This window comes from Aedes albopictus, unplaced genomic scaffold, assembly GCF_035046485.1.
Source record: "Aedes albopictus strain Foshan unplaced genomic scaffold, AalbF5 HiC_scaffold_135, whole genome shotgun sequence".
NCBI lineage: Eukaryota > Metazoa > Arthropoda > Insecta > Diptera > Culicidae > Aedes > Aedes albopictus.
Window position 1 is genome coordinate 1 of NW_026916757.1, and position 60,376 is coordinate 60,376.

Consider the following 60,376-nt stretch of genomic DNA (forward strand, 5'->3'; position numbering starts at 1 on the left):
TCAACAGAAGCTTGTGGATTTAGTAACGTGGAAAACCTCATTAGATTGCAACGTAGTCTTACAGGCCCAGCACGACAGGCGGTGAGCAGTAAGCTTTTATTGCCAGAGTGCGTACCCCAAGTTATCGCTACATTGAATCTGTTGTACGGTAGACCAGAACTGCTAATTTCTTCATTAATTGCTAGAGTTCGGAAAATAGAACCTCCGAACGGAGAAGATTTAAACTCGCTTATGCTTTTCGGAATCGCTGTTCAAAACTTAACCGATCATCTTGTTGTTGCCGGACTACAAAACCATTTAACGAACCCATGTCTTTTGCAAGAGATGGTAGATAAGCTTCCAGCTCAATGGAAGCTAAAATGGGCTTTCCACAAACGAAAGTGTAACAATGTCACACTTTCAACGTTCTCTGACTTCATGGCTGATATTGTAATCGCAGCTAGTCAGGTGACAACGAAAGTTATTGAACTTGAAGATACAGGACGTGATGAAGATGATTCCTGTGAGGAGTCAAGTGAAATTGGTAGTAGTGAAGTAAAATACTACCCCAATAGTAGAAATAGTCGGCGAAAGAGAAGAAAGTGTCCTATTTGCGACGAGAGTGAACATCGAATTGAATACTGCCACACGTTCAGATCAGCAGAACCTGCACAGCGATGGAACTACGTGAGTGTGTATCGTGTATGTCCCTGCTGCTTAAATAGTCACTCGCCCTGGCCATGCAAAACCGTGAAGCAGTGTGGGGTTCAGGGCTGTGTACTCAAACATCATCCTTTACTACATTCGGAACTATACGAAAAAGTTAGTCAGAACTCCAATCGTCAAAATTCTCAAGATAAACGTAAGCGAGAACTAATTACACGATCAGATAGGAATCAGTCGCAGTGAAGCGTTAGCCAGGCTGGATTGTTTGTAAGTTGAGTAAATTTGAACTTTTTGTTTTCGCCTAAATTTTGTAACACATAATACTCGTGGAGTATGAGGTATTACGGGGGGGAGGATGTTGCGGCGAAAATCTGCAATTCTACCTTCATGCTACACTGTAGTATGAGGACAAAAGGAGAAAAGTAATAACGAAGCGACAGTATCATAGCTACCGATCAAGTCAAGTCAATCAGTCAAGTGCGGAATCGTTGAATTCTGGAACTCGATTTGAATAGGTCGTATGTGCTTTTGTCGATATAATATTCGATCAGTTGGATTCGCTTCTTATAGCGGAAACTGTTGAAATTCAACAAAATCAATACATATTTACAACCGATTGCTTACAAAACAGGCTTTCCGTTTTATCATTGAAAGCCACCGAAATATCATCCATATTTCTACTATTACTAAAATAAACTGATCGAATTTTATATCGATGAAAGCACCTAAGACCTATTCAAATCGAGCTAAATTAAATCGTATCAGATCCGGGTTAAACCGATGCCTATAAATATTGTTGCCAAGTCAGGATTCACTTTACTATTACTTTAGAGCTTTTAGTAGAACTTGTTACTTCAGACTCTAGTTTAATTTAAAAACACTTCACTAATACTTTACTTTTGCAAAAAAAAAAATAAAAAATGAATAACTCTTTTAAAGAAAAACTAGAAAGGACGAGCAAATTCCTTTTAATTCTACTACTGTGCTTATCTTCGGACAGATAGGCCTATTTCGTCTGTGACTTACAGACTTCTTCAGTGTCAAGTGCTCGACTGAGTCGAGCACTTGACACTGAAGAAGTCTGTAAGTCACAGACGAAATAGGCCTATCTGTCCGAAGATAAGCACAGTAGTAGAATTAAAAGGAATTTGCTCGTCCTTTCTAGTTTTTCTTTAAAAGAGTTATTCATTTTTTATTTTTTTTTGCAAAAGTAAAGTATTAGTGAAGTGTTTTTAAATTAAACTAGAGTCTGAAGTCAGGATTATTTTACTGAAGAATTGTAAGTATTACAGGATTCACCGTTAAAAGAATGGATTAAATAAACCAATATATTCTAGTTTTAGCTGATAAAAACAATCACCAGAGTTCTAATCTGCTCAAAGAACTACAGTATCACACTCCTTCGGCAACAGGAACTGCTGGAGGAATTCTTACTTAATAAACTCCCGGAAGAGTCATAAAGTCATAAATAGGGTACTGAAAGCACCTGATCTAACCTCACTTTGTTTGACAATTCAGCGAGCTGTTTACAAGAGTTTTCAAAATGTTAGAATTTTTGACGAACGGCAAAAATTAAATTCATGTTTTTCGTTCCCAAACCATTGTGATACGAAAATCTTGACGAAAATATCGATTATTTTCAACACTACTAGTAAAAAATCAATCGTTTAACTATAGTCTGTGGCTTACGTGTCATATAAAAAACCAGCCAGGACAGGACAGAGGGGAACGATAACCCACGATTTTTTTAACCCCGGAGTCCCCTAAATGCACGGAAACAAAACTTATTGATTGATGCACCAAGCGGTAAGAAGAAGAATTTTGACATCCAAGCGGTGTGCCGTTTACATCCATCGACCAATCAGCGACGAGGATCTAATCGACGGCACACCGCTTGGATGTCAAAACTTCTTCTTCTTTTCGCTTGGTGCATCAATCAATACTCAATCATCACTAAATTGAGAACTCGTTTTGTCAGCTAATACAATCATCAAAACAGAATGACTAATTTTTGATGACGACCAAAAAGCAAAACAATCATCAATATCACTTCAAAGTAGTTTTTTCGATCACAACCTGTGGTTTCGCGAGCTATTTTCTGTTATTTATGTAAAATATTCCAAATTGTACAGTATTCAGGATGTACACACTTCTCAGCGGATTCTATAAATATCTCACACAAAAGGACGAATACTGCATACTGATCCTGGGCCTGGACAATGCTGGCAAAACGGTAAGCAACCCAGACTGGAACGAAGTGATTTGCGTGGCATCGTACATATGAATCAATCTCCCCACTTGAATTGCAGACCTATCTGGAAGCGGCCAAGACCAAATTCACCAAAAACTACCGCGGGATGAATCCCAGTAAAATCACCACCACCGTGGGGTTAAACATTGGCCAGATCGACATTCAGGGCATCCGGATGAGCTTCTGGGATCTGGGCGGCCAGCAGGAACTCCAGTCCTTGTGGGATAAGTACTATTCGGAGTCGCATGCCGTTATCTACGTGGTGGATTCGAACGATCGGGACCGGATGCACGAATCGAAGGAGGTGTTCGACAGGATGATTGCCAACGAGTACCTGTCGGGGGTCCCGCTGCTTGTGCTGGCAAACAAACAGGACCTGCCGGATTGCATGGGGGTACGGGAGATCAAACCGGTGTTCCAGGAAGCGGGACATTTGATTGGACGGAGGGATTGTCTGGTGATGCCGGTGTCGGCGCTGACGGGGTGAGTTGTATAGGGGAGATCGGGGTGATACGCGCCCTTCGAAGGAATAACTCTATTTTATCCATGAAAAGCTTGAAGTTCAATATGCTTTCCTCCATTTACTAAAAACTGTAATTCAAAGAACGATTGGCAAAATATGTATTGTTTTTCATTGTTTGGGGCGGGATTTGTGGGCAAATCGCGCCATTCGAACCGCTCTTGAAAATTAGGATTGTGGTGTGTGGCTTCGTCAGTGGTTTGAGTGCTGCATGCCGCATCACGGCGTTTTTTCTACGTTATAGCTGACGTTCAAAAGAATTACACATTTAAAAGGTTCTGATTTCTTGCTCTGTGCCACAGCAGTCATAGGGTTTCGCGCCACTTGGGCGGTGGCTTCTATATTCGTCTGTTTTCCACTATAACTCAGTCAATTTTGAACCAATTGACTTGAAATGTTGTACACGGGTAGATACTATAGGTACCTATCTCACCACATTCCAAAAGTTGTGTCATTTGCAGGGTGGCCACACAAAATCAAAATTGAAATTCCCGCATTTTTCCCGCATTAGTTTTGATTTTTCCCGACTTTTCTTAATATACCTGTTGAGATTATAATACATCCAAGAGCCAAGCTTTTAAGTGGATCTGTAATCTTAGTGCTATATTTACAGTGCCATTGTCATACTAGGACAGTTCACATTTTTTGGAGACATTAACAAATATATCACAACAATTTTACATGAAACATGTGCTGGAAATTAGTTTATTTTTCTGGTGGGTTTGAAACGTAGATGAAATCAATACTTGAAGTTATTTCAGTCGGAATTCCCAAAGTTTTTTTTTAACTCCTTGAGAAATGTTTGATCAAGTTCCTATGAAGTATTTCTCTAAAAAAAACTGAGGGAATTAGCAGTAAACTCCTTAGAATTACTCTCAAATATTAAAAAAAATGGTTTCTATAAAATACTTTTAGGTGGGATGAAACGAAAAAAAATATAGCTGAATTTGTATTCTCTATCCCTGAAAATAGCACTTACATTTGTAGCGTGATTTGATTCTTCAGAAATTTTAGAAAAAAACAAATATTTTAAGGACCTATGAAATCACGTTTTTGAATAGCTTACTTGGTTACTTGTTGATTTTTTTTGGTGGAATCTAAAGAGTAGTAAACACAACTTCTCAAACAAATTATGATCATTTTTTTTTTGTTAAATTCCTCTAGGAGTTCAAAACGAATTAATAAGCATTCAAAGCATTGGATTAATTCTCCATCTAAAAGAAAATAAAAAAAAATGGCTCAGTTAGGCCTTTGAACAAGAAATGAGCTAATATTCTTCCAGTACTTGAGACATTCTTGTCTTTCAAGATTTCATTAACAATTTCCACCGAAAATACCGCAGAGCTGTTTCTAGCCCCAAAACTGTCATAAGGCAATTCTCCATATTCGCATTAGGAAATAGGTCAAAACACGTTTACAAAGTTCACATTTCAAACAAGTTTTGCATTAGTTACACTAGAAGGTTTTCTAGATTATTTTTAGCTCTACTGAAAACACTCCAAGAGTCTCTTCAAGTGTTTCGTCATAAATTCTAAGAGCTGCTAAATGTTTCAATAAATATTGTAATAAAAAATCCGCCAGACGTTCTTTCGAAACGATTAAATTTATAATTCCTTTAGTAATTTTTCAAAAACATCGGAAATTCTTACTATTATGGCTTTGATATTACAGGGAGCATCAGAAATTCGCTAAAAATACCGTTAAAGGTTCCTACAAAGCAATTATTAGAGGTGAACCAGCGTCTGGCTGAAAGCCTCTTTAATAAAGAAAAAAAAAAAAAAAAAGCAATTATTCCAGGAAGGTTTTCACTAACAAATTTTGAAATTATTTTAAAATCTTTTGTTGAAAATATTAATTGACACTTGGCTCAAAACTCATCCAAGAAACAAAAATTGTACCACCACGAACTTCTACAGAAACCATTAAAATATAAACTCTAACATTATGACACAAATTTTCTCCAGTCAGAAAATTCTCTTCAAAGTTCGCCAAACATTTCACCAAAACACAAAATCGGCAATGAAAGAATAGAAAGTGACTACATTGAACATTTTCTAAGAAAAATGTTAGAATTATTGTTTGGCAGTTCTACTGAAAACTATTACAATTTTCTACCGAAATTCTTGATTTTTTGGGATATTTTTCACGTTTGAAGGCCTTTTCCAAACCAATTCAAAAATCAGTTTTTTTTTTTGAAATATCGATAATATGTTAGTGCCTAAATTTGAGATCTAATGTTGATAATAAGAAGCTAGTCAACTGGACATTCTCTATCAAACAAGAAATCATTTGCAATTTGAAAACCAATATTCATCATCAAATGTTTGGATTTAGGAATTTGTACGTTTTACAAGAAGCCTGTCTCAAATCTACTTATCTGTTAGAAAATCCATGAACTAAAAGGTTAACCTAATCTAAAAGCTTTGTAGGAGGAATTGAAGAATGCTGGAAAACTTGCAATTTGAAAGCACAGAATGTTACTAGGCTCAGTGTACCAGTTATGGCTATAGTACCTCAAATTCGCCATAGTTGATTTTCAACCTTTAACGATGCAAATCAACAAGAAAAAATATGTGAACGAAAGATCATAGCATAGCATAGCATAGCATAGCATGAATACTTGCACAAATCTTGGATGGAGTTGCAAAGCTGAATGTATCCACTGACATTGCTGATGTCGCTACTATTTACAATGTCATAGACCCACTCAGCTTCACACACCTGGCCAAGTCCTTGCAAGCATTTATATTTCCAATCATCAACTTAGAAAGAGCCCAGAACTGAAGCAGCTTCCAATAGATGAACGGATATTGAAAATAGCGAATTTTCAATTGATATGTATTTGATATATATAGAGTGGTATAAAGAGTGTAATCAGAAAGATCATATATGTATGATCATTTAACATTATAATGTACAAAAAATAAATCAGAAGGATCTCACCAAGTTCCATTTCTTTGGACGATCGTATTCACGCCTCTATTTTTTCATGATGCGTTCTTCCGGTATGCAATCTTCACAGTCTTGACGCGCACACCAATGTCACCGCAAAGTTTTGTTGGTTCAAATTCGCAAAACGTCACCTACAATTTCTGTACAGCATACCCACTTTATCTTATTTCAATTTTCATTTTATTCACCAATTTCAATCGTTTCGCCTTCTGGAGAAGTTTCATCGCAACTACACGCCGGTCAAACTGTCTCAAACAGTTTTTCAGGAAAATTCCTCGGCGATTAACCCTTCACGGCACAAATCAGACTCACACTTTCTTCGTTCCGCCTTGAAAGGTGCAGGCCGCATTAAATTCACCGAGATGAGACGACGAGAAAAAACGCGACAGAAGGTCATCGCTAGACACCACGAATCATGCTCACATTATGTAAAACTTCCCGACTAGTTTTTTGACGCGAAGCTAATGCACCGTGCACTGCACTATCTGGGTGCGACACGAATGCACAATTGTGTAAAGTGTCGTTAATAAATAAACAAACAAACAAACTATCTGGGTGGCGTAGTGCCGGGAGCCACGCCACCACCAGAATCGCGAAAAACAAAACAATTTTACAATTTTCTTTTCAGTGGATCACATTCATGCTTTAGTAGCGCACTTTTTTATTTTCCCTATGTAAATCTTCTTCAATATTCACTTTTCACTATAAGAGTCACAATTTTCAAAACCTAACATGCCTAATTAGCAGACATGTTTCAAAATTCCATACCGCCTTGGAAAACGCATGCCCGTCATTCGTCAATATGCAGGCCGCATTAAATTCACCGAGAAAAGATGACGAGAAAAAACGCGACAGGAGGTTATCACCAGACCACGAATCATGCTCACAATATGTGAAAATTCCCGACTAGTTTCTGGGGTGAAGCTACTGCCAATATGTGAACGAAAGATCATGTTCATAAAAGATGACAGCGGTCATTTAAACTTCCCATTTTGCTCAAATTATGATAGAAATAAATCATTTTCCTTAAAATTTCGGCTTCTATGCACCCTATTGCGCCATAGTGTACCAGTTATGGCAAATCCCATAAGGAATGCATGTAAATAGTGCGAAGTGGAACCGAAATTCCTATCATTGGCACACGCCGTAATAATCTAATCTAATCTAATCTCACACTAACGCAGCCATTACTTGAATGCATCCTGGAAAATGAAGACTTTTCAAGTCTATCATTTTTCTTGTCTAACGGCCAGGCCAACTGCGCAGCATGTACCGCAGAGAAGATTTCAAGGGATAGAAAGATTTCAACATAGTAAATATTTGAAAACATTCTACACCTTGAAATCGAGGGGAAAGATGGAAGCGTGGACCTCCCGTACCAAACGCTTCCAGATAACGATATAGATATTTAAACATGTTCGCATGTATTATTATGGTGATGTATACGGTGATTTGCTAAAAAATATTGATTAGTGCGCCAGGAATGGTGGTAAGATTCTTCACTGAAAAGAGAATAAAAGATTAAGTAATATATACAGAATAAGGCATAAGTGATACACTCGTTACAGTTACTATTTTTTTAAAAAAATGGTATTATTATACAATAAAATTACCTGAATCCTCCTGAAACAAAAGGTTTATTAGAAGTTAAAAACAAAAAATAAATTAAAACATAACCATTACAAAAATTCATCAAATTTTAATCTGGTATGCTACCACTTTAGGTAGTAAAATAGCAAGATTAAAATTTGATGCAATGTGGTAGATCTTACACCGTAACGCACCGTTCTAAGGTGATCTACCCACGTTACGGGAACTATCATTGGCACACGCCGTAATAAATAGTAAAAGTGGGTTTGGCTCAGATTTTATATTTTTCCTGTTAAGAATGAAAACAAATCTATCGTTTGACATATCGACGACATTCGTCTGTCTTCTTCTTATTTTTGTAGAAGTAGTTTTCCTTAGATAGTGCGATAACTGGTACAAGCACCCTAATTGTTAAATTGAGAGATAAATTAGTAAAAAAAAAATCACGTTCTGGTGTGTTTCAAACCCATGACTCCGTTTTCGATAGACCGGCGCATTAACCAGCTAAGCCATAGACATTTAAAAATTGTAAAGTCTTGTAAGAATCTTGATTTGAAGTTAGCAAAGTACTGAAATAAGGTTTGGGTTTACATTACACAGATAAAATTAATGAGATTTACACGTCACGTAAACTTCAGTTTAGTCATGTAAACTTAGTGTTATGATAGTTTACATGATATATCATGTAAATTTGTGTTATATGTCATCAAGGGGCTAGTCGCTTGGAACATTGTGCCAAGAGGTGCCAAGCACACCGTCTTATATGCTGTGTGGCACATCTAGGCACTCTGAGGCACAATTTTGACACTTGAGTTTGGGTGAAAAAACTAGGCAACCATGTGTATTTGACCTGCAAAATGAAAACAAACAGTTGGTTGTCTTGGTAGTTGCCAAGCAAAGTCTGAATCATCAAGCAGTGGCACTTCGGGGCACACTGAGGCACAATTCAATACCCAGTGGCACACTGAAAATAATTGGCGCAAGTAAAGATGTGCTCAGCGACTCCCCCTTGTATGTCATGTAATTACACAGAGTCATGGTGAATTACATGACATATAATCTAAGTTTACATTATATTTTATGACTTTTACATGATATGTCATGTAAACTTCTGTGATATCCCACGCTCCAATCATGTGCATCATATGTCACAGAATTTTGCACTCTTTTTTTGATCTGTGTACAAAATTCCCGATGATAAACAAAATTCCCGACTTATTCCCGCATATTTCCCGACGAATTTAAATTCCCGACTTTTTCCCGCATTGCCCGAAATTCCCGAGTATGGCCACCCTGCATTTGGTTCAAATATGACTGAGTTATAGTGGAAAACAGACGAATATAGAAGCCACCGCCCAAGTGGCGCGATTCCCTAATTCAAACGCCAACGATGATTTGGAGTTACAGCGAGAATATGCGCATTTTGCCCGGAGTGTACTCTTGAGGAAATTAAAAATATTATTGATTAGTGTAAAACTTACAAGTGGTGCGCCTACAATTAAGGCTTGTGCAATTTAGAATCGAAGCTTAAGCGCTTCATGTTATAAATATAATTGTTTAATGTGTTACGTTTAATATTCGTGCGTTCTTTGTGTTACATGTTTTATTTTAATTTATAAATATCCCCAAGAATATTCCCCTAATTTTAATGAACATTTATAGGGTTCCGGCAGAATAGAGGCCCGTGAAATGCAATCCTATTTTGATTACCAACTTTCAGGCTATTTCGTGCAGCGGTTATGTATCTACTAGCGATACAAACCTTTCCCTGACACGGACATCAAGATATAGAATTTCTAAAACGTGTTTTTGAATGTGACATTTTAGGAAATTGATGAACCATAATATGCTGAAAGCCGAAAAAAATACCTGTTGTAGATTTCTAGTAATAAAACCCGAATCGGGATGCCCGATGCCTCGTCATACTGTGATCGGAAGGTGTTATCCATCTGGATAACAAACACAATCATGGTTTGTGTTGTGCTGTACTAATTGATCATGTCTCCTATTTGTGCATTTGTAAGGTTCCTGTGTCGTGATATGTTAATCCTTTGTCATAATTAATTTTCTTTTTTTTTGAAACATGGCGCCCAACGTGGACCCTAGCAGTTGTAGGGTTCCATGTTGATTGTTTGTAACGTGGCGCCTGGCTTGCTCAGTCGGTAGAGCATACTAATCCTGTAACCGTGTTTCGTCTGACAGGTTGCCTTTTTGTTCGCAGCGTTACTTACTTTCTACTTACTATTTATGTTTTGTCTAGGAATTTCTAATCTTACGGAGGCCTTCTGATTCAGGTTTTAATAAGAGATGTTTACATTTTAACATTGGCGTAGTTAGCTCTTTCTTTTTTTTCACTCAAAGAGGAGAAAAAGAAGGATGAAAGAGGGGGCACATGCCCCCTCTTGCATCCCTCTCTTTCTCGTGTTTGTTTAGGAGAGTGAGTAAGAAAAAAGAAAAAGCTAGCTCCGCCAATGCATTGTGATGTCCCTGATAGGGAACGATTCACTTATCTGATAATTGATTTTGCCCGAAATGACCTGAAAGTAGGCAATCAAAAATGAGATTGCTGGGATCTCAAGGTGCTCTTTTACTCCAGAGCACTATAAATGTGCATTAAACTTTAAAATGTTTACAATTTAACACAAAATAAAACTTGTAATACAGTGCGGACAGATTTAACTTTGAGAAAAAACATTAGATCAATTGAAACTTATTATGACGTAATTATCGATTTATGATCGAACCTGTTGTAAGGACATTTCTCATTTTTTCTACTAAACCAACATTTTTCCCTTTCATCTTTTTCAGGGAGGGAGTTGATGAAGGCATCAAATGGCTGGTGGAATCCATCAAACGCAATTCCTTCGCCCGTCCTCCGAAAACGGAGGACACATGATAAGTGGATCGACTGAGGCAAGTTTCCCGTGTGCAATTTCGTTTACTGATCGTGTTAAACTCACGAAATTTATTCCAATTCATGTGTATAATGCCACTCAAGACAGAAAGAAATGGTATTTAATGCAAATAAACTTGTAATTAATTACCTGAACTAAAAGAAAACTCCTTCGTCGTCCTCTGCGTGGTCCTTGATTCCGGCGAATGCCGAATCGTCGGTGCTGCCCCACTTGGCTGCCTCGCCGCCACGAACCTTTACGTTGTAGCAAACGTTTTCGCTCTTCAGGAGACTTTGGCGCAAGGTGAACAACTTCTGCGAGAACTCCCGATTCTTGGCATTGCTCACCGACATGAACCCTTTGTACAGTTCCTGCAGGAACCGACAGTGATCGAAGCAACTGTCCACGTCACCGGAACCGAGCGAGTTGATGCACTTCCGCATGACTTCGCCAGTCAGATCGCCCACGCCCAGAACGAACTCCATCGGCGGCATCAGGCACATCATGTCGATTGGCTCCGGCTTACTGTCCGGTTCCTCGTCAGAAGACGCCTCTCCTTCGGCTTTTTCGTTCGGTTTCTTGGGCTGCTCCGGCTGAACCTTGTTCTTCAGCATGTCCTGGATCGTGTTCCAGTGGGAAATGTTCGACGAGCCGACGTACTCGCAGAAAGTGAACGCCTCGATGAATTCCTGCAAGCCGGCCGTGTAGGCACGGAGAAATTGGTACGGGTCCTGGCCGTGCAGTTCCTTGGCAATCGTAGCAAAGTTGGTAAGGCATAGCTGCTGCAGGCGGTGCTTTGCCTCTTCGCACACTTTCGATTGATTGTTTTTCCTGGGGAAATAAGATGTTATGAAGAAATAGGTTAAACGCATAATCAAAAATCTGCTTTTTTATCGGAGAAAAAGACAAAACGGGCTTGGTGGTCTAGTGCCTACCGCTTCTGATTCGTATGCAGAAAAATCCATTTCCCCCTTCCTTCAAAGTTTCACAGAAACGTGTCAATCTACCATATAACGCGTACAATTTATGCAACCAAGCGAACTGTGCCGATTCTTCTTCAGAATAATCAGCATACAATCTATTACCTAAATATATCCCCTATTCAAGGATCACATCACCGACCAAGGGTGACTCCAAGGTCTCATATCCTACCCTACTAACAAAATGCCCCATCCTTGCTGGTTGTGTGGACGCAGAGTGCTCTAGGTCTCTAGTGGCAACAACCATCATACACTAGCATTCCTGTCCCTTCGTAACTGACTGTAAGGACTTGGCCGGCACCCGTATTGATCCAAAATGTTTGAGCTGCTTAACCTTCCTTTTGCATCACGCTGACGTAGTATACGGTTTGGGCACAGACGTAGGCGTAGTATGTGGTTTGGGTCAAAAATAACCCTAATCCCAAAGGAGGGTTAAATTGCACTTTGAGGATAAGTGGCATGTCCTAGCTCTTTATTCAATTGGATCTCAGTGCAATTCATACCAATTCAGAATTCAGATCAATCACGGAGGAGCAATCATTGACATGTACAGTATAGTCAGTCTAAGCTAAGCTAAAGCTAAAAAAAAAGTAACAGTTGGCTTCTTTAGCGGTGTTGAGATAATTCCATATTCAGAATCTGCATGCAAAACTGAGCCGAAATCCAAATTTTCATGAATTTTGGTGCCCGGGAACCTATTTAAAAATCAGTTTGAAGTTTGTATGGGAGCGATTTGTCGAATCACCCCTCGTCGCATTTTGTACTGGGCGGAGCTGTCAAGTAGTTGGTCAGCTGTCAAAGGGTGATTTCGAAAAATCTCTTCGAAAGCGATTTTAGGTACCAAAACGAAGTTCTAAAAATCTGAAAAAAATCATGGTGGTTCAGAAAAATGTGCTCTTTCGTATAAAATCAAAAAAATCATTACATTTTTCTTAATTTAAAAACCCAATTCCGCGAAACTTGTGGGAAAAAAATCTCGAAAACATCATAAAACTGTAGCTTGAATTACTTCTGCAAACTCTTTCATTCATAACAATTGAAGGAACACCGTACCATCGATGGTTTGGCCAGAAGCCTATAATCTTGGACACGATAATTAATGTCACATCTCATGAGAAAATCGGATGAAATTGAATGAGAAAAGCAATCAAGTAAAAGTTCGTAGGATACAGTGCAGTATCGAAGACCTACCCGATTTCATTCATAGCAAACAAAGTGAAGTGCTTTTTCCCTTGATGAGCGATCATACAGACAAGTTTGATGATGATCTCTCTCTATCTAATGAAAATGTTATTTGGGAAGATGCATGAACTATTCTCAGCGTAATTGAAAGCAATCACGAAAATGATCCGAATGATGTCGTGAGTGAAAATATTTTACCTTCATTACAGCCCAGCTGAATTGGAAGGACGAGAACCGAAGAATCCCAAAGAGGCGTTGGATTCCACAAATAAAATCAAGTGGCAGATGATCATACCTATATACACCTGTATCCAGTATGATCAATGATCAGTGATCATGCTGGGGACGACGGGTTCGATTCCCAGTCGGTCTAGGACATGTTCATAAAGGAAATTTCCTTGACTTCCTGGGGCATAGAGACAAGCATAAAGAATCTTCGTAGATGCCACACGAAGAGAGCAAAAGATGCTCCCAGTTAAAAACTATGGAAGTGCTCATAGAACACTAGGCTGAGATCAAAGGCTGGGATGCATGCTTTGTCTCAGTGAGGACAAAGAAGAAGATCGAGTTCTTGTGGCGAAAAAGGATTCAACCAATGTGATGCTGACCCCTGCTTGTACAAGAAACTTTCGAATGGTGACATTTTTGGTGACATTGCTATGTGATGTGCTGAAAGATGACCTATAAAATGATGAGGCAATTATACTGCCGTTCTACGCATAGTTGTCCCATGTTATATGGAATTCCCATATAACATGGGACAATTATGCGTAGGACGGCAGTATAGCATGATACCTCAAAATTTCTGTTCGTGAACAAAATGCGTATTTGAATTATTACGATAATTAACAACCCATTCAGTCTATCGTAAAATAGTCCAATACCTGTTATCATCCATGTGATTTGAGATATCATTTGTTTACATTGTACGATGTTATGAACTATTAGAAAACGATAATCTGTATCAGCATTGTATAATATTATAATATCGTCATCCAGGTCAAGAGTCCAAATTTTGAAGCGTAAAACTAAAAAAATACAAATGAATACAAAAGCAAAATCAAACAGAAACAGAGGTTTCACATAAAAAGTGGTACAATAATTTTAAAATAAGGAGAACGTTTGCTAACTTTTCGCTAACTGGGCGCACTGATTCACGGATTTTGGTTTGTTTTCGTTTCTAAGGCAATCTAGCGTTCATCACCCTTCTCTCTCAAGCAGCCACAGAAGATAGCAATTTTGTGTTTAATATTTACATAGGGAAACGTTTCCGTATGAAAACAGTCCTATCCTCCTCGGCAGCGAAACAGAGAAAGATGATCAAACGTCAGATTGCCTTCTAGCCATCATCATCATCAGCTGGGTGAGTTTGACAGTTCTCAATCGTCACTGCCGTGTGATGGTGTCATCATCAGTAGGGGGGTTAGTCATCCAATCAGTCAGTCAGTCCGAACCAAGCACCAAGCACCCATCCAGTCTACGACGAAACTTTTATGCGAAAACTTGCACCCTCATAACAAAACATTGGAATCGCTCCATCGGAACGGAACGGAATACCACCATCAGCGTCAAAGCCTCTCAGCAGGACAAGCAAGCTGCTGGTCGTCGCGCAATAAACACACAATCAAGCGCTCGGTCTTAGTTCGGTCGAATCGCGGTACGGTACGGTACGCTGGCTGGTAGTGCGCGACACGACACCAAGGCGGAGTGAGCAGCCGAGAGAAATCGGAAGTGACCAGAAAGTGGCAAATGCCTTGGGATTTTCAGGACAACCTAGAGTGAGATTCGCAACTGCAGTAGCAAGAGAGCTGGTCAACTATTAGTGCACTCCTGATTTGCAGGGGTAAGTGGATGACTTGAGGCTAAGGTATTTTGCGTGACACAAATCAACTTCCTTTCGGGGTAGGCAGCAGCAGCAAGCATATCGGACTGTGGGGATGGGATGGGTAGATGGGGTGTTGTGATATGGCAGCGGGGCAACGATGACGAATAAGTGCCACGGTGAAAAGTGTTCCGATAGCAATTATGGATAAAAGTTGGTATTGAAACAACCAAAACGAAACGGAAATGTGAAATTGCAAAATTGCAACAATCTTTCGATGTGTGGGTGTTTGTAGACTGAAAAGTCAAAGTTCAAAAGTTTAGAGACAGCTTTCCGTCAAGAAGATTGGACGTTTTTGATAAAGTCAACATTTATCTGCCACACTAGACCTCACGATCGAAGAGGTTCAAGAAGCTCCGAAGAGACACAGAGTAGGCCGCAAATTTGCAGAAAGTATATTAAGTAGAAGGGGTATAACGCCGCGAATCGCTTACTGCGATTACATCTTGCAAACTGCGCCGTGGTCGTGGTGGTTGTTGTGTTTTTCTTTTCGCTTTTATATGACTTATCCAATCCAATCGACTAAGGAAAGGTGGCAGCAGGCGGCCTATACCAAGCGAGGAGACTCGCGCGATGAGGTAAGCCACACGCGTTCAGCAGAGTCGTCGTCGTCGTCGTCGTCGTCCAGGTGGTTGGCTTTACCTATATCATTTGCTGACTAGAGAAAAGTCAAAAAGTGAACTGCACTTTTTGATCGATGAAAACGTGCAGGTAAGGTAGCACAATCAAAATGCTATTAGGGAGCTGAAGCTAACAGCAAAGCCCAGGGCTGGTAGCGGTGATCTATATTGTTGAACAAAGTCACAGAAAAATAGCAAATATTAACTCGAACGATGTAAAATTTTAATCAAATTTCTACAAGAACATCTCGAGGAATTATTCTAGCGAATCTACCAGGAAAAGAGCTGTTCGGTTTAATAAAATATGTCCTGATAATGAAAAGTATGACTGAAACAAATTTAAATTTTCTCTCACCCCTCCCCTCGAAAAAAATACTGATAGCCAGGTTCTTCCAGAGTTTTTGTTGTTGTAGTTTCCATCTTTGTATAAAATCCTACTAAAATTTTGATAATTACATTGTTGGAAAAACAAATCTTGAATTCAATAACTCTCTTGAAAATCCACTACAGCGATCTCTAGGGGATTATCGGGATATTTTTTCAAGAAATTTGTAAAGGTTTTCTGTTATTTAAAATTTGATTGTGGAATCTTTGGAAACATTATTGGAGGTATCCTATATAATGTTCAATTTTAGAATATTTTACAAAATACTTATGACATAACTAAATAAATACAATACAATACTAAATGGACTTCTAAGAAAAACAATAGGAGTATGCTTACAGAAGAAAATATTGCTAGAATCGCCAACAAATTTCTTCGGAAATCATAGATATATATCTAGTCTAGTCTTGTCTACACATACACAGACATCATGGAAGAATCCTGGAAAATGATAGAATCGACTACTTCTATCATTTTTCTTGTCATTATCAATACTTGCAGTGAATCAGTGATGCATTACAAGTATTGAAGCGGCCAGGCCTACTGTGATACTGTATAACGTGATAGATATCACATATCATTAATGCAGTGGAATGTGTGTGTACCCGTTACTCGAATGTTCCTCGTATTATCCATAATATTAGTCCAAAGTCACGGTAAAGGCTGGGTATGCTGCGCAATTCAGATCCCATTGTGATCCACTAGCCTCTGCCCAGCAACTCCTATCCCTACCTCCACGCGGTACCGGCCGGAAACTATGAGCAACCTTAGGGAAGATCGGGTAACCAACCCCGGTGGGACCTTTGGTCGTAGGCTGACAGGGAAGGGGGGGTTTGCTTCGGCAAACCTGAGCGTCTGTTCTCCAGGAGGAGCGGCTCACAACAGCGTCTGATCCCCATGTTAGGGGCGGCTGATCTACGTCCGAGTGCCAGGGAAGGACTCTAAGCTCAACTGTGCACTATGGTCCTCCGGAAAGTAGGGGGTTGGTGTCAGGCCCTACGAGCCAGCCGCAAAAACCCATTGTAACGGAAAATCAGCAACAGAATAATACGAACCGAGACCAACGGCAACGACCCCAGCGAACAAAAAGGACTTGCGATTGGAAACTCGGTACGTGGAACTGCCGATCTCTCAACTTCATTGGGAGCACCCGCATACTCGCCGATCTACTGAAGGACCGCGGGTTCGGCATCGTAGCGCTGCAGGAGGTGTGTTGGACAGGATCCATGGTGCGAACGTTTAGAGGTAATCATACCATCTACCAGAGCTGCGGCAACACACGCGAGCTGGGAACAGCTTTCATCGTGATGGGTGATATGCAGAGGCGCGTGATCGGTTGGTGGCCGATCGACGAAAGAATGTGCAGGTTGAGGATCAAGGGCCGATTCTTCAACTTCAGCATAATAAACGTGCACAGCCCACACTCCGGAAGTACTGATGATGACAAGGACGCATTTTACGCGCAGCTCGAACGCGAGTACGACCGCTGCCCAAGCCACGACGTCAAGATCATCATAGGAGATTTGAACGCTCAGGTAGGCCAGGAGGAGGAATTCAGACCGACGATTGGTAAGTTTAGCGCCCACCAGCAAACGAACGAAAACGGCCTACGACTCATTGATTTCGCCGCCTCCAAAAATATGGCCATACGTAGCACCTTTTTCCAACACAGCCTCCCTTATCGTTACACCTGGAGATCACCACAGCAGACAGAATCTCAAATCGACCACGTTCTGATTGACGGACGGCAGTTCTCCGACATTATCGACGTCAGGACCTATCGTGGCGCCAACATCGACTCCGACCACTATCTGGTGATGGTCAAACTGCGCCCAAAACTCTCCGTCATCAACAATGTACGGTACCGGCGACCGCCACGGTACAACCTAGAGCGACTGAAGCAACCGGATGTCGCCTCAGCATACGCGCAGAATCTCGAAGCCGCGTTGCCAGACGAGGGCGAGCTCGATGAGGCCCCTCTGGAGGACTGCTGGAGTACAGTGAAACCAGCCATCAACGACGCAGCCGAGAGCACCATCGGGTACGTGGAACGGAATCGACGGAACGAATGGTTCGACGAAGAGTGCAGAACGGTTTTGGAGGAGAAGAACGCAGCGAGGGCGGTAATGCTGCAGCAAGGGACTCGACAGAACGTGGAACGATACAAACAGAAGCGGAAACAGCAGACCCGCCTCTTTCGGGAGAAAAAGCGCCGCCTGGAAGAAGCGGAGTGTGAAGAAATGGAACTTCTGTGCCGTTCCCAAGAAACACGGAAGTTCTATCAGAAGCTCAACGCATCCCGCAGCGGCTTCGTGCCGCGAGCCGAAATATGCAGGGATAAAGACGGAGGCCTCTTGACGGACGGACGTGAGGTGATCGAAAGGTGGAAGCAGCACTTCGATCAGCACCTGAACGGCGTGGAGAACGTAGGCACGGGAGCCCACGGCAACGGAAGGAACGACGACGCCAGTGCAGCGGAGGACGGAAATGAACCAACTCCCACGCTGAGGGAAGTTAAGGATGCCATTCACCAGCTCAAAACCAACAAAGCAGCTGGTAAGGATGGTATCGCAGCTGAACTCATCAAGATGGGCCCAGAAAAGTTGGCCACCTGTCTGCATCGGCTGATAGTCAGGATATGGGAAACCGAACAGCTACCGGAGGAGTGGAAGGAAGGGGTAATCTGCCCCATTCACAAGAAAGGCGACCATTTGGAATGAGAGAACTTCAGGGCGATCACTATTTTGAATGCTGCCTACAAAGTGCTATCCCAGATCATCTTCCGTCGTCTGTCACCTAAAACAAATGAGTTCGTGGGAAGTTATCAAGCCGGCTTCATCGACGGCCGGTCGACAACGGACCAGATCTTTACCGTACGGCAAATCCTCCAGAAATGCCGTGAATGCCAGGTCCCAACGCACCACCTGTTCATCGACTTCAAAGCGGCATACGATAGTATTGACCGCGCAGAGCTATGGAGAATCATGGACGAAAACGGCTTTCCTGGGAAGCTGACTAGACTGATTAAAGCAACGATGGACGGTGTGCAAAACTGCGTAAGGGTTTCGGGTGAACTATCCAGTTCATTCGTATCTCGCCGGGGACTGCGACAAGGTGACGGACTCTCATGTCTACTCTTCAACATCGCGCTGGAAGGTGTAATGCGACGAGCCGGGCTCAACAGCCGGGGAACGATTTTCACGAAATCCGGTCAATTTGTGTGCTTTGCGGACGACATGGACATTATCGCTAGAACATTTGGAACGGTGGCAGAACTGTACACCCGCCTGAAACGCGAAGCAGCAAAGGTCGGACTGGTGGTGAATGCCTCAAAAACAAAGTACATGCTGGTAGGCGGAACCGAACACGACCGGATCCTTTTGGGTAGTAATGTTACGATAGACGGGGATACTTTCGAGGTGGTGGAGGAATTCGTCTACCTCGGATCCTTACTGACGGCTGACAACAACGTGAGCCGTGAAATTCGGAGGCGCATCATCAGCGGAAGTCGGGCCTACTACGGGCTCCAGAAGAAACTGCGGTCGAAAAAGATTCACCCACGCACCAAATGCACCATGTACAAAACGTTAATAAGACCGGTAATCCTCTACGGGCACGAGACATGGACCATGCTCGAGGAGGACCTACAAGCACTCGGAGTTTTCGAGCGACGCGTGCTAAGAACGATCTTCGGCGGTGTGCAGGAGAACGGTGTGTGGCGGAGAAGGATGAACCACGAGCTCGCTGCACTTTACGGCGAACCCAGCATCCAGAAGGTGGCCAAAGCCGGAAGGATACGGTGGGCAGGGCATGTTGCAAGAATGCCGGACAACAACCCTGCAAAGCTGGTGTTTGCAACGGATCCGGTTGGCACAAGAAGACGTGGAGCGCAGAGAGCACGATGGGCGGACCAGGTGGAGCGTGACTTGGCGAGCATTGGGCGTGACCGAGGATGGAGAGCGGCAGCCACAAACCGAGTATTGTGGCGTACTATTGTTGATTATGTCTTGTCTTAATGATGTGGAACAAATAAATGTATGTATGTATGTATTAGTCCAAAGTACCCTTGCTGTGTTTAACAACTACGATCAATAGCTCGACCGTCAATATCTATGACCGCAGAGGACGAGAAGGCCGGAGTACTAACTTTCCTGGGTACCCTAGTCATACACCAGAATAATGGAATCGTGAGTAGAGAATGTTCATAAACCACGTAGACCAAAATTTGGTTATCTCAGACCCCCCTCCCCCTTGTAGACTTTTGTTTATACAAAAAATTGAAAATGTGTATGGAGCGTAGACTTTGACTAGACCCCCCCCCTTTCCTCCCAAGAAGTCTATGTGGTTTATGAACAGCCCCGTACGAAGTGATATTCCAAGCCCATCTCTGAAGGACGTCTGTTGAATTATCATTCCTTCCACGCAATGAACATAGAGCCAGCTAACCTCAAATCTACCTGTGCACCAAGTATAAAATCTTGAATTTTTTGAACAAATTTGTTTGTAATAAGTAGAAAATGACGAGAATAGCTGCTTTCATCCATTTCTATCTCAATTTTGATCATAAATTCCATGCAATTGCAAGTTTTAGGGTCAGTGCACAGGTAAAAAGTGAGGTTACGCGACGCCACTGCATAGAGCTTAATCCTCTACTTCCCATAGTTGCCCTAGAACACTATCGATTTTTGACGAAATCGAGACAAACGGATTCAGATAAATATGATGGAATAGTTTTTAGAATATGATTGTAATCTCAATAGGTAAACCCAACTGCCTACTACTTGTTTCAATAGTGGAACCGAGCTACACAGCTAACCACTAAGTGGTCAAAGGAACAACTCAAACACACAATTTTCCGAATCCTACGGCAGAACAACTACCCCTGGTCATTAATGAACAGACTAATTAGCACATCGGGAACAACCAAGCAGTGTTCATCACGATAGCTCCCTCCAATCACAACATGTAACTTAGCCACCCACCACAACAACCATCGCAACCAGATCCATGAACAAAAACTATCCTTCCAGTATTGGCAGCAAACTCCGCAAGCACTAAACAGTCAGATACCAAACGATGCCATACACAAATTTATGCCAAACATCCTGATACTGAACCATTCCATATCCGAGATCCTAAAGAGAGAATATCAAGCTGTTCAAATACCCCAATACAACATAAAAACCACAAATACACTTCTCAAACCTGTAGAAGATGTAGTTTTCTTGATAAAAGCCAAACAAAACCGGTCGAAACGTTGGGTGATTTAAAACTAGCCGTTTAGATTGACCCTGGATCGAGAAAGCAAATATCCATACACTTGCAGTATTCCGGTAGAGAATCACCTAATAGCTGTATAGAAAATTACAAGCAATTCTAAGCGTAACTATCTGCCTACCAGCTACTAATCCGCTAAAGCTAGCAGCCCCCAAGGAGCTCCCATCTTTCCTTGATGATTGGAGATTGGACAACTCCGGATCCATGACCGGAAATGTTGGAGTGTTGTTAACTTCGGAATGACTGTTCGTAGTTTTTGGGGGTGTCCGGCGGCCATTTGGCGAAATGCCATCTGGCCGAAAGGGACGTTTCGTTTGGCCGAATTATGATCAAAAGAATTCAGACGAGACGGAAACTCCGGATAGCATCCTAGCTGCCAGTATGATCATCAGAAATATTTCCTTCTTTCAATCATAGGCTATTATTTCTAGTTTGATTATGAAGCGATCAGTTGACGTTTAAACTGCGAATATTTCTGTCAAAGATTTTTCCTTGTTTGACTCATAGGCTGTTCTTTTGAGTTATACTGATATAGAGAACTGTGGCATGATTACTTAAATTTATCATTCCTTTTTCGGCCAAACGACATTCGGCCAAATGACCCAGAACCTTTTTTGAACTAATTTAGTTTCGATTGGTCAACAAACATACTTGACCAATCCAATCCTTATGCAGGATTTTGTCGAGAATCTCCCTGTCGATACAAAACTGGATTATGCCTTGCTTGCACAACGATTAATCAACGTTGACCTTGAAATCTATGCGGACTACATAAACGATTGCATCGATTGGCGACAATTCTTTGCAGGCAAAGGGAAAAGTTGTGATATCTTACACATGTCAGGAGCAAATGCCCAAAGCCTAAATATACGCGTGCAGCGTCAGCAGATCGATGACTAAACGGAGACTAAAATGCCTTAAACGTCAATCATCTCAAAGTCTCCGATGTTACATGACAGCGTAAGGCTACAGAGCAATGACTTTGTGTTAAAGTGGCTCTGACTCCCACGAACTGGAACAATCCAATCCAGGAAGATCGTGGTTGCTCCCACTTGTTAGTAGTGATCGGAAATCCCAAGAAACTCAACAAGATTGTCTTCTTCTTTTTCTTGGCGTTCCGACTCCTCTGAGGAAAAGTCTGTCTCTCAACTTCACATATATTAACTGCGAGCTTCCTCTGCACTGAGCATTTTGCATGTGTGTATCGTGTTGCAGGAACGAAGATACTCTATGCTCAAGGAAGTCAAGGACAATTCTTTTATGAAAAGATCTTGGACCGACCGGGCATCGAACCCGTTACGCTCAGCATGATTATGCAGCCTTTACAGCTATAGCCACAGCTCTGCCCTCGTATTTTGCAGATATTGACAACGAGACACTGTGTATCGTTCTCAAAGTCCTCTGCAAAGTTATTCTCAACCGGACACAGGAGAAGATATTGACGCAACTCTCGGACGGCAGCAAGCAGGATTCCGTGCCGAACGATTCTGTGTGGACCATATTGTCACGCTCCGTATCATCCTGGAGCAAATCAATGAATTCCAAGAGTCTCTCTACTTAGTGTTCATTGATTACGATTACTCAATCACGGAAACATGTGAGAAGCCCTCAGGCGCAAGGGTCTCTTTGGGAAAATCATCGGCCTCATTGAAGCACAATATAGGGCATTTTCGTGCAGAGTACTGCATAACGGTGTTTTGTTCTATTCCATCTGAGTCGTTGCTGGAGTGAGGCAAGGATGTATACTTTCACCGCTACTGTTCCTCATCGTAATCGCCGACATCCTTGTAGGTGCGATTGATCGTGGACCAAATCGTAGGTTGCTGTGGCAGCCCAATACCATGGTGCACCTAAACGACTTTGAACTGGTTGATGACGTTGCTCTCTTAGCTCAACGGCGCTCTGATATGCAGAGCAAGCTCGATGATCTTGCAGATCGCTCCTCGACGGCAGGTGTCACCATCAACGTCAACAACTTACCTTACCAATTAGGCTAAGGCCGGGGTGGCCTCTGCTGTACATAATAGCCGCATCCATTCCACTCGGTCCATGGCTGTTTGTCTCCAGTTCCACACTCTGCGTAGGGTCCGCAGATCGTCCTCCACTTTGTCGACCCACCTAGCTCGTCTTCTTGTACCGGTCGGATGACTCTCGAGAACCATTTTAGTCGGGTTGCTATCCGACATCCTGATGACGTGACCCGCCCACCGTAGCCTCCCGATTTTCGCGGTATGGACGATGGTTGGTTCTCTCAGCAGCTGATGCAGCTCGTGGTTCATTTGCCTTCTCCAAGTCCCGTCTTCCATCTGCACTCCGCCGTAGATGGTACGCAACACCTTCCGTTCGAAAACTCCAAGGGCACGCTGGTCCTCTGCACGTAGGGTCCATGTTACGTGCCCATAAAGGACGACCGGTCTAATCAGCATTTTGTAGATGGTTAACTTCGTGTTACGGCGAACTTTGTTCGATCGTAGAGTTCTGCGGAGTCCAAAGTAAGAACGATTTCCTGCCACAATGCGCCTCTGAATTTCTCTGCTGGTGTCGTTGTCGGCGGTCACCAGTGAGCCCAAGTACACGAATTCTTCAACCGCCTCGATTTCATCATCGTCGATATGAATTCAAAGTGGCGGGCGCGGTGATTCCTCCCTGGAGCCCTTTGCCATCATGTACTTTGTCTTCGACACATTGATGACTAATCCAATTCGCCTGGCTTCACTCTTTAGTCGGATGTACGTTTCCTCCATCGTCTCAAATTTACGAGCAATAATATCAATATCATCGGCGAAACTATGCAGCTGAACGGATCCATCGTCGCCTTGATCAACCGTGTCAGTTTATCCGGGAATCCGTATTCGTGCATAATCTGCCATAGCTGTTCTCGATCGATTGTATCATACGCCGATTTGAAATCGATGAACAAGTGATGTGAGGGCACGTTGTATTCGCGGCGAATGGCGAACATCTGGTCCGTTGTAGCGCGTTCACCCATAAATCCAGCCTGATATTGCCCCACGAACTCTCTTGCAATCTGTGATAGACGGCGGCATAACATTTGAGAGAGTATCTTGTAGGCAGCGCTCAGTAGTGTGATCGCGCGATAGTTCCCGCAATCCAACTTGTCGCCCTTTTTGTAGATGGGACACACGATACCTTCCATCCATTCCTCCGATAATACTTCCTCCTCCCAAATCTTGGTAATGACCCAGTGTAGTGCAGTGTTGGTAAAAACTCAAATTCTCAAATCTCATGCTTGAGTTGTTTCACGCGCGATTCTTGACTCGCCAAACTCACCGTCGAAAAAATCATGCATGAGTTGACTCGCAAATTCACTCATTGCTTTATTTCTTGGTATTCTTATTACTTACTTCGATGTTTTAAAGATTATATGATGGAACAAAAGCAAACCTATCGTACAACAACATTGGATGCCGTTCAAATTGATTTGGGTTCGTTTTACAAGCGAACGAGATTTCAGCGCTTGACTCGTGAGAGCGAGATTTTGCATGAAAATCTCGCGCGTGAGAAAATGATTCAGAATCGCGCGCGAGTTTGCTCACGCAGGAGCGGTTCATGAGTGTGCTTTGAGTGTGATTTTATCAACACTGGTGTAGTGCTCTCACCAGTGTTTCTCCACCGTATTTTAGAAGCTCGCTTGGTAGTTGATCTGCTCCAGCGGCTTTGTTGTTTTTCAACCGGCCAACCTCCTCTTCAATCTCTTGGAGGTCAGGGGCTGGAAGTCGTTCGTCCTGCGCACATACTCCAAGATCTGTTACCACGCCACCTTCGGTACTTGCAACGTCGCCATTGAGGTGCTCATCGTAATGCTGCCGCCACCTCTCGACCACCTCACGCTCGCTCGTGAGAATATTCTCGTGGTTATCTCGGCACATGTCGGCTTGTGGTACAAAGCCTCTGCGCGAGCGGTTCAGCTTCTCGTAGAACTTTCGTGTGTCCTTAGCGTTGTACAGTTCTTCCATCGCTTCGCGATCTCGTTCTTCCTGCTGGCGCTTCTTCATCCGGAAGACTGAGTTCTGCCTGTTCCGCGTCTGTTTGTAACGTGCCTCATTCGCTCTCGTACGGTGTTGCAGCATTCTCGCCAATGCTGCATTCTTCTCGTTTTTCAACTGTTCACATTCGCCGTCGTACCAGTCGTTTCTGTGATTCGGAGTCGCGAAGCCTAGTGCTGTAACCGAGGTACTACCTATGGTGGATCGGATGTTCCTCCAGCCCTCTTCAAGTGTAGCTGCGCCACGCTGCTCTTCCGTTGGTAGGGTCACTGCTAACTGCTGCGCGTAGTCTTGAGCCACTTCTACGTTACGAAGTTGCTCGATGTTGAGCCGCGGCGTTCGACTTCGATGCGTGGTGATAACTGTCGAAAGTTTTGAGCGCATGCATACAGCGACTAAGTAGTGATCCGAATCTACATTCGCACTGCGGTATGTGCGGACGTTGGTTATATCCGAGAAGAATTTACCGTCGATTAGAACGTGGTCGATTTGGTTTTTTGTTTGATGGTCGGGTGATCTCCAGGTGGCTTTGTGGATATCTTTGCGGGGGAAGAAGGTGCATCGGACTACCATACCACGGGAGGCTGCAAAGTTTACGCATCGCTGGCCGTTATCATTCGATACGGCGTGCAGGCTGTTTCGCCCGATTACCGGTCTGTACATTTCCTCCCTTCCTACCTGCGCGTTCATGTCACCGACAACGATTTTCACGTCACGCGGCGAGCAACCATCGTATTTTTGCTCTAACTGCGCATAGAACGCTTCTTTCTCGTCATCGGGTCTTCCTTTGTGTGGGCAGTGCACGTTGATGATGCTGTAGTTGAAGAAACGGCCCTTAACTCTCAACATGCATATCCTTGCGTTGATCGGCTGCCACTCGATCACACGTTGTCGCATCTTGCCCAACACTATAAATCCTGTTCCCAGTTCATTGGTGGTGCCACAGCTTTGGTAGAAGGTAGCCGCTCGATGCCCGCTTTTCCACACTTTCTGTCCAGTCCAACAAAGTTCATGCAACGCCACGATGTCGAAGTTGCGGGGATGTAGTTCGTCGTAGATTATCCTGTCACATCCTGCGAAACCTAGTGACTTGCAATTCCATGTTCCAAGTTTCCAATCGTAGTCCTTATTTCGTCGCGAGGGTCTATGCCGATTGTATCGAGTCGTATTTCCTCCTATGTTATTCGCAATGGGGATTTTTACGGGTGGCTTATTGGGCTTACGCCAACACTCCATCGTGCCAGTTCTGATTAACGTCCCAACCCAGGCTGCACTACCAGCTAAGCACACAACTCTTAGCTGGCGGTCTTTGTCATCACTTGACCCGTGGAAGCATGAGGTAGGAACTTGTGAGGACCAGAGCTATATTGGACGCTCTCTTTATCGACTCACCGTTTTGCAACGTCAACAAAACCAGACCAAATCGTTGGATGTAAACACGGTCAATCCTTCCAGCTTTACGGTAGCTGGGCAATCAGTGGAGAATGTTGAAAGCTGTCAATATCTTGGTAGTCAAATGGCGGCCGATGGTGGCACCAAGATCGAAATAGGTGCACGAATCAAGAAGTTGAGGGCTGCTTTTGCGAGTTTATGAAATGAATGGAAAAATAACAAGATTAGTCGACACACCAAAATCTGAAATTTCAACTCGAACGTAAAATCTGTGCTGCTGTACGCCAGTGAAACTTGGTGTAAATCAGTGGAGAACACTCAACGGCTGCAGGTCTTCATCAATAGATGCCTGCGGTATATAATTCGTGCAAGGTGGCCTCACAATTGGACCTCCAACGTGGAGCTCCATCGTCGATGTCATCAAAAGCCGATAGCGACAGAAATTCGGAAGCGAAAGTGGAGGTGGGTAGGCCACACTCTACGCTAGGGGCGGAAACGAAATCTGCAAGCAATCATTAGACCTCAGGACTGAAAGCAAGGCGATATGCATATAATCAATCGGCTCAACGATTCCTCTGTCAGTGGACCGAATACATTCTCAAGTTGCTATTTGTGGATCAACGTGCTCTCCTAGTTCCATGCAGAACGTGAAACACTGTTAAACGACTCGTTGTCAGCCCTGAAAGCCACAAGCATGCACGGTTGCTCCTTATCACTTGTGTGGCTTCTTTTTGTAGTCTTTTGCAAATATAAACACAAAACTCCCAACAGTTATGATTGACGGCGATAGTATGTTGAAGGCGCGACGCGAAAGGATCAGTTCAATCATAAGGGAGTGGTTCAAACACGACGCGCGGGGTGGCTAGCTGATCATTGTTCAACCTTTCACATTCACACTCAGTTTCAACTACAACAGATCAACCCCTTTGTTACTCGTCTCGTCGGTCGTGTCGGTCGGATGCCTTGTGAGAAGGATCGTCCGTCCGGATGATGAACTAAGATGAGAGTCAATTCAATTTAATTTGTAAATCAAATCAAGACCTAAGACCACATTCAACCAGCATTCTTTCGGTGTGGAGTAGATTTTGTTAATGGAAGAGTACTCGGTCAGAAGTCCCATTCAGACATCGTCGGGTAGATTTTTAAACAGTGTGCAAACATCAGATTGTGCTTTTCGTTTTGATACCAACTGAACTGTGGAAAGATTGTGAGTCATCGCACCTGACTAAGTTTCGTTAACTAAAACAAGCAGTACCTGGTGTGAGTTGAATGATAGCGCGAGTAACTGCATACACCACATCACATACCTAGGTATACATTATCCGTTGCTCCATCAACGTTTTCATAGTCAGAAAGAGTGTCTTTTTATGTCGTGTATGTTCACTATCATTATCGGACGAGTATTGAATTGGATTTCTTGTTGTCGTACGCCGCTGCTCTCCGGACTGAATTGGGAAGGCGCACCTGGCAGTGAGGCATACCTATGAATGATACGGAAGTGTGGCATAATGCGGTGGTTTTCGAAAACCTTGACCTAGAATCTGCGACGAAGCGTGGATTTATGAATGAGCGAACACATTGCTGCAGGATAGATAGGCAGCGATGGACGACGTTATTCTATGGCTAACAAACGAATGCACGAATGCAGATTCCAGGAAGAAGCAAGCAAGTGGTGACCTACGCTCGAGTGTATAGCTGATAGGATTTACGCGCGACCGACAGAAGGAGAGTACATAGGACGTGGTGAAGCAATTGAATAATTTACGAGTGTAATCGGGTTGAGTGCCATTATAGTGATGTGCACGTTGACCTCATACCACCGCAGGGCTCTCTCTATTCTCAGTGAAGGTATAATTTGGCAGCAATCAATGGCATTATGAGTGCAATGATTGTGTTGTAGGTACTCGTGGAGAATTATTGATGACCTAAACTGTCAACCTGTTAGCGTAAATGGATTAGTATCAGAATAAGAACCACTAGCATTATCGACCTTTGAAAACCTTGTTCTGACTGGCTTTACTCCACACAAAAATTCATTTTTAAGGCTCAAGCATCCGTCATAATTTTTCGGAAAATAAAAAGCAGTTTTCTCGCTGTAAATCAAAACATCGATCATGAAAATATTTTTTTTTTTTATCTAGTTCGTTTATTTGGGGCTCAATCGCGTATAACGCTTTACGGAGCCGCGGATCTTTCTTTGTACTTAATAGTATACATTATACAGAGTAATAACTTTTTAATGATATCTGTTAGTAATGGGTGGAAGCCAGGGTACTCGTGGCAGCTCGAGGTTAGAAGGTCACATTTTGAGGGATGGACAGGGTAAGGATTGGGCCAAAGGTTTCACTGCTGCTCATCCGGGGGTGAATCGCATCTTGCTAGCGTATTCGGTGCCTTGTGGTGTTGGTACCAACTTGTTGTGGGACTTGGTCTTCCGGATGGCCAGGAGCAGCTTGGTAACACAAAGAGGACAAAACAGAGAAAAAAAAAAACTGGAGAAGAAAACACAAGCAAATTAAACTTTTATACCAGCAGAGCGAAGAAAGTCGAAAATACATCCCATGTATGTGACATCGCGGGTCCCCAACACATCTCTCACAAGAACAAAGGGTTGTCTACCTCGGGCCTCAAGGGTATCCAAAAGTAGCGCTCTGGAGGCGTCATTATCCGGGCATTGCCAAACTACGTGGTCGATGTCATCATAACCGGAACCGCACTTAGTACAAACATTGCTCAACGCGAGGTTAATCCTGTGTAAATGCGCGTCTAGCGAGTAATGGTTGGACATAAGTCTTGACATCACGCGAATGAAATTGCGACTTACATCCAGACCATACCACCACACTCGCAAAGAAACATTAGGAATAATGGAATGTAACCACCGTCCCAGCTGGCCATCTCGCCAATCATTTTGCCAACTTTGAAGAGAACTCTGGCGAACAAAATGGAAAAATTCATCATGTGAAATTCTTCTATCATAGATCTCACCTTCCTGTGCGCCCACCTTTGCGAGAGAGTCCGCCTTCTCATTGCCATAAATTGAGCAATGTGAGGGGACCCATACAAAGGTAATCTTGTATGATCTTTCGACCAGTGCACCCATCTGCTCCCTTATTTTTGTAAGAAAGTAAGATGGAAGTTTTACAGGTTTCATCGACCGGAGTGCCTCAATCGAACTAAGGCTATCCGAGAAGATGAAGAAATGGTCTACGGGCATGTTTGAAATCATCCCCAAAGCGAAATTGATTGCTGCCAGCTCAGCAACATAAACCGAACAAGGTTCCTGAAGTTTGCGGAAGGCGGTGAAATTTTCATTGAAGACACCGAAACCAGTGGATCCATTTATGCGAGACCCATCAGTGAAGAATCTCTTGCAGGAATTGACATTTTGGTACTTTTCGTTAAAAATGCGAGGAATAGATATACATCGAAGTTGATCTGGTATTCCATGAATAGCTTGTTTCATGGACAGATCGTATTTAACAGAGGTACTGTCATTAGTGAAGTGTACACGGGGAGGATCATAACTTGGTAGGCTTATGTCAGATGACATGTAGAACAGATAGATTCTCATGAATTTTGATTGAGTGTTAAGACTGAGCATTTCTTCGAAGTTTTCAATGACAAGTGTGTTGCTCACTCCACACTTGATAAGTAACCTTAGCGAGAGCTCCCAGAATCGGTTCTGGAGAGGTTTCACCCCTGCCAGGACCTCAAGGCTCGCATTATGCGTTGAGTGCATACAGCCGAGAGCAATACGCAAACAACGGTATTGAATTCGTTCCAACTTTATTAGGTGGCAGTTTGCTGCTGAGTGGAAACAGAAAGAGCCATACTCAATAACAGAGAGAATAGTCGTTTTGTAAAGTTTCATGAGGTCTTCCGGGTGAGCACCCCACCATGTTCCGGTAATTGTGCGTAGAAAATTGATCCTTTGTTGACATTTTTGCACCAAATACTTGATTTGGGTACCCCAAGTGCCTTTTGAATCAAACCAGACCCCAAGGTATTTCGAAGTCAAAGACTGGTCGATTTCTATTCCCAAAAGATTGAGTTTCAGTTGGGCTGGGTTCCGCTTTCTAGAAAACACAACCAATTGAGTTTTTTGCGGAGCAAACTCGATCCCTAAATCTCTTGCCCAGATTGACAGATTATTCAGAGAATTTTGCAATGGTCTTTGCAACATTTCTGCATGTGGGCCTTTTAGAGAAACCACAGCATCATCTGCAAGTTGTCTTAGCGTGCATTGTCCTTCCAAGCAACTATCAATGTCTTTCACGTAAAAATTATAAAGCAAGGGACTTAAACATGAGCCTTGGGGTAGGCCCATGTAACTAATTCTGGAAGTTGTCAGTTGTCCGAGATTGAAACTCATATGTTTTTCTGACAACAAATTATACAAGAAATTATTCAAAATTCCTGGAAGTCCACTATTGCGCAGTTTTTCTGACAATATTCCTATGGAAACTGAATCAAAGGCGCCCTTAATATCCAAGAAAACTGAAGCCAGTTGCTCCTTTTCCGCAAAGGCCAGTTGAATATCTGTTGAAAGCAACGCTAGACAATCGTTTGTTCCTTTGCCCTTGCGAAACCCAAACTGTGTATTTGAAAGCAAGTTATTCGATTCGACCCAATGATCGAGTCGTGATAGGATCATTTTTTCCAACAATTTCCTTAAACATGATAACATAGCAATTGGGCGGTATGAATTATGATCAGACGCTGGTTTACCAGGCTTTTGAATAGCTATTACTTTGACCTGTCTCCATTCATGCGGAACGATGTTGTTCTCCATGAATGAGTTGAACAGGTCTAGTAATCGTCTTTTCGCGATATCTGGGAGATTCTTTAGAAGATTGAACTTGATCATATCGCTTCCCGGAGCAGAATTGTTTGATGAAAGAAGAGCCATAGAAAGTTCCAGCATAGTGAAGGGTCTGTCCAGAGAACCGTCTCTTGGGGATGTTTCCCAAGAAATCGGTTGTGCTGGGACTGAGTCTGGGCAGACCTTTTTCGCGAAGCTGAATATCCAACGGTTGGAGTATTCGTCACTCTCATTAGAAGAAGAGCGGTTTCGCATGTTGCGAGCCACTCTCCAAAGCGTTGTCATTGAAGTTTCTCTTGAGAGACCCTCAATGAAGTGTCGCCAATAACTACGCTTCTTCGCTTTCAGCAGGTTTCTCAGCTGTCTTTCGAGCTTTGCGTACTCTTGATAAAGATATGAGGTACCGTGCCTACGAAAAGTTTTGAAAGCATCAGATTTTTTAAGATACAACTGGGTGCAATCATCATCCCAGCCTAGTGTGGCTGGTCTTCTTTTGAAGGTTGCACTAGGAACACGTCGTTTTTGTGATTCTAATGCACTCTTATATATCAGTTCAGACAGGAATCGATACTCATCCAAAGGTGGGAGGGGATTGAATGATTCGATGCCAAAAGATACCGCTTCTGCATACTTTTGCCAATCGATATTCCTTGTGAGGTCAAAAGGAACCTGAATTGGATGGTCTGACCTTTCACTATTATGCTTTATGGTGGTTATAATGGGTAAGTGATCACTACCATGAGGATCCTCGATTACCTTCCACAAGCAATCGAATGATAGTGAACTTGACCCCAGTGATAGGTCGAGACGACTTTCTTTGCCGTCAGATGCAATACGTGTCACTTCACCTGTATTTAAAATGTTCAAATTGAAATCGTCGCACAAATCATAGAAAATGGCCGCTCTATTATCGTCATATGGTTCGCCCCACCCTGTACCATGCGCGTTCATATCACCCAGAATTAAAACTGGATGTGATAGTGCAGAAACCGCATTCCAAAGATGACGGCGGTTAATTGAAATTCTTGGAGGAATGTAAACGGAAGCTACGCAAAGTTCTTTACCCTTTACGTTTATTTGGCAAGCGACGATTTCTACGCCAGGATGAGTCGCGATTGGAATTCTATAAAATGAGTAAGTCTTTTTGATCCCCAAAAGAACTCCCCCATAATGGTCATCTCTATCCTGGCGTATAATGTTAAAATCGTGGAAGTTGAGTTCATCTTCAGAAGAAAGCCATGTTTCACAAAGGGCAAATATATCACAATCAGAGTTGTGAATCAAAAACTTAAACAGGTCTAATTTAGGTTTTAGACTATGACAGTTCCACTGTAGCACAGTGATCATATCTTGTACCTCACTTGATGAATTATCCATCGAAAGATATGATCGCAGCAAGGAGGGGCCATGATTGTGTCAGATTCCGAAGATATTCTTCTACTGTAGGTATAAACATATCAATAATGCCTCTAAATGTTTCTGGAAGGCTGAGGGCATTATATAAGCGATCCACGAGAACCCTAAAAGTAAACAGTCCTCGCTTGGGTCTAGGAGGCTTGCTTGAACTGCGAGGAACTTTGGTAGCTTTTTTCTTGCTACCTTGTCGATTATTTCTCTTTGAAGTGTATTTAACAGGCGGAGACGGGGGTGACAGGTTCTTGCTACAACATGGATCTGAAGCTAGAGGAACCTGATTCTTCGGAGTTTTTAAGTTTACCCCGTCTCCTTTAACATTAGGCAAACTTTTGAGGGAAGACTTTAAAAAGACCTTTCGGCGCAATCCCGGGGAAGATGATGACTTCCTTTTTCCAGGTGCGTGTACCTCCGAAAGAGATCCACCCTCATCAGTTTCGCCATCGTCCTGATCATCGGAAGACAACTCCTGATAGGGATTTTCAACTGGGACAGCTGATTCAGACACGGAATCTGGTGTTTTAAAAGATTTCACCATCTCCGCATATGTCTGTTTGGAGCGCTTTATGATAGAGCGACTCTCATTTCGAATGCGTCTTTTGTAAGCCGGGCAAACTTGCAAGTCGTGTGGATCTCCGTCACAGTAGCTACATTTTTCCGCTTCCTGTGTGCAAGAGTCCTCCAAATGAGCTTGGTTGCATTTGCCACAACGGGGCTTGTTGTCGCAAAAGCTATCACTGTGACCAAACTGCTTGCATTTGGTACAATTAAAAACCTTCGGCCTAAAAAGATGCACTGGGTAAAAACCACCATCAATTACAACAAATTCCGGGAGGACGGAACCTGGAAAAGTCACTCGAAAAAACGCTGAAGGCGAGTACACCTTTTTATTTCCTTCCATGGAAACCTTAGATAAGCGTTTACAGTCTAGGATAGCCACATCAGGAATTGACCTATTTTTGAAACGACCAAAGCCGGTCTTGATGTCCTCACATGTCAGCATTTCGTCGAGGATCTTCCCCTCCACCTCCACTTCTCGTGCTGGCACATAGACCGCGTATTCAACAGTAAACGCTTCGTGTTGAGCAATTTCATTTGCTGCTTTGTAGCTAGGTGCGGTAACACGCAGCTTGGATGCTTTCACTTGGTGAACAACGGTCCCAGGATACTTACGCGTCAGCTCTCGAGAAATCGAAAGCATATTCAATGGTTTGCATTTGCGCCGGAAATAGACAACCCAAGGTCCAGGCGAAGATGGCTGATAAAACCGCGTACGAGCAATGATATCATTAGGAGGCGTTTCGCCTCCAATCGAATCTTCCATGTGGAAACAAATTTATGAAAAATAACTCAAAAGTGCAAAGAGGAAGAGAAAAAACCTTAAAATATTTACAGTGCACTTTCTTCCTTAGGACGACAACTGTTTGGTTTGTAAACCAAACAATGTTAATAATATATAAAAAAAAAATAAAGCAAAAAAAAAAACTTGTACTAATAATATACGAATTCAATTCTTATGATTATTTTAGCGCACCCTGTAGGATGCAAAAAAAACAGTATTGAAAAAAAAAAGAAAAAATAGCTAATAAAAAAAAAACAAAAAAAAATGTTCTGTTATTTACAGTTTGTACACCCTTACCCGTATACAGTAGTTTGGGAACCACTGTAATGGATGTCAAAAAAAAGCACGTGGTCGAATGTGGACTGGGGATACAATAGACAAAAGCGATCAAAACAAATTGGGCAGACAAAAGAGTGTATCGAAAGAGTGATACTTATCTGACCGGAGCAGGTAGATATTTATCAGGCAGGCAGATGGTAAAGCTGTCCGTCGCGTCTGCCTTCGCACCCGTCGCCGCCGTCCTCTTTGTTGACGGAGAGGCTGATGATGGCGATAATGATGACTTTTGGATGCGATTATTCCTTGACCTTGATGTACGATGATGCAAGCACCTCGCTTCCGCGTTGCGCTGGATACCACCTTGCGACACTACACTTCGCACAAGCAGGAGAACGCACGATATAAAAAACCTTCCGCAATTGCGGGGGAAAAAACTCTACTTGTTTAAAGGCTATCGCGTGGTGAGATACGGAGCACACGTCCGACTCGTCCAAATGCACAACAGGGAATGATCATGAAAATATATTCACTGCATTCTATTCCTCATGTGGAGTACAGTGAATATATTTTCACAGCAAAGACTTTTGTTTTGAACGAAAAAACTGCTTTTAAATATTTGATGATGACGATGATTTCAATGACGAATTGTTCAACGTTAACTGGATTTTTCATCGTGTGTTTTATAGGCAAAGACAAGTTTGACATTCGCCAAAATGAGAATAATCTTCCAAAGAATCTAAAGATTTCCGACGACCAGCAAATTCATCTGCTCCAGAGTAATGTTTGTTTGTTTGTTTTATTAACGACCCTTTAACCAGTTGTGATCATTCGGGTCGGTCCAGAGTAATAATCACCCTCTAGGAGTTCCTTCTGAAATTCTTTCAGTAGTTCCTTCTGATATTCCTCCAGAAGTCGTACGTCGAGCTGTTAATTCGGGAATTCCCCAAGAAGTTCCTTCTAGGATTCTCCTTTTTGTGAATTATTATGTTTCCAGTTCAAAACCGAATTAGCGACATTTTTTCTTTGACTTCCGCTGCTTTTGCCTTGCGTCAAACACAATGTCGGAAGTGGGGCGCTGTATTGTACACCTGGTGCTCTATACAGCGCCCCACTTCCGACATTGTGTTTAACGCAAGACAAAAGCAGCGGAAGTCAAAGAAAAAATGTCGCTAATTCGGTTTTGAACTGGAAACATAATACTGTTCCTGTGATTCCAACAATTGTTTTGCGATTTCTGCAACAGTTTTTTTTTTCTGGGACTCCTCAAGTCGTTTCTTATAATCTTTCTTAGAGCAGAAGTTCCTAGATTTGTGCTCTTGAAATTTCTACGAAATCACATTGAGATGGCCAAATTGCAAACCAAAGACCTAAATAAATTTTCTCTATTATTATCATTTCTACATTCGACTCGGAAAAAGAAATGAAGAATCCGCGTCACCGGTAGTTTGCTGTACCGAGGTCAAGATGCAAATATAGTTTACTCTGTCAGTACGATTGTTGTCTCTGGAAAACGTATTCTTCAATAAAGGAGTGGATGGTGGTGAAGGATCATTCAAAATCATTCAAAATCATTGGGTATCGTCAACAAAAATCAAAGAAACGAAAAAAAGGAAAGGACTCAGAAGTATTGCTCGCTGTTGTACCACCAATATTGCGAATGTTTGGTCAACACCTGTCAACACTAATCAAATTGAACGAATTGAAGGCGGTAATTACACGCGACCTTGAAATTGAAAAATTTTGCTGGAACCCATGGGACACAGCTCTTCACATCCTTGTCCATATTGCTGACTGCGCAGGTAAATCCAAGTTATCCCAAGAGTGCATGACTCCTCATTATCCTCACTATTTTCCATCCCTGGTCAGAGTTTCGTGGAAGAAAAGACACTCGCTGCTGTTGGATGTTGTAGATACTGCCTGAAGCGAGAACTAGACTGAGTTGCTTCGGTGTGGTTCGACTCTCTTTTGATGGTTAGCGTTTGTTTTTTAAAGTGAGAGTTAGAGCTAATGTCGTTCGACATTAACCATCCTGAAATTGCACAACTGTGACTACAACTCAATGGTCATGAGACTTCACGGAGTAAGCAAAAATGACGAAAACAAGAGCGTGCTCTACGTGCAAGAAGTTCGCACATTTTATTGCGAATTGTCTCCAGAAGCAGAGCGCTTCTAAGTTCAAGAGAAGCACTCTATGTACCATGCTGTGCATGGAAAGCGAAAAGTAGGACGGTTTGCTCTTCGTTTCTGCAGGAAGTTCGCATGTGATTAGAAGCAATCGAAATCCAAAACGTTTTGTAAGTTCCCAATTTGGCGGCCAATCTTCTGTTAGTGAGCGAAATTAACAAGAAAGACCTGACGAAAGGTGTCAATGCAGTTCAACATGGTTAGTTCAACACCTAAGAAAGATGTAAAAGTCTCAAGACCTCTCAGGCCTATGTTTCAAGGGAATATGGGTATTGTCAGTGCAAGATTAAACTTCAAAGGATAACGTTATTGTAACCAAGAACATCGTCAAGAGTTTACGAAGGCTTTCAAATTTTCATAAATTTACCAAATAAATAAATAAAAATGCAATGGCATACGTGGGACCAGGGCCGGATTTACAAATGTGGGGGCCCGGGGCCACAGCGTTGTGGGGGCCCTGAATAAAGAAGATAAATTTTTCCCACATAACATGAAAAAAAAAAAAACAAAAAAAATATTAATTCTTACAAATATGTAAATGAAGGTATTAATGTAGTTTTGGAAGAATGAGAACAAGAACAATAAGCAGAACTAGCCAAAATGTCAATATCCTCTGAATTATTTATAACAGACTCGAAATTCTAGCGTGAAAGCAATAATAAATAATAATGTAGAGTAAAAAAATGTTCTTGAGTGCATTCGCCGCATTAGATCCCAGATTTAGTCTAAATTCAAGTTCATAGAGAAGCTGCAAGAAGAATTTATAGCTGAAATGTTGAAGAAATATCTTGTCAAATTTGTAGCGCAATCAGTGGTGTCGTTTTTATGAAATCCAACTTATATTGCATCTCTGCTGCAATTTTCGGAGAAGTTTCTGGTCGATCACCATTAAGAATGGACATCTAACAAAAACTTGTTCTAACGCGACTATTAGGGAAGGTTTTGGCGACCTTTCAAAATAATTTACCACATAATTCTTGTATCAAAAAGAATATTGTGATGAAAAATACTGAAGAAATTTTAGAGGAAATTTATGATAAGTTCCTGATGGAATTATTGACTGTATACCATTAGAATTTTCAATTATTACTTTCTTTACAAATTTCTATTGAATATTTCTCAATCCATTTTGTCAGGAGTTCGCCATGGATTCATCCTCATTTCAGTGAACAAATCGCTTTACTCATAAAAATCGTGCTGAAACTCTTTACAATAATCTGCCTTAAATGCATGCTATATTTCCTCTAAAAAATGATTCAACAGATTTGATGTTTTTAAAGTTAGTCGTAAGCTGTCCAGGTAAAATCATACTCAAAAGTACTAAAAATACTACCGACTTTCGAAAAAAAATCTTTTGATTCTTTCAAGAACTTTGTGCAAAATTCTTCAAAATGTTTTCAAAAACTGTAGACAGAAAAAAAAACAAACAAATTTAGCAGGAACTTCATTACTCTGTAATTCATAGAGGTTTGGAGTTCCTTTAGAATTGTTTTTTTAAGTGTAGGAAAATGTTTTGATTTTTTGATTTTACACGCAAGAGCACCCATTTCTAAACCACTATGCTATTTTCAGGTTTTTAGAACTTTATTTTGATACCTAAAGTCAGTTTCAAGGAGATTTTTCGAAGTCACCTTCTGACAGCTGGGCAACTGCTAGACAGCTCCGCCCAATACAAAATGCGACGAGGGGTGACTCGACAAATCGCTCCCATACGAACTTCAAACTGATTTTTAAATAGGTTCTCGGGCAAAGTTCATGAGAACTTTGATTTCGGCTCAGTTTGGCCTGCAGATTCATGGAATTATCTCAACACCGCTAAAGAAGACAATTTTTTAAAGATTTTTTCAGGATATTCGGTGATTTTTCTGAAGCAAATGCACAACAAAAAATAAATGTTAATACATTTTGGAGGTAAAATTTAAAATTTCATAAATAGATGGACAAATATTTACAGTCTTACTCAGAAGAATCACAACATATCACAAACATATTGCCAGTAGACAGTAATTTGAAGTTCTTATGACAAACATCAAATCAAGAGAAACTTCTTGCACTACAAATAACTCAACGTACATATGTACAGATGGGTAAATTATTGGTTAAATTGGGAAAAATCCACAGCTCAGGTGAGATTTGAACTCACGACCCTTATTATACCAGATAAGGGTCGTGAGTTCAAATCTCACCTGAGCTGTGGATTTTTTCCCAATTTAACCAATAATTTACCCATATGTACATATGTACGTTGAGTTATTTGAATTTCATAATTTGACCACACGGATTGGTATTACCGAAAATTTGCACTTCAAGTGAGTAGTTCTTGCACTACTTTTTTTTTCTTGCTTCATATATTTTTTTTTTTCGTGAAGTTGAATTTTGTGGGGGCCCGGGGCCCTGCCACCCCCCCCCCCCCTCTAAATCCAGCACTGCGTGGGACCGCGCATAACTTGCGAAGGGAATGTCCGTTTTGGGTCGTGAATTTGTTTTGTTCTCTTAGTTTCACCCTAGAAAGGTTTGCGAGGCATAAAACATGAAGAAAATGCGAAATTTTGAAAATCGATTTTTCATACATTTCGACGGGGACCTGAACTTGGAACGCCAAAAAAACGCAGTAGGCAAGACAAAGTTTGCCGGGTACAGCTAGTATTCTTATAAATCCTCTAAGGATCACGCCACGGATTCACTGAACATGATGTTCTAAATTCAAAAAAAAATCTTGTCCTACCTACCTCCCTGAGTTTTCCAGCTTTTTTCAGGGAGGCATTATGAAAGTAAATAATTTACAATGCAAGTGAAATTATTTATAATGGTGGTGTAGTAAGGTTGAGATTTCCATAATTTATGCATGATTCTTCCTTGGACTTCATAATTCCTGCTTTGAATTGTTTCACAGCTGATCACAGAATTATTACCGCGAGTTACTGAATTTATCAAAGGTTTGCCGAAGTTTTTTTTTCTGGCTTTCATCCAGTGTTTTTACGTACTTGCTCCCATCAATAGATATTTCCTAGACTTTTATGGTGTTCTTTCAGGGTTTCGAAAGTTTTTCCTTATGTTTCTACCAGAGTTCCTCCCAAGAATTCAGCAGAAATTTTTCACGGGATCTCTGTTGTGACTCCTGGGATGTCCTCCAGAGTTATTTCGAATACGTTTCCAGAGTTTCTCGCTGGATTTCTCCCAGAGATCCTTCCAAAAGGTAGTCAAAGTACCTTCAGGAATTTCTCTTAGTGGGATAGCTTTCCAGCAGTTTTTCTCGTGATTTTTGCGAGCTCTTCCTAGTATTTGTTCTAGACTCTAGAGTTTTCTAACGTTTATCTTGGATTTCTTCGCGGGATTTCTATTTTCAGAGCTTCTTCAGAGATTCTCGAGATTTCTCCAATAAGTCTTGGCAAAGTTTCTCGCTTCATTTTATCTCAACTCCTGAAGCTATCCTAGAAGACATTCCGAAGAAAAATACCTGTATAAAAGCTCCGGTAGTGAACAAGTAAAGAAATCCCGAAAGGTGCATCTCTCTGTGCGAGAAATCCGATAAGCAATAACGGGGAAAAGCCTGGGAGAAGCTCTGAAAGAAAACACAGAGGAACCTTATGAGAAATATCCGCATAGCTCCTGCAGAAATCCCAGAAGGCTCTCTGGAATTACATCCAGAAGAGCAGAAGTGAAATTCTAGGAGAAACAGCGGAAGAAATCCCAGGAGGAACTCCTGCAGAGAATTCGTGAAAAACTCCAAAGAAAACCATGAAGGAGCTCTATTAAATATCTCAGGATTAATGATCTTGTGACAACTCTTCTGGGGAAGTCCCAAGAACACCGAAGAAAGAAATGAGGAGAATCTTCAAGAGGAATTCCGCGAGAAACTCCAGCAAAACTCCGCAAAAATATTTGCGATATATCTTTAGAGTAATTCTTGTGGAAATTGGGGCAAAACGCAAGAGGGACTCCGAGAGAAATCCCATGACGGATTGTGAGAGCAATACCGGCAACACCTCTGAAAGAAGTTTTGGAAGGAAATTACAGGAAGAATACAGGAAGACGTACAAGTACAAGAAAGAATCCTGGAAGGAATTGTTCGAATCTTGAAAAATGCTGGTAGAACCACAAAGAAACCTTAACGGAATGCCTGTAGCAGGGTTTTTTGTTTTTTTTTTTTTTATGGACGAAAGGTAAATTTTAATATCTTGACGATTGTAAGAACTATAAGTGTTATGTTTCGTCTCACGTCGCGCGTATTGTGAATGTCGTTACTGTTCTTACGTTGGCACAAATCACGAAAATTTGATAGCGAACAAAATTTCCCTGAGTATTCCAGGCTTTTCCCTATTAAATAAAATCCCCTGAGGATTCTCGGTTTTTCAGGTTTTTTTTCAGGTAGTAGACATCTTTGTAAGGATCTTAGATACTCGGCAAAGATCTAACCATAAATTTGCACGAATAGTGCTAAAATATCGGCTCGGTAGCAATTAAGTCCTCTCCTCTTCTTGGCGTAACGTCCTCACTGGGACAAAGCCTGCTTCTCAGCTTAGTGTTCTATGAGCACTTCCACAGTTATTAACTGAGAGCTTCCTCTGCCAATGACCATTTTGCATGCGTATATCGTGTGGCAGGCACGAAGATACTCTATGCCCAAGGAAGTCAAGGAAATTTCCTTTGCGAAAAGATCCTGGACCGACCGGGAATCGAACCCGTCACCCTCAGCATGGTAATGCTGAATACCCGTGCGTTTACCGCCTCGGCTATATGGGCCCTGAGCAATTAAGTATCTCGGAGAAAAACCGCCAAGAATTCCAAGATTTCATCTGTTATAACTCAAGCAATTTCGATGATCTGTAGAATAAATTCCTGGAAATCTCTGAATGGGAAATCTGCTAAGGATTTCATTACGTAACCAGCCATGAACTTCGAATCCAACTATCCAAAAGATTTTTTTTTTGTTATTTCTACTGTTCTAGACGCTAGTTCTAAGTGTCCTCCATATGACCACACCGTGAAATAATCCGAACACTGATTGTATTTCCAGAATAATTCGAAGAGATAATCGGAAATAAACATCGATCATTATAGATACACCCGTATGACACTGAACGCAAAACTTTCAAGTACCGAATAGAACTGTGTGACTGCTTAAGATGGTAAGTTTGCTGGTAGTCCGACATAACTCCCACAAATGCTCATAACAAGTTTATCAAGCCCATTGAAAGCTGTTCAAAATGCTGCTCGAAACTTTGTCAGAACATTCAAGTTCATTCCAATTTTAAGGAAGACATAATTGTCATTTTAGCAAAAACAACGTTATGAGCAAAGCTGTATAAAAGGCGAACTCTAATTTTTCAAATCAATGAATATTAGTTTCAAATGAAGAAAATGTCGCCCACCGAATTCGAACCAGTAGCCGCTGAACATTCAAGTTCTGAAATTGGTTCTTAAACAGCCAGAAAGTTTCATTCGGGACTTCATCATCCAAACTTTTTTGTTGAACTTTAAAGTGTATTAAATTATTTTGCCATGACAGGCAAAACTTTTGATTACTTGGGCAATTTTCTCTAATCTGCCAATGGCTAAATGTATGCATATATTTTTAACATGTTACTCATTATCCTTCACCTTTCTTCCATCCTCCCCCAGGGCACCGCTCACCTTCATGATCTCAAACCAGCCCCGGCCAAGTCAGCATTAAACAACCATGGAAACCAACGAAACGTATTTCCCATACTACGGTCCGGACCGGAACTCGTGTTTGGTGTTTAACAAAACCAAAATTCTCCTAAATCTGTACGAAGGCATTCCGGAGACGCTCCTGCTGAACGTCATCGCTTGGCTGTTCCTTATCCTGCTGTTCACGCTCTTGCGCCAACAGGCATGGGATTACGGGCGGTTAGCGCTGGTAAATAGCCACGGCGAGAACAAGCGCTGGACTCAGCTGTTCTACGCCCACGGGAACGTCGGAGGTCCCGGCGGGGTCGAGAGCAGCGATGCCAGTATAAACATCGATCGAGGGTTCTTCTCGTGGATCGTGGCCACCTGGCGGTTAACGCGGGAGCAAATCCTGACCCATAGCGGACCGGACGCGGTCCATTATCTGTCCTTTCAGCGCCACCTGATGACGGTGATGGCCATTATAACGTTCATCTCGATCACGATCATTCTGCCGATCAATTTTAGCGGAACGCTCAGTGGCGATAAGAACTCGTTTGGGCACACGACTATCTCAAACCTGGATCCCAATTCGGGGTCAATGTGGGCACACGTCCTGTTTGCGATCGCGTACGTCCCAATGGTGGTGCTAATCATGAGAAGAGCTTCCGGAAGGAACGCTTTCAAAACGGCTCCGACGCGGACGGTGATGGTGATGAACATTGCTCCAGCGGATTGCGAAAAGGGGGTGATTCGGACGTATCTGCAGCAGCTGTTTCCGGACGTGGGCATTGAGGACGTCCAGATGGCGTACAACATTAGCAGTTTGATTAAAGCGGCCGAGGAGTACGAGAGGATAGCGGACGCGAGGATTTACTGCGAGGTGCACAGGAACAGAGATCGGGAACCGATACAGGCGAGGACTAAGTGTTGTACGTGTCAAACGGTGGATGCGCTGGAGTATTATAAAGATGAAGAGGCACGACTGGCAGGTAGGTTATCTAGAATATAACAGTCCACGCAGTTCATAATCATTTCGATCATTCCAGGTCAAGTTTCCCGCCTAAGAGCGTCGGCTTTGAACGAACCCCTTGGAATCGCCTTCGTAACGCTAAACTCGGCCCAAGAAGCTCAGCACGTTATTCTCCACTTCAAACCAGGCACCTACCGGAACTGGGACCTGGCGTACGCTCCCGCGCCGTCGGATATTTTCTGGGAAAACCTGAACATCGATACCGCCCAATGGTACTTCAAATGGATTGCCGTCAACCTGGTGCTGTTCCTGTTTTTGTTCTTCCTGACGACCCCAGTGATCATCGTGAACCAGCTGGACACGCTGTCGCTGACCAAGAACACAACTTCCCAGATCAGCAAGATCAGTCCGTTGGTTTCGGAGTTTTTGCCGACACTGCTTCTGTGGTCCATGTCGGCCCTAATGCCGGTAATCGTGGCTTATTCGGACACGTGGCTTTCCCATTGGACCCGATCCCGGCAAAACTACGTGATCATGACCAAGACATTCGGGTACTTACTGTTCATGATCTTGATTCTACCGTCCTTGGGGCTGACCAGTGCCGAAGCGTTCCTGCAGTGGACCATCCACTACAACGAAACCTACCGATGGGAGTGTATCTTCCTACCGGACAAAGGTGCTTTCTTCGTTAACTATATCATAACTGCGGCGTTCATCGGTACCGCTCTGGAGTTGATTCGCTTTCCGGATCTGATCTGCTACATTTGGAAACTGGCCACGGCCAAGTCCCGTGCCGAAACCCCATACATCCGGAAGTCCATTCTGATCACTTTCCCGTTCGGAATCCACTACGCCTGGATGGTGATGGTCTTCACGATGAGCACCGTCTACAGCTTAGCCTGTCCACTCATCATGCCTTTTGCTATGGTTTACATCTTGTTGAAACATTTTGTAGATAAACACAACTTGTTCTTCGCGTTTGCACCGTCGAACATGATCAGCCAGGGAAGTGGTGGGAAGATCCACAGCACCGCGGTCACTATGACCAAGGTTTCCGTGGTGCTCCTGCTGTCAATAATGGCCGCGTTGGCGTGGGTTCGATCCGGGGCGCTGGAGATGCGAGCACTGATCCTGGTGTTGGCCCTATGCGTAACGATGGTCATGTTTACCTTCATGTCCCCGATCAAGAAGTGCACTACCAAGCCGTTGAGTATAGTGGAAACGGAAGGACCGGCTCCGGTCTACGTGGCGGATGTACTGATCAACCGAAGGATGGTGTCGGACAGTCCGTCGCACTTGAGCTACGGATCCGACACGACGATGGACATTGTGATGAACGACGCCGGACGAAGTGTGACGGCTTAGAGCAGAAGGAGGGGAAAGTCATTCCAGGCTCGTATACTCAACTCTCTTTTTCAACAGCAGCAGCTAGCTAACATTCGGCTTGCGGCCGGGGGCTGTAAGTGCTTTCCATCGTTCGATCGCTTTCGATTTGAGTACCGCGCTTCGTCGAAGACATTGTGATTCTGTTTTAAATTTTGTTTTATGAGCAGTAACATATTTTTTATAATATTTAGTCTAATTATACGAACCGTAAATTAATTGTAATACTTTTACCACTTATGTTTACCGCTTGTTTCTAAAACGTTTGATTAATTTAAACTAGTATGAACAAGACAGAGACATCACCAAAAAATACGTTCTTGTTTTCAAGAAATCGAATTAGTTGAATTTGTTAACTTTGTTTACTGTGTCTAAAATACTAGTGGCCGTATAGAGTGCTAGAGAGATTTCCTTCCATCTGTTTCACACAATCTAATAACTACTGAATTTTCTGTCTGACATCTATTTCTTGCCCCCTTCAGTAAAAAAAAAAACAGAGAAGCTAACTTCTTGAACGATTGATTAAACGCCTCGACTTAGTCGCGTGGTGATACAAATGGTATTATCTTGTTAATATGCATGGCCCCATTGCTGTTCGTGTGTGGAGTGAAACAATAAAATATGATTGCAATGATCCAACCAACCTTTCGAAACAAAAATAAGCAAACAATTAGCAACCAGATTTTACACTGCACTGCACCAATCCGTAAACAAGCACCCAATACATATTAACAAAACATTAAGCAAATAAATCAAGGGACTGTGAGAATTACAAGAGTATGAAGAAAGTATGAATTATATATATTTTTGGCGGAACTAAACACATTTTTGTGTATTAGTGCGAAAGAAATTCCCATTTGTTGGTAGAGGTATTATACACTAAACAGATTTGTCATAAGCAAAGGGTTCATTCACAAATATCATAACGCCAAAAATGACCATTTCTGACACCTGCTTGACCTGATGCTTGCAATTGACAGGCATCTTTAGTATATAAGTGTTGATAATCTTCTATGCTGAGGCTAGAATGACGTCTGCTACGTCAGATTGCTGGTCAATGTGGATAAGGGCAAAAAATTGATAATTGCAATCGCTTGTCCACGCTGACCATTGAATTCTCTGCATCTGCGCAAGTTCATGCTGAAATGTCGCAGTGTTTTTGTGAAATGGCTGTGTGGCAGGGCGTTCATATTGATCCGTAGGGACAAAACGTTGAATGCCAAAATGCCGAAATCAAGTAATTTAAGCAAATAGTGGCAGGCATGAAGATAGGTAGTACTCTTTACCATAGGAAGTCAAGGAAATTTCCTTTACGAAAAGTAACTGGGCCGACCGGGAATCGAACCCATCACCCCCAGCATAATCATGTTGGATATCCACGCCTTTACAGCTGTTTCTATATTTATTTATTTATGGTTTTCATTCATCTGACACAACCCAGGTCTCAATGAATAACTATAAAACTAAAACACTTATAAAATATTTTACCGTGTACACAAATTACATAAAAATACTAACGTCTTTGAGACAACTTAAAACGAAAACTATCACTGGACATATTAAAATCAAAAAGGTCGAAAACTAGATTGAAAGATGAGCACATATATCTTATCGGATCATGTTCACCGTACTGCCCATTGCGCGCGCCTAGTTGGAGAAAACCACGTTGTCTGAGTCTTCTTTCAGGGGCATACATATTGATTTGCTCTAAGATTAAAGGCGAGTCGATTTCTCCCTTCAAAATTTTAGCGACAAAGACAGCTTGAGCGTTGAATCGCCTCTGCTCCAAAGTATTGAGCTCTAAAAGTCGGCAGCGGTCTTCGTAAGGCGGCAAGTTTACAGGATCAAGCCACGGAAGATTTCGTAGAGCATATTTTACAATTTTTTTCTGTACCTTTTCAATACGTTTTATCCAAGTAGTATGATAAGGACACCAAACTACATTCCCGAATTCTAGAACTAAACGTACAGGGGATAGACAAAATGATCGGGACAGGCAAAATTTCCACTTTACAAAAAATGTCCAATTAGCTGTAACTTTTTGATAAGAGCATCAAATATTCTAAAATTTTTACGGTAAGTTGATCAACTAGTTGTGTATTAGTGGACATAATTTGGAAAAGAATGGGCTATTCTGCACGAAGTTATAAGCATTTTAGAAAAAGGTAGAATTATCCGATAGTCAACTTTGAGCTGTTATATCTCCGGAATCAATGAACCGAATGCAATGAAATTTTGTCCAATTATGACTTATATAATGAGCCCTGAAAAACGTTTGACACAACTTGAAGTTATCAACGAGAGAAAAAGTTATAGCGATTTCATTAATTTGATTTTTCAGTAAATTGGTCTATTTTTACTATGCATTCCATTACTTTTTCAATGAATTGCCGCCTATGTTGTTACTTTCTTTCAAAACATATCTGTATTCGAGAGATTCAGAGGGAATTTAAATGAACTATAATTAGCATCTTGAATTTTTAAACGATGTTGAAATTTAAGAAAATTGGGTATTTTATTAGAAAAATAATCTAATCGTTGTAATTTTCTTCCGTGTTAAGAATTTTTAGTTATGTCAAAAGTTTTTCGAAGCTTATTATATAAGTCATAAATGGTCAAAATTTCATTGCATTCGGTTCATTAAATCTAGAGATATAACCGCTCAAAGTTGGCTATCGGATAATTTTACCTTTTTTAAGAATCTTTATAACTTCTTGCAGAATCGTTCGACCTTTTCCGAATTTTGTTCACTGATACACAAATAGTTGATCAACTTACAGTGAAAATTTGAGAATATTTGATGCACTTATCGAAAAGTTACAGCTATTTCATTTTTTTTTGAGAAGGAAAAATTTTGCCTGTCCCGATCATTTTGTCTATCCGCTGTACAGGTGAGCAATAGAGTGAACGCAAACATAGAGGGTCTCGAAAATCTTTAGATATTTTGAATATGAATCCTAACTGTTTGTTAGCTTTGGTGATTATGTCTGTGTAGTGTGTCCGAAACGTAAGCCCACTATCTAAAGTGACACCTAAGTCTCGAACATCCTCCATTCGTTGAAGTGTTTGTCCGCCTATGCTGTAGTTGAAGATCAGTGGTTTTAGCTTTCGGTGAAAAGAGACTGCGTAACATTTCCCGACATTTAATGTTAGAAAGTTTCGTACGCACTACGCTTGGAAATTGCTCAGTCGGTTTTGCAGTTCCACACAATCGAAGAGGGTTTTGATGACCATGAAGATTTTCACGTCATCGGCGTAAAAACGAATATGAGCCCCTTCTAAGCAAATAGTATTATTCTTTTGAAGGAAACCCATTCTTTACCTTTTCAACGTTTTGTACTGTTACAGTACAGCGGCATACATCATCCAGTTAGAGCCAGATGATACCGGCTCGAACAATGACCTATAGAAGGCCAGTAAATTTCCTTCAAATCCACAGTGCCATGGAACGCAACATAGCTTCACCTGATTTCGATAAGCTAATTGTTGACGTGAATTAATACATCCCAAACATATTCAGAAGTTTGCAGATTTCAAAGTCAAGGATGGGAACACTCACTTGCAGAGAGTTACATTCACTTGATGTTTTCTCGGCTCAGAAGCGTGCAATCAAGAAATGATGTATGGACGACATTTGCCTTGCGGTTTTGTCTAAAAGTTTGCAGTTTTTGCCGAAGACGTAGAAATAAATAAATGTATAGAGTAGGGGTCGCACACGCATATTGAAGTCGTGAAGCAGCTGTGAAGTAGGCCGTCCCTTATTTTGCAAAATTTAGAAATGTTATAAGTTCGTTAGTGGAAAATGATCGTTTTAGCTAAAAAATGATCGTGTCAAAATTTGAAGTCCGTATCTCAAGGCTAAGTGGTCCCTCAATGGGCCTAAAGTTGTCAAAAATTGTATGAGACCAAAAAACATGAAATTTTTTTCGGCAAAACAAATACGCTATTCCACTAAAACCGGTGATTTTAGGACCCTGAAGGGCCAAAAATGTGCTTAGATTTGCGATATCTCTACTCGTTTCCAAGATATTGACAAAAAAACAACTGAAAAACCAGCACTTTTGACCATTTTTTTAGATTCCGAAGGAAACTTACCCTATTTTGTTCAATAACTCAAAAACGAGTAGAGATATCGCAAATCTAAGCACATTTTTGGCCCTTTAGGGTCCTAAAATCACCGGTTTTAGTAGAATAGCATATTTTTTTTGTCGAAAAAAATTTCATGTTTTTTTGGTCCCATACAATTTTTGACAACTTTACTGCCCCTATTCGCATAACAGTCCCATGTTTGCTGGGTTTCCTATTCACATGGGACTGTTGTGCAAATGGGGGCAGTTTAGGTCCCTTGAGGGACCACTTAGCCTTGAGATACGGACTTCAAATTATGACACGATCATTTTTTAGCTAAAATGATCATTTTCCACTAACGAACTTATAATATTTCCAATTTTTGCAAAATAAGGGACGGCCTACTGTGAAGGCAACTCTCCACGAGGTGAGTGTAAATTACACTCACCTCGTGGAGAGTCGCTTTCATAGCTTTGTCACGACTTTGATATGCGTGTGCGACATCTGCTCTATTCGGCAAACTTTTAGATAAAACCACAAGGCAAAAGCCGTCCACACATCATTTCTTGATTGCACGCTTCTGAACTGAGAAAACATCAAGTGAGTGTAACTCTCTGCAAGTGAGTGTTCCCATCCCTGTTCAAAGTATTTAGAGCTGCTTGGCTATCAGACATCATGCAAGTTGTTAAATGTCTGTTGTTTCTGCGTAAGCAAATATTACTGCATTGTAAACTCGTTCGGAATTTAGCTTGAAAACCTGTAAACCATTTGCCCATGGGAATTAATAAGTTGATCCCGGGGCCAGTCACTCTTGCGGTCGGTTAATTTCGAACCATCAGAGTAAAATACGATTGATCCGAGTGTAGTCCTGGGCCACAATTTCTCCGCAGATTTTGCTCAGGATTACCTAATTACCTAAAAAATGCGTTCAAAATAAGGTATATCTTTTGCTCATGTAATTAATTACACTAGTTTACAGCATTTTTGAACTCGGTAAGCTGATGATCGTTTTTGGTGTAGAATCATGCCCTGAGTTCGAAAACGCGAAAGAAAAAAATTACAGTAGAGCGAAATTTTTTTCGACTTTTCATACAAGGTTGATGGCTTGAAATCGATTTTTGTTCTATTTTCAACCAAAGTCGCTCACTTCACACATCTCATTCTCCGTAATCAATGCTCCGATTGAGCTGAATTTTTTACTGTAACTCTTCAACATATGATATATCAAATAAACGTTGAGAAATAATTTTGAAATTATTTTTTTCTTATTGAAAAAAATACATTTCTTCATAAATTTTTGGAAATTTTTAAAATTTAAGGAGATTGTCCCCAAAACTCGCCAATATCTTGATTTTCATCAATCTGACGCAAAATCTGCATTCAGATGATCGAATGGTATTATATTTAGCTTTTAATTCATGGAAAAAGATTTAAAATTGGTTGAACAAAACGCAAGATATTTGAAGTTTATGAAATTCCATATTTTAACTTGAGCTTGAGCTTGAGCTTGATTGACCGCCCGTGGATGCTACTCCAGTATCGCCAGACCAGCTACACTCACACAAGGACCAATGAGATAACTGCCGGGGACTAGCAGGCATCCTCAGTGTGTGAGCATTGGTGATCTTTTATTTTTAGGCGACAATGGCGCCTGCCACGTCAGGTTGCAGGTCAATGTGGGGAAGGGGTAAGGAAGTGATGATTGCAATCGTTTGTATCCACATCTGGCCGAATATACCTCTGCGCCAGCACAAATTCATGCGGATGTTGGAATGTTGGTGGGAATTGGTTGGCAGAAGGTTCACACATTGGTGTGTGGATACCAGGGGAAGGTGATAGAATTGTGTGTTTTTATTATTTTGAAGATGTGCGGCACAGTTCGCTTGATTGCATAACTTGTAGGCGTTTTCTAATAGGATTGTGACACTGTGCTGTGAAAAAGTTTGGAAGGAAGGGAAACGGCTTTTTCACCCCGTTTCTGTTCTAGCGACAGCTATGAACATGTTTATATACATGAGTTGTATATGTAGAGAGCAGAGAGAAAGTATATAGAAAGATACAAAGTAGGAGGAAAGGGACGGGCCAGGGATTGAACCCAGGACCTTCTGCATATAAATCAGAAGCGGTAGCCACTAGACCACCAAGCCCGTCTTTATGAAATTCCATATTTTAAAAAGTTGTAAAACTCGATATTGAGCTAAAACTCAAAAACTGTTTTACTTTAAATTTTTTGAAGCACAATTTCGAAATCAGCGCTAAATTATGCTTCAAAAATTTTGGTCGTTGACCGAAGTTCATGACTTTCGTTTTATTTTGTAAACTAGTGTTATTCACGATCGATTCGATATTAATTGTTTTCAGTATACTACGATCACCATCGAAAAGTTTTGTATTTCTTTTGAGCTTCAATGCACTCTGTACAGCTACTTCTAGGCAATGAGTAACGTAATGAATCAAAGAAGCTCTGTGTTTGACTAAAGCTTTAATACGAATGAACATATTCAATATTCCTCTTAGGCAAAACTGTTTAAGTAGTCCAATCTCTGCAAGCTTTGCTGTCACTGCGCCTCAACGTCCGTGACCAAGACGGGTTTGAATTTTGTCGCGAAGGGAGCACGGTCACTCCTGGCAGCGTGTTTATGAATGTATTGCCTTCACTAGTATCTTCATATTCATCTTCAGTTTCAGATTCTTCATGTCCAAGATCTTAGGTAACTGTTTGGTCGACTTAAGGTAAAAGAACACGATCCTCGGGTAGATTAGCATCCTGGACATTCACTGGAGCTTCGACGTATTCCAACGAAATCATAGTTGCCTTCTTATCCGGAAGACCTTGTTGGCATTGCTTCGGACCAGCCTCACTTCACAACTCTGGAAAATACATTTCGTCCTGAGATCATACAAACGGTAACCTTTGGTATTCTCCTCGTAACCAATCAGCATAATTTCACGTGACTTTGGATCCCACTTTCTACGTATAATTTTTGAAACTTGCACCATGCCTTCGCACCAAATACACGGACGTGCGAAAGATCGGGTTTCCTACCATTCCATACTTCATCCGGGGTCAGATCATGTCCACGTGTTGGAGATCGATTCATAATATAAACTGCAGCCTAGACTGCAGCAGCTACAGCCTCCGCCCAAAACGATTACGATAATTTGGCATCAAATAACATGCACCGCGCCTTCTCCATAATGGTCCGATGCATGCGCCGCCAATCCGTGTTGTTAGGGAGTATAATTGTTTGTGGTCTGATGCCTAATTCCTGCCTGCTTTAAGTACTGCCTCAATAATCCGTTAACATAATCCTTACCATTATCACTGCGCATCTTGGGATTTAGATTTCAGAAAATATACGAACATTGGGCGGGATTTGTCATCTATAATATAGTAGCGGCTTCCTGCAAGTTGCGCCAATGTTGGTATGACAATTTCGAGAATATCGGCGGCTCTTGATCCCTGCTTACTGAATGGCAGCTTCGTTTGCTTTCTCACCGGACAAATGTGGCAATCTCCAGTGCTTCCGCTTCTGATTTGAACTCCATTCACAACACCTGTAAGCCGTTTCACGTTCTGCTCAGGTGTCCGAGTCGTCGACGCCAGGTGTCCAATGTAGTTCCAGTTGCACTAAGCATTACTTTGCCGGCCGGAACAGTTTGACTTGCCATGAACAATCCGTTTCGGATTACTTCTGTAGCCACGAGCCCTGTTTCTGATTTCACATCCTTTGCTCTTGAATGTAACGGTATATCCTTTCTTTACGATTCAAATAACAGACAGCAAGGTTGAAAGGTCAGGAATGTACTCGACATCATGGACCGTGATCTCTATTTTCGGGACATTCGGGATATGAGACTACTGATGGCATTCGTACCCTAGATATCATCCGGTTAGCGTAATTCTTCATCGATCCGCAAGATTCCAGGTCGGTTCGATTAAGTTTGTACAGGTTTCTAACGTCACGGGTGAGTCCTGTCTCTTCAAACGCGCTGGTCAACTTTTGCCAAACTTCCCGAGCTGTGTTTGCATCTCGAACATGATAGTAGTTCTCCGGCTCCAAGAATAAAATGATTTTTCCTCTAGCCTTGTTATCCATCAATATTTATACCCGTAACAGCCTTCTTGTCCTTCATCGGATCAACAGCTTCCAAGGTTCCATCGACCTTCTTCTTGGGCTCGACCGCTTCCCATAAATCTTCTACTTTGAGGTACGTCGTCTGGACAGCGAAACGCCAGGTCGTTCAATTCTCTCTGCAAATCAGCCTCTCAATCATCGTATTTCCACTGTTTGCCATTTGCGTAATTCTTGGTCCAAAACCTCTTGCTAATGTGTAACGCAATGAACTGAATGTGGAATGTGACGCTAATCAGCGTTACACTTTTTCGATAATTTTCAGAACAAACTACCTTCTTTTTGCCTATCTTAAAATACAGTATAATTCTTTTAGCTTTAAAAACTCAAAATTGCAAAAAAAAAATCATATGAGAAAGATATTGTCGTCGCGGTTGAAACCCGAAGTTTCCTCACACCCGACCATCGATTTTTTTTTTCAAAATCCGTACGAGACACCTAACGGCGGACATAGTACGCTGGACAGTGGACCTGGCCCTCTATCCATAGCACTGTTCCCGACGTACATCCAACACTCGGTTTAGGAGGGAACTCGATGTTAAACATTTCCTTGACCTGAGCAAAAGTTGTAATAACTAACAGGCTACCGTTAAGAAATAAATAATACAATTTCAATTTTCATGAACAGTATGCGTCAATTGGGTTCTTTAGGGGTATCCGGATTATTTTATAATCAGATTCTCCGCCCAAAAATTAGTCGAAATCCAAAATTTCATCATTTTTTGAGTCCGGGAACTATTTTTAAAATGTATTTAAAGTTTGTATGGGGAAATTTTTTTGTTCGGGTCGAACTGTCACTTTATCAATTGAACTGTCATTCTATCCACGAAAATAAAAACTGTTTTGTTAATTTAACCATCAAAACAAAGGTATTGGGATCCAATAAAATCAAGTTATACTTAGAAAAATGAGCTCTTTCGAGTATACTATAGAAAATAGCAATAATTTATTCATTAAACAACCCAATTGAATTTCAAAAATACTCCTTGGCAAAAAATGATAAAATTTTGAATGTTGATTAATTTTCGGTGGAAATTTCAATTATAAAATAATCTGGAAGATCTACCCTTGAAAACTCTAACTAATAAAATCAAGAATTAAATTTACTAGTGAAAAAAAAACAAATATCTTTAGCATCCCTACTTGCGATGGTAGCTATTGGGAAAATATTTTGACCAATTCGACACCTATCCCAAAAAATGCATGATTATAAACATCAAACACAAAACAGCCACCTACTTGGAATCCACCGTATGCAGCAGGAAGATGATCCGCTTGCTCTCGATGGTGATGTCCCGGCTGCACTTGACGATGCGCTCGTACCGATCGTGCTTGGCGTCCAGCTCCCGGGCGTACTCGCGGAAGCACTGCACCACCGGATTGTTTTCATCGACCGGCACCGCATCGGACTCCTTCCGGCCGCCGCCGCCGGTACGATTTCCACCACCGTGACGACCGCCACCACCACCACCCTTGTGGAAATTTCCCCCACGACGATTACCGCCACGACCCTGATGATGGAAACTCATCTTGTTACGCACGCACGGTCACTTTTTTATCACGGTTTTTACGGAAACGGAGCAACGAGTGAAACGCGGTTTGGTTGGTTTACGATTGTGCTGCTGATCAAACAAAACACCGCGCGAAGTTCGCAAGGCCGGTCAACAATCACACTAAAAACATACTACGCTGCAATGGCTGGCGCATAGTTTTGTCAATCAACGTGTAATGGAATTGAGTTCCGGTGAGTGACTCACGGTTTTTTCTGTATCACTGTGGGGTATTTTGCTAATTCGAATGGTCAAAATTATTTTGCAGCCTTGAATTAGCACTGGCGTTGTTAATTTATTTTTCGATCGCGTTGTATAACCACAGACAAACAGACGTAACGCTTGCGAAATTTCTATCGACTATGCTTTTCACGATCATTTCAAATCTTCAATAATTGCGCGTATTGTTTTCTTTGCGTTTGACGTTTAACACTAGCGCCTTCTGTTGACGATATTGCGCAACGCAGAGTTTCGTGAAACATTTCCACCAGGTGAAGGTAGTGTGAAGTGAGCGATGGATTCTTACGAAAACTGTTCTAGGTGTTCCGTCTGTTTGTCTGTGGCATAACCTTCGCTGTTGCTTTACACTGTTATCACGTTTACAGCAATTTTCTAGAAAGCGCCTCTATCGGTACTCTAGCATAAACGCCGTGTACAAAATTTCAAGTCGATTGGTTTGGAATTGACTGAGTTATAGCGAAGAGTGCCCAAAATACCGGCCGCTGCCCAAGTGGTTCGCTACCCTAGATAGGCAACAAAAGACAATAGATAGATCGAGAAGTACCAAACACGAAAGAAAATATGTTTTTTTAACGATAGTTTCCCTTCAAAAATCCTCAGATTGAGATTAATCAAACACCATCGTAAGCCATTAACTGCATTTATTTGTTCAAAGATAAGAAACTTGTCCGCGCGACTTAACAGGAAATAATCGATAGTAGGTATATAGGCCGTGCCGCTACTCACAATGTGTATAAATTATTGTATTCGTCTCGAAGGACTATCTCCCTCTGCTGCTAGCTAGTTGCGATGTCGACGTAGTGTTAGGTATATGTTAACCAACGTGTGTAATACTCGTGTGTAGGCCCCTGCAAGTAATGCTAGATCATCCCAGCTATCGTCATTCGGAGCTGCGACGTCCGGTCCTGAGGGGATTAGCGGAGGGGAACTCCTTGTCGTCTATCCGCCGGGTGCGATCGGTAAAATCCTGCTCGAAAACGTGCATTTCGACCTCCTTCCGGTTGGCAAGCTTTTTCGTGGCGATCCCACTGTAACGGTCCTCCGGTATCTCGTACTGCGACACGCTAGCTGCACTGTTTCGCCTACAGTCCAGGTCGTAGTTGTACGACCGTTGCAGGTTAAGGCTGGTGGGCGGGGTCTGTAGCCGTTGGACGGCTGAAGTTGCCATCGCAGAACGACTCGCGTGGGAATGGTCTTCATTGGCCTCCGTTGCAGCGTCAATTGGAACTGGTGCTCGAAATACTGTGTCGTAGCGAGGTTTTAGGAGAGAACATATCTCTTCTATGCCTTCGAGAGATTGCTGAACTCGGCCCGTCGGATTCCCCGGCTGAGTGTGACGCCGAAGAACCTGGAGGTATTGCAAAAGTTTCGTCCGGCTTACGGACATGATGTTATAGGCTTCTTGAAGTTCAATTTTTAAAAGTTCTGGGTCCTGAAAAGAAGTTGCGATTAGAGCTAGGACTTCAGAAAATTCCTGTGGTCTTACATCTTCTAAATATCCGTCGCTAACGTTGGAATCTTTGAGAACATCTGCCTGATTGGACGCGGCAGCCGCCTTTTTGGCTGCCATAGCGGCCTTTTCTCTCAACTCAAATGCTGTTGAATTCCTCCCTGAGCTGGATCCAGCGTTACGAGGTAGGGACGACGTGCGTATCCGTTCGCTTGTCCGACCGAGAGATTGTTCAGACGACGACGCCACATGCCGTTTCGGCACAGTTGGCAACGTCGAGTATTTTAGATAATCCATTTCAATGTTCTTGGAACGCATCACAGGTTGCTGTAGAGGTTTCTTCGGCGAAGAAACGTAGATCATCGCCCCAGGTGGACGCTCGTAGATCTGATGAAGATTCAAGGGTTTGAGAAAATGTTCGTGAAAGACAACTTAAACCAAGTGAATACCTTGGGTGACTTCATGTGCAAGGCATGACGAATGATCAGGGATACATCGGCATTCGTCGGATAGCGCATTAAGTACGTCAGGCAAGTCGTATAATCACTGTAGATCACTGAAAAGATCGAAAACGTTAATGACCCATTCACATTTCATAACCCCCCGCCTACTCACATTTATCTCTTATCCTAATTAACATTGCAACGACGATAAAATTGATCAGGCTAAGTTCTTCGCTATCACCAAAGATGGCGTCCCACAGCAGTAGCAGATCCTGCAGTGCGAATTCCCTTCCGAACAGCAACCGGAGCCACCGGATGCCGAAAAGCGCCAATGGAATGTCCAGTTTCAGTAGGTGATTGTGAAGATGCAGATCCTCCTTGACAAGAATTCGGTCCTTTATGTAGTTAAGCTTTTCGACCACTTCGATTTCCGGTTTCCGTTTGGAAACGCTCGAAGCCGGATCGGGGCTGGATGAAGGAGAGGCGGGGGTAACCACTGGGAAGTACCCGGTAGCCGTGGGAACCAGATCTGTGATACGGTAGAAGGATGCGATCTTGTCCATGATTTTGGAGAAAATTGCGCTGCAACAGGAGAATGGGGAAGATAGTAGAGTGCGATTCATTGCTTGCCAATTTTGTAATTTTAAACTTACAAAGAATCCTTTTCGAGATGATTTGGATCGAGAACCGCTATGAGATTTTGACTGGAATAACAAAAAAAAAAAAACAATACATTGTGGTTAATCTTAAATGATGCAATTCGAAGTTCAATCATGATCATGCTCGATGCTCCAATTTACATCCTACTTGTTGGGGGTGAATTTTCCACCTGCACAAATACTCAATTATTGAAAGCAGTTTCCATAGTAGCAGCTCCAATGCTGAAATTTGTTTTATTGTATAGATATATTTCCTAAATCTATTGTCTTACAGTTTTGTATTCCTACTCGCGCTGCCTTAACCTCTCCAAACAACAATCAGCTGTGTGCTGTAAGGCACCCTACACACTACTCAAACGGTTTGACCAACATTGACTCCGCCCCCAGGTTGGTGGTTGAGTTGGTGCTGTGTTTGACCGTGTGTGATGCTGCTTGACGAACCGATTTGGCAGTTCGTCAAACCGATTTGACGGTTGACGGTTTGGTCGGCAAAAATCAAACCAGTTTGATTTTACTCAAACCAACGGGGGGCGGAGCCAATGTTTGACGAACCAATCGTACCGTGTGTAGTGTTGTTGCACAAACACAGTGCGATTTCAAATGGGGGATGATGTTGGTGCAACCAAAGTGACATGTTGGTGCAACACGATTTGGCAGTTCGTCATACGGTTGCAGAAACATTCGCTGGTTCGACCAACCAGGGGGCGGTGGCAATGTTGGTCAAACAGTTTGAGTAGTGTGTAGGGTGCCTAACATCATATCAGAGCTGTCAGTTTCACTGCAGACTTTATTTCTAACACATGTTTCTGAACTCTTCACAGTTCCCGAAAAGATGGTCAGTTTCACTACATAGCCAGCACATCTAAGCGGGAACTGCACTTCGTGCATATGCAAAAATATATTTCTTGGAGTCTCTTTTCCACTGACCATTCACTGACAGTGTAGAGAATTCCGTCCCCTCAGATACATCGGAAACTATTTCTTTTGTGAAGTTTTTGAACATCCACCGCAGACTGTTCACATTACCTTTCTTATACCGGAACCAATCAAGTTGGTAGCTCGGAGGCAACTTTTCAATCAATTCCTGCCAGGGATGGCATTCTGCACTGAAGATGTGCACAGTGCAGCTCATTTTCATATTAAAATCGCACAAATGTCCCAAATGGAGGTTAACGTGCCTCTGGAGCCGGCCTTCTGATACCTGATACCTGCACCAACATTCGGTTGATAAGGTGATCCTTTATCCCTGCGGCTTCCACGTGATCGCATTAACTGCTTCACAGTAATTTCGAAGTCGGCTTCTAACCGTTTCCAAAATGTCTCCTCGTAGATAGTCCTGCAGCCGCTTCAAGTATTCCAAACTTAAAAGTCCGCATGTCGCCATCGTATCGTCCAGTGCTCGAAAGTGCCATTGAATAGCGGCCAGACTTACGGTTCTCAACGGTGTTGAGACCCCGCTTTCTGAGCAGCAAGCTGTTCCCTAGAAATTTGAACCACTTTTAGCCCCGGCCCATGACCAACATAATTGCTGTGTAAGCTACTACAGCAACTACGGTGACGGTTGCTTTTAGCACTGTTGTTGCTGTTATCCTCCGACGATTCGCTGCTTTGGCTGTCTCCGCTCGTCTCGATTTTAGATTCAACGACCACTTTCAGCATTGTCTTCGGTTTCGTCTTTCTCGAACTTTTACCCGCTCCCAGTGGATCATCTTCTTTGGGACAAAAATCGTCCACCGATGGCATTTCAACTGCCTTTGCTAGCTTCTAACCATCCCTGCAGCTTCTTCTTTGAATGCTCTACCGAAGATCCACGAGCGGCTCTTGATCTTTCATGCTTCTTCAAAAAATCTTGCTCTGTAGCTAGTTGAGCATCTAGCAGTTTCTGTTCATGCTCCAACTACTGCTCCTCTATTTCGAGCTGAGCTTGGACTTCCAGTTCACGTATTTTATGTTCCTGCTTCAGCTGCTGTTCCTTTCATGCCGAACGAGAAGTTTCTTCCGCGCCGCCATCTGCTTCGCGAAAGCTTTCTTCTTGGTGAATTGCTCCTCTTCAGCTAGCTACTTCTCAATTGAATCGACGTCTGAGCCAACTCTATCTTAAAATTAACTTACACTCTAATATTCTGCTACCATTCCCGACCACACTTTCGCCTAAACTCATCTATTTTATCCACTCTCTGCATTCACCTTTTAGATTTAATCAGTGTTGCCAGTTTCACTGAAAACCAAATCATAACGAAAGCTTTCCAACGAGCATTTCCATTTAGCAACTTTGCATTTCCATTTAGCAATTTTGACGTGTTTTCCACGAGCATCGGTAAATTAATCTTAATCCAGCGAAAGCGACTTGAGATATGGTCGACTATTGATTGATGCACCAAGCGAAAAGAAGAAGTTTTGACATCCAAGCGGTGTGCCGCAGATTACATCCTCGTCGCTGATTGGTCGATGGATATAAACGGCACACCGCTTGGATGTCAAAACTCTTCTTCTTACCGCTTGGTGCATCAATCAATAGCAATATTGGGGGTCCGCACACGATCTTTATACTTATGACACACATGTGATACAAGAATCACTGTACAATTGCGCTTGAAATGAGTGCCATACTGAAAATTCTCTCAGTTCAAGTCAGTCTTGTTAGAATTTTCTTGACACTGCGTACCGTTGTACAGGAATCACATGTCTGTCTGGGGTATTAGATCCGTACACATAAGCGTGCCACTTCCCTTTGGTGTTGACGGGCCACGATTTTGGCTCCTCGCGTTTTTGCTCACTCAATCGCAATTTTGGCGTTCTCTTGCTCATCTATCGTCCTCCAGGTGTCATCTGTGATAGAATGTTTTCTATGGGTGCACCTCCTGGAACAATGCAGCACAGTTCTCCTGTTTTTCGACGAAGGACCTTCCCAGGTCTTCCAGTTGGTGTGTGTTGAACCGACGCCCATTTTTTTCTTGACGTCGATGGATCTTAGTAACGCACCCAATTCTCGACATTATAAGATGGTCGGATGTAATGTCGGCGCTACGTTTGTTCCATACACTAAGATGGCGTTTCCTTTTCGTTAAAGGGCCACGACTATGGCTCCTTGTGTTTTCGTTCGCTCAATCGCGACTTTGGCTATCCCTCACTCTTCTATCTTCCCCCGTGTGTAATCTGCGATGGCTAAACTATGTTCGTCAGAAATCTACGGCTAGAAGTTCAAATGTTTGCGCCAACCTTG

General features: G+C 42.2%; 4 protein-coding genes across 6 annotated transcripts; 2 read left to right on the forward strand and 2 right to left on the reverse strand.

Moving 5' to 3' along the window:
• Positions 1 to 2,682: 2,682 nt before the first annotated feature.
• On the forward strand, positions 2,683 to 10,987 carry LOC115267363 (ADP-ribosylation factor-related protein 1). Its single transcript, XM_029874347.2, has 3 exons — positions 2,683 to 2,878; positions 2,955 to 3,379; positions 10,767 to 10,987. The coding sequence occupies exons 1-3, from the start codon at positions 2,786 to 2,788 to the stop codon at positions 10,852 to 10,854; spliced, it is 606 nt and encodes a 201-aa protein (XP_029730207.1). The 5' UTR covers positions 2,683 to 2,785; the 3' UTR covers positions 10,855 to 10,987.
• On the reverse strand, positions 10,891 to 54,470 carry LOC109416354 (translin-associated protein X). Its single transcript, XM_029874346.2, has 2 exons — positions 54,051 to 54,470; positions 10,891 to 11,683 (listed from the first exon to the last, which is right to left on the reverse strand). The coding sequence occupies exons 1-2, from the start codon at positions 54,338 to 54,340 to the stop codon at positions 11,008 to 11,010; spliced, it is 966 nt and encodes a 321-aa protein (XP_029730206.1). The 5' UTR covers positions 54,341 to 54,470; the 3' UTR covers positions 10,891 to 11,007.
• LOC109416353 (calcium permeable stress-gated cation channel 1) lies at positions 14,460 to 45,430 on the forward strand. Of its 3 annotated transcripts, none has more exons than XM_029874344.2 (3): positions 14,460 to 14,857; positions 42,243 to 43,243; positions 43,301 to 45,430. In XM_029874344.2, the coding sequence occupies exons 2-3, from the start codon at positions 42,301 to 42,303 to the stop codon at positions 44,587 to 44,589; spliced, it is 2,232 nt and encodes a 743-aa protein (XP_029730204.1). In that variant the 5' UTR covers positions 14,460 to 14,857; positions 42,243 to 42,300; the 3' UTR covers positions 44,590 to 45,430. The 3 variants fall into 3 exon arrangements, with proteins under 3 accessions (XP_029730204.1, XP_029730205.1, XP_062699275.1); XM_029874345.2 differs by lacking the exon at positions 14,460 to 14,857 and adding an exon at positions 15,002 to 15,474; XM_062843291.1 differs by lacking the exon at positions 14,460 to 14,857 and adding an exon at positions 41,632 to 41,749.
• Positions 54,471 to 55,225: 755 nt separating the features above from the next.
• On the reverse strand, positions 55,226 to 57,195 carry LOC109430025 (TBC1 domain family member 5 homolog A-like; the record flags this gene model as incomplete). Its single annotated transcript, XM_062843289.1, is given in 5 exon segments — positions 55,226 to 56,033; positions 56,088 to 56,438; positions 56,501 to 56,607; positions 56,667 to 57,076; positions 57,148 to 57,195. Coding segments are annotated over 5 exon segments (1,468 nt in total), but the record flags the coding sequence as incomplete, so codon positions are not given.
• Between the last annotated feature and the right edge of the window lie 3,181 nt (positions 57,196 to 60,376).

Coding starts and splice junctions, on each gene's coding strand:
- LOC115267363 (XM_029874347.2), top strand. CDS start 2,786: ATGTACACACTTCTCAGCGGATTCTATAAATATCTCACACAAAAGGAC. Junction 2,879..2,954: donor TGGACAATGCTGGCAAAACG/GTAAGCAACCCA, acceptor CTTGAATTGCAG/ACCTATCTGGAAGCGGCCAA. Junction 3,380..10,766: donor CCGGTGTCGGCGCTGACGGG/GTGAGTTGTATA, acceptor CATCTTTTTCAG/GGAGGGAGTTGATGAAGGCA.
- LOC109416353 (XM_029874344.2), top strand. CDS start 42,301: ATGGAAACCAACGAAACGTATTTCCCATACTACGGTCCGGACCGGAAC. Junction 43,244..43,300: donor TGAAGAGGCACGACTGGCAG/GTAGGTTATCTA, acceptor CGATCATTCCAG/GTCAAGTTTCCCGCCTAAGA.
- LOC109416354 (XM_029874346.2), bottom strand. CDS start 54,340: ATGAGTTTCCATCATCAGGGTCGTGGCGGTAATCGTCGTGGGGGAAAT. Junction 11,684..54,050: donor CTGCATACGGTGGATTCCAA/GTAGGTGGCTGT, acceptor TTATTTCCCCAG/GAAAAACAATCAATCGAAAG.